The sequence below is a fragment of the Empidonax traillii genome, unplaced genomic scaffold (genome assembly GCF_003031625.1).
Source record: "Empidonax traillii isolate 1590-97213 ecotype Southwest subspecies unplaced genomic scaffold, ASM303162v1 scaffold247:size2371522, whole genome shotgun sequence".
NCBI lineage: Eukaryota > Metazoa > Chordata > Aves > Passeriformes > Tyrannidae > Empidonax > Empidonax traillii.
In genome coordinates, this window is record NW_020955440.1 from 506,367 (window position 1) to 575,221 (window position 68,855).

The window sequence follows — 68,855 nt, forward strand, 5'->3', positions numbered from 1 at the left end:
AAAAAAAAAAGGAGTATAGAAAGGACAGGTCAGTATGCTCGCCTGAGCCCTGCCTGCATGTGATCACTCCAATCTGTTCTGTATTCTCATTAAAACTTATTTTTATCTGGTAAAACCAGAGTGTGCTTTCTGTCTGAGTGGGTGTGTGTGAGCACAGCAAGCGTGATCCTGGGCTGGTTGGTGAGCAGTGGCAGAGGGCTGAGCACTGCAGCAGCAGCAGCAGGGCTGCGAGCCAGGGGCTTGCAAGTCCAGGTACAAGCCCTGGGGTAGCAGAGCAGAGGGTCAGGGAGCAGCTATAGGATGTTGTGTCCAAGGACAGCTGCCTCTGTGTGTGAACGTACATGTCCCTGTACCATTAGCAGTCTTCAACCCTAATCAGATGTCAGGGAAGAAGAGAATGGGGCAGCAGGCTTCTCTGTCAGGAGGGGAGACCAGCCTGCTAAGAAGAAGCAATTGTCAGCACAGCAGGACAGATCTGAAGCCTTACATTCATCACAACTCCTTCAAAGCTCTTAGGCTTTTCTTGCTCTGGGCTCTCGAGTGCTCTGTGGGGACACAGGTTTGTCACAAAATATATGGATTGCACTAATGTGAGAAAGTTACAATCAGATCTACAGGTTGGAACAGAGACACAAGAAGGCCGTGCTTGTTCTCTGATAAAGATCAGCCATCACTAGAAGGTAATGTTAATCAAAACAGTGAACCAGGAGGGGATGTTAAAGCATGGGAATTCCACAAGGCTCAGGAGTTAACAGTCCACTGGGCTGCCAAGGGCTCTACCATTAACTGTCAGACAGAGGAGTGGCCATCTCCAATTTTTGAATTCCTTCTGCTGTATTTGTAACACTTTCAAAGTAGTGCAGGATATCCCTCATATATTATCCTTCTCAATCAGAAACAACATGATAGTTTTAGTTTCTGCAATGTATAACCCAAAGGAAGTCTACCCATGTTTGATGCTCTGACACTGAAAATGAATTTTGAGATGAAAGCACATTACAAAGCTTTACAAGACACCTCAAAGGCAATCTTTACAAGGTAGTCTTGGAGACTCACATGAAGTAAGTTTTAGACTAAACTGCAGAGAGGAGAAAACAGTGATAAGTTTTGTATTTCTGGAGTAACCCTTTAGGGAATAGTTTTTAACTTTGCGGGGTAATAGAGCTAAATGTATTCCATGGAATATTTTGTGTGTATGTGTGGTTTTTTGTATTGTTTTGTTTTGTTTTGGTTGGGTTTGTTTTCTTTTTTTATTTAAGTGTGCAGAAAAAAGGAAAACCTCTTCAGTTTCCAAAGAGATGCTTCTTAATAGCAAATAAATGCTTAGAAGGACACCACTTCCAGGGCTGCAGGCCACAGGGTCTGTTTGCTTCTTCATGCTTATGTCTCTCCAGCTCGTTTAGGCTTCTGACCTCTTCCAGGGACAGCGACCTCTGGAGAACAATAGTTAAAGTATGTCACCAGGGATGGGAATGAAAACTATGCAGAGATTCACCTAAGGGGCTTGAAATTTTACATCCTAACCACATGTTCAACCAGTGTAGATTGGACAGCACAGCTTTCTGATTTATTTATGACCAACATGGACAAGAAAGAGGAGCCATACCAGAATTTCCTCTGAAGGCAGAGTTTACAATACTACATGGTTGTGTCTGAAGCATCTCCTAATAATTAGGAAGAGAAGGAGGTTGGCTCTGTGGGGCAGCTATTGCTTGTGGCAATTCAAGGTGGTGACTGGCAAGGCAGCAACATGAGTCCTCCCATTCCCAGTACTGATGTGCTAAGGGAGAGGACTGGTTTTTAGCACTGGCTGGGTGGACGCATGTGCTCGTGTTTCTCCCTTCATCCTCACCAGGGAGACAATCCAGGTGTCTTCAGAGAGCTTTTAGTTCGGCTTGGAGGGAACTAAACTCCAAGCCACAGCAGTGTGGCTCTGTAACATAAACCAAGCCAGATTCAGAGCACTCACTTTGGAGACTTAAATGCATTAAAAAAATTAATAAAAAGAAGTCATGGTGGACCTAAGCCAACTTAAGCTGTGTAGACTGTTGGATGCTACAGAGGTATAAGCCAAGCAGCCAGGATGGATCCAGCCCAATAGTACTGTGGGAGCCCCCCTAGACTGTCTGGCCAGACACTAAATAGAGGTGTCTTCAAGATGTTTATTTAGGAAGGGGCATGGCTAACGAAGAGATGGGTCCTGCTGAGCAATAGGGCTGCTGTTTAAGGTAAGGAAGGCAGGCATGTACCCATGGGGCTCTACTGCTCCAGAATTTCCACTGTTTGAACCAAAGTCTGGCTTGCAGGACTCAACCAGGACAGCTGATGGGGTCAGGTTTGTGCCACAGTTCTGCTGCTCTACCGTAAACCCCTCTGTCAAGCTCCAGTGGGCAAAGGGTCTTCTCTTCCATGAGCTGTGGCTGACGTAATAACTCAATGCTTGTCCTCTCCCCATCATGTCTGGGCTCCGGCAAATTCCTTCCTGACCTAAGCTGATGGGTGGCAAGCCTGTACAAACCCACAGGATCTAAGGGCAGATCTGAGGAAACATAATGGAGTAGCCACAAAACTCTGCAATTGGCTTGTTCTTGGAGCCAGGCTTGATCCAGCACCAGCGATGGTGAGAGCTGCGAGGAGTCTTCCAGGGCTCATACAACTTAAGATGTAGCAAAAAGTATTTGCTGATGTACATGAAGTGTTTTGCAGCAGCTCGGGTACCAGCAAAGGTAGGGAGTGAGGCTCTTCAAGAGAGACAGACAGACCCCTGGCCAGGTGTACATCTGCAAGGACAAGTGGCTACAGCCCTACAAAGTAAAGCAAGTGGTTGCAATGTTAAGTAGCCAAGAGCCTGGCCCAGCCACTTCTTTTCCCCGCCTTCCTCTAAAGTCTGCTTAAAACGAGAATTCTTTCTGAATATTTATGTTTGGAATACTTATTTGGAAGAAGTCACAGCTGCGGCTGCTCATGCTGAAATGACAGTCTGTGCTGCTGTCTCCTAGAGACCTTAAGTTCCCACTCTAAAAGGAAGACTTTGTTTTTTAAAAACAAGGCTTGATTTGCCATGCTGATTCAAAATGGTACAATTTCAAACAGCAAGGGGATTTATTACTGGTTTGAAGACCAGCCTAAGGAAACAGATGACCAGAACCACAAGAAATGAAGATGGGATGATGAAGAAAGGGCTTTTGCCTGTTGCAGTGATGGTCACTTTGGGAGGACTGAGAAGTGGCTGCTATGAAAAAAATTCAGCTCTGCAGGGTAATGTTTCAGTCTCCATGTTACATTTGGAAAGAACAGAAATGCCACACTTAGGTGAGTTATTGTTGAGGGTCACCACTTCCCATTCATCTGCCAGAGCTGGGAGCATCAGGAAGATGCATTTCACAGATGCACAATGACTGGGAGCTGCCGCTGCATTCCTTATGTAAAGAGACACCATTTCATTTGTAAGCACATGAGAAAAAATCCAAATATGTTGGCTGAAACATACTGCATAACTTGTTAGGGGTTTTTTTCCCTAGCATATAAGCCACTGCACACAATTCATAAGGACAGAAAATCCCATGCATGTGTTTTATTTGAGAATTAGGTAATCACACAATTAGAAACTATATTCACTGTATGCAGGTAGGGTGGTAGAAGTTGAGGATGCACGTACAGAAAGTTTTCTCAGATTCTGACTTTTAATGCCATATAACTCTTAAACAAACCTGATTCATAATTGGCTGGACAAAAATAACAGTAAGTTTTCATTTCAGAAACAAAACAAGTCCCCAAGCTCAATTAGCCCTGAACTCTTGGAGTCCTCTGGAGCATTTAGAAACTTCTTTTATCCATAAAACCCCCTTTCCTAGTGGACAGAAACATATCAATGTTTCATCTCAATCTTTCTTTCTAGAGGAAAGCAATGTCACCAATGCCACTTTGCTGCCAAGAACTTGATGCCATCAAAGCCATCATTAAAATGCATTGCTATTGCTGTTTATTATTTGGGGAATGAAGTTCATGCAGAAAAGCCAGCATGCACAGGACATCCACCAACACCAACAGCAGAAGCAAAAAATAACTCTCCACAAATAGGTGTTTACATCAAAAGAGCAGATATAGGGATTTTACTCAGGTATTAGTATATCATTTCCCAGCTCAAACATCATGGTAGATGTAAAGAAATCAGTAAATTTTCTTGAAATGCCTTTATTGCTTCTAATTGTTCCTCAGTAACAGCAGACTCAGCAAGGGTTGGTTTTCTTTCTTTTCTACCTTTTTTGTTATTAACAGATAATGTTCCTTAAATTCCTTTTGAACTTCCAATGTATCATATGCCTACCACAAAAGCCTTCTTTTTATTGACCACACTATGAATTACACACCTATTTAACATTTCAGAAGGAGGGGGACCCTACTTTTGAGCAGAAATTTTCAATGTCAGTATTAAAAAGATGTCTATGCTAGCACAAACCAAAGGCAAGCGCTTTAAAATCTAGGATGGTAGACTTTTCACATCCAGGAAAACCTTCCTGACATTTTTTTTTTTACAAAACAGGGTTTCCTGATATGCCTGGAGTCAATATGCTGTGACACAGGCTGGCACTGCAGAATAGCAATAGTATATATTAAATCTGTGTCGGGAGCTTGTTACCAGAAATGTTACATAGCAATTATGGACAGGATTTTCTGTGAAAGAGATTTCGGTTTTTCAAATGAGGTTCCGAAAAATCCTCCCCTAACGTTTCTGCAGAAATGCTTTACAACTTGTCCAAACTGTAGAGGACGCCTCACCTTCTCCCACAAAAGCTTACAAAGTTTGTGATTTACTGAGTTACTGCTTGTTCTAATGGCTATTTGAGGGAATGGCTTCACATGGGTGAGATGAGTTTGTGTATTAAGGCAATTCAAAGGTTCACTCAATTTACACAAAGTAATGAAAAGCTTAACCTGAGCTCTCAACAATTCCATTTTCCCCCATCTCAAGTTTGTAACACGGATTTCATCAAATCTTTGAAAGGCTGCCTCAGAGTGGAGAAGAAAATGTGCAGCAGATGACTGAAAACAAGTTTCCAGTTCTCATCTCATCTCATCAAGGCTTCACTAATTAGAACCACACGTCCCACATACAGAGGTATAATGTAGGACCACAAAGGGGCTGCCTGCACTCCTGTTACAAGAGCTCTCCTCTGGAGCAACACTGCAGAGCCTCCACTCAAACACATCCCTGGAGAGGGCAGGAGGCCATAGTGGAGCTGGGGAGGGCAAAGAGCAAATAGCAGGAGGACAGCTGGATAGCATGGTCTGGTCACTGTGGCATCTGATGACTGGTCTTCAGTTTGGAGGAGGAGGGACAAAGGAACAAAAATGGAAACAAAGCACAAAACAACAACAAAATCTTAGCACAAGCAGCCCTCTTCCCTGCTCCAGACTTGTTTGAATAAGTGAGGACTGCACGATGTGCTCGTGAAAAAATCTTTTGTCAACCGTTAAGATTCAGTTAGTCACACCATGCTTACCCTGTCATCGCTTCAGTTGCCTGAAAAAACCCCAAACATTTCTAATACTGCTTTTCCAATTAAGAAATCTACAGCTGCTCAGAAAGTAGAAATCCAATGAGGCCTTGCTGACTGAGTTAAAAAAGTAGGAGACACTAAGAGAAGTCTGTATTAGGGGAGGAAAAATAAATAGATCTTGTTTAAACACTCCTCTCACCTCAAAACAAAAGGCTCAGAAACTAAAAACTGATTAAAGAAAAAGCAAGTACAATAAAAAATCAGTCCCTCTTTCTCCTGAAGGTAGATTTTTTTTTTGGGGGGGGGGCAAAATAAATTGTCTATTAAAAAAGAAAAAGCAGTATCTAAATACATTTTATGTAAGCATTCATTTGCAACACTGGAAACTCTCCAAGACTTCTCAGCACATGGAGCCTGTGTCTTGGGCTCACGCCCATATGCAATAAAATAAGACCAAGCTTTTAGCCATTCGTTTCTGGGGAATTGTTAGGCCACTGCTCCACCAATGTGAACCAACCCAGGCACCATCTATCAGGGCAGCCTTTTTTTAAATTACAGCAAACTCCACAGTATTTAATAGTTCCAAACAAGATACCAGCATCTCATATATAAAATTATTTCCATACATAGATCCTTTCAGTAACTCCTCAAAAAGGACCCCAAGCATTGTTAGAATCAAAAAGGGTAAAAGTACAAGTCTAATTTTGAGTAACACAGAATCCCAGAATCAACTGGTTTGGAAAAGACCTCTGAGATCATCAAACCCAACCTTGACTGATGATGTCAACTAGACCATGGCACTAAGTGCCACATCCAGTCATTTCTTGAACGCCTCCGGGGTGGTGACTCCACCACTTCCCTGGGCAGCCCTGTTCCAATGTTTAACAAACCCTTCTGCTGCTCACACACAGAAGAGGTAAAGAACTCTAAGCATGAATGTAGGCCTTTTTAAATGTCAGATTTATTTCCTTTTTGATACAGAAGAGCTGTTCTGCTCTGCAAATTAACTGACAAAATAAGCCTAATTTTGATTTTCCTGTTGCATTTGCTTAAAAAAAAGATGGATTTCTGCTGACAAGCCTTACAAATTGGAACTCAAATTAGATTTTCTCTTCTCATATACTATTTTACAACTAAATCTGAAAACCTTGAGGTTTTACTACTTCTGCTACCACTAACTCTTCCTGATATAGTACAGAAACGATACTGTATATATAAACCTGTATGTATGTACAGACACACATTCACATAAATAAAAACGCTGGGTAGATGTAAAAGCTGCCATTTTAGTTTATACTCCCCAGCAGGAACTCCAGTCAAGCAATGTTCTGCCCACAAGCCTAAAGGGGATTTTTCCACAGCCTTCAGGTCAGGCTCAACAAGAGTATCTTAAGCATGAAAGGTGAAAAAGCTAAACTGCCAATTGCATTTCAAGATCAAATCTAGAACTCCTTAAAATAACACCTATTTTAATTAATTATGTATATACCAGCAACAAAAAAATATACTTATCAAAGTTTCAAAGTAGCAAATTTACATTATCTTTTTCTATACCAGGACTTTCCTTCACTAGGTTAGTTTTAATACAGATGATCCTCCCTAACAGGATATTTACAGACAAGGAAAAATAGTTAAACAGCAGGATATTTATTTTGCATACAAATATTTACAGAAAAGTACTTACAAAAATTAAGTATTCAAAGTTTAACTGACTTCACTTCAAAAAGCTTTTATCTTATAAAAACATATTGCCTTTACTGTGCTCAAATTTACTATTCAGATCTCTAGATTTTCTTATAAGGGCTTTCTTCTGTGCTTCATCAAATCGATTGACTTTGAGATCCTGGTCTCGGTCAAATGGCCTTCTTTCTTGAGGTTTGGTCTTTTCTTCAGAAGCTTTGCTTTTCAGCTTTTTCTGATGGATGTCCATGAGAGATTCTGACCTCTTTGACTCCTGGAAAAAATGAGAAGAAAGAAGAGGAAATGAAGTATTGCAGAATATGAACAACACATAGAAAACCTGAATGTAAAGACTGAAGTTAGGAAGACTAAGAATTCCAGAAAAAGAAGAGAGCTTAGTAAGTGGATATAGAATCAAAAATTTAGCACATACTGAGCAGAAAATATGAGCAATCTTGTCTAGGCTGAATAAAATACTAACAATTCACTGATGTTAGATACCCAGAATGTTGTTGAATCTCCACAGACAATGGAGATAAGCTATAAAAATAATGCAAAAGAAACAGAAAAGTTGCTCTGCCATTATTAGCAGAGACAAATGAAGACATCAAGAGAAATATCTCAATGTACAGGCCTAGTTTCTTATACACATCCCCTAAGCACTTGGTTTTGGCCACTGCTTGGGGCAGGAGTAAGGTGGATACCCTTTTGATCTTACTTTCATGCACTACAGTGGTTTTTTTAATGTATGCTCCTAACTTTGAACTGTCTGTTGAAAGCCCACAGGACAAAGTCACAGGTTAGAGCTACAGCATGTCTTTTGCCAAGCCAAGGGCTTAAGTTGCATTTCTTAAAGACCATGATCCAGCCCAAATACAACACAAAACTTCTGCTGATTTCACATAGGAACAGGATTAGTTCTCATATGACCATGTGGTCCATCCTGTACTCAGATACAGTGCATTTGTGTATCCAAATCAATTCTCTCATCAAAAAGTGCAAAAAGATGAGCAGCCCTCTTTTCTCATGATATTTATTCCAAAGGTTCATTTCCCTTCACTCCCTGTGCAAACACTAACTTCATCACAAACAATGATTAGTACATGACATAAGATATGATTCTCATGGAAAAAGGAAAATGGACAATACTTATTCATGGTATAACTGTGTCAGTGTTGACAGAATTGCACCAGAGAATGTATATAACATCAGCATAGAGAGAATAAACTGTAAGAAACTATTCTGAGAATGAAAGCTCCTGTTCTAGGAAAGTATCCTTGGTAAATGTCAGAAATAGGGAAGAATAGAGGAAAACACTTTAAGAGAAAAAGCCCATAACCAATCACCTGAAAATCAGAAAAGAGTTAATTAAAAAAAACAAAACCAGAAACAAAACAACCAAAACCAAACAAAAACCCCCAACAAAACAACCCAAGAAACACTGCTCTTAAACAAGATGCCTTCCAATTTTTTTGAGAACTCCATTATCCTAACAGTAAAGGCCTGTGTATGTTTTATTCTGGCAATGGTAGAGAGCAAAATCCAAGTTTTACACAAAAGTTATTCTACTGTATTCATAGTGACAGTAGAAACAAACAGTAAAAAGAAATTTAAGACAAAATGCTAATAGCTCTGGATTTGCAAGTCTCTAAGTCAAGAGGGACATGTGATTTAATGAACTACAAATAAATTATCAGAAGTGCCAGATAAACATAATTCATGTAAAATACACCAAGGCTGTGATTCTCAAGTTAATTATACTCTCAAGAGACCAGACTGCCTTCCATAAGAGTTCAGGCTGTACATCAGGGAAGAACTGGAACTAAGAGCTGTAGGGCAGGCAACACTCTATACACTCCAGTGGATAGAGCTGGCAGACAGAAAAGTGAGAGGAAATTTGACATGGAGTTCAGATTTCTAGTAATCAACATCTGTTTGTGAAAATTATCTGCTCATGTAGAGATTGAGGAAAACTACATGTAATGAAGTTGCTGTAATGAGCAATTAATGTAATTAATGACATAGTGTAATTAACCCATCGATCTGCTTGGCCCACCAAGCCTCTTTTAGGTTAATGCATATTTGCCCTGAAAGTTAAACCATGGTTTTATTCTTGGGATGCTGCTAATTCGTTGAAGCAAGCTAATATTTAAATTAAGGTCGCCTACTCCCAGCATCCATGTCCTGACACAAGGGTGATTTAAGGAAAGAACCATCTAAGACTGAGACAATATGTACAAACCCAAATTCTGTCACTTTGGAGAGGACCCAATCCTGCTCTTGTTGAATTCAATGGCAAATGTTTTAATGACTTAAAACAGCAGTAGGTTTGGGCACTAAAAGGGAAAACTGTGGTGGCATCACCATGGGAACCAGCAGCACTAATGATGAGAACCAGAAGAAAAGAGTTAAGAACTAAAGGAAATACAGGAAGAGGAAGTATTTTATGATTACACTTACATTGTATGAAGTCACCTGCTCAATGAGTTTCTTGTCTCTCCCAGATAACACTATTTCTTCCTTATCCTTACTGGTTGACTTTTTTGCCTCTTCTCTTTCCTGATGAGTAGAAGCAAATCACACACTATAATAATCAGAATGTCTGAAGCAAAAAGCAAGGAAGTCTATATCCACTTTAATGAAATCTAAAGGGTAGAGCCCAAGATAGAGGCCACCAGATATTTTTTGCTCAGCTTGATAGAAGAAGAAACTGGATGTGCTAACTGGAAATTCAGTGAGTTGATACAGAGTATCTGACTACTCCAAAGGGAGAAGAAGTAAATTAATATCAATTATACTTAATATTGTTCTTTCATTGCCTTTACCTTTAAGCCTGAATTAGTAAATTTTGATAACAAAGAAAAATCTGGGAAAAAAAATTTCATTTAACAGCCCAGGGTATCTTTCTTTTGTTTTCACAGAACATCAACAACATATACATTGCCTGCAAGTGTATATTAGTAATGAATAAATGCTCACCTTGGCTTTTCTCTCTCTGTCAGCTGGAGTATCTGTCCAAACAGATCTATCGCCTGATTTGTCATCAGCTCGTCTCTTGAATGTTCTTGGGCCAAATCCAAAACTTTTCAACTCAGGTGGAAGCTCTGTCATCCATGATTCCCTGGTAACTTGCTTGGGTTCATCCTTTCCGAAAGACATAGGGGCAGGGGAAAAGTAAAAAAAAGCATAATCAAGAATTACTGTCTGAATCTCTTAGCTTCCAGCAGAAATCATGGATTTTTCTTTGTGTTAACAACTGCACTTAGCATCCCAAGCAGAACTGCAACTGGGTTCACACAGAAACAGGCAAAGAAGACGACAAATACAATGCAGCAACAAAATATTAGGAAATGCAACTTACGCTGTCTGCTGAAGTAAGTTTTTCTTTCATCCTCTGAGCTCTGCGTTCAAATTCTTTAGTCACATCAGACTCCACCGGTCCTTTTGCAGGCATTGGGCCTATAAGATTGTCTTCTTCCTCGCTACTATCTGTCACCTTCCAAATATAAAACATTTTTCTTAACCATAGTGCTGAGAGCATCAAGAAACACTTCAGCTTTAGAGGATTAGAATGATTTTGTCCAGAAGAACATATAAACCTAATGCAATCCATCTGCCAGACAACAAAAATCTGGATTAAAAATCCAGATTAGACCTGTTCTAGCCCAGAACGTGGATGCTTAGTCTCCACTTTGCCAAAAGCACCATCTCTTGTCTGAGGCAAGACTGGTGGTAAGGACAGTGGCAGTACACAAAGTCCTGCTGCTTTACATCACTCTGCAGGCAGCCACACAGCCTCTGTGGCCGCAGGTAGATTTGAAACACACAAGCACACATCTTCAACACTTTGGGGCTTTATCATCACTAGCAGTATTTGGATAGCATCTCCATAATAAGAATCACAATTTCACACTGCAAGAACTGTCTCGAGCTTAGATTCTTCTGTAAGGATGATAGAGAGATTAACATGCAAGGTAGGGTAACAGTGGCCTGCATGGTACTATGCCCCTGGATGCAGAGCGTCTGCCAGTCTTATCTCTTGGTTCTGTCATTCTCTTCGTCGATCCCTTGGGGATCCCTACAGGAAGAATTTCTTCACTGAAAGGGTTGTCAAACATTGGAACGGGCTGCCCAAGGAGGTGGTGGAGTCATCATTCCTGGAAGTGTTCAAGAAATGACTGAATGTGGCACCTAGTGCCACGGTCTCGTTGACAAGGTGGTGATTAGTCAAAGGTTGGACTTGATGATCTCGGAGGTCTTTTCCACCCTTACTGATTCTATGATTCTGGCACTGCATTCAAAGCAATTATTTGAAGAAGGGCTCAAAGAACTATGTAAGGGACTAGATGTTAGTAAGAATCTTTGTAGTTGCCAGGGGTTGTACAGAAAGCTGACAGGTCCCTCCCTCTAAGTTCAAAAAATACAGATGTGGATGGAGGCAAAATTAGACAGAAAATGGTGATGGATGTGCCTTGGAAGCAAAGCTCAGGTGTCCAATAACTACGAAAGAGCAAAGATTTAGCTACAGTCTGAATGTGGGTGATAGGGCAATGGGAATAGGCATGACAAGACTTTGTAGTCAGGAAACACAAAGCTTTACTTGAGAATACATAAGTGACATTTCATTATATTCACCAATACTAAGTGAAGAGTCAGCATGAAATAAGTTGCCTCTAAAGATGTACTAGAATACAAAATAATTAAATAAATTAAAACAAAATAAACAAAAATTGCTCATATTCAAAAAATTTAAAAGGAGTATTATTAGGAAGAGGTAAGAAAAAGATCATTACTAGGAAGAGAAAAAAGGTGAGCTCTGTAATAGCTATAAAAAAGCTGATGCTAGAAGATGTATTTATAAGAAAAGAGACTTTTTTGTTTGCAAAATATATAAGCAGACCAGTTTTGACATCCCTGCCTCAAGAGATTTGTCACTATGATAAATTGCTTAATTGTTATTTGGAGTTATAAGATGATGAGTATCTCAGAAATGTCAGATAATCTTTCTTCATGATGGATTACGACAACATTCGCTGTAGGAGGCTGGAGAATTATATGCTTTGCAACTACTAACCAAAAAAGTGAAGTTTCAGAGCAGCCTTTGCATCTTTCCTTCCTAGCATCTCCCACAGTGTCTGGGAGTAAAATGTAAAAGTGTAAGTATTTTGAAATGAAACAGAATAAATGTTAGTTCTCACAAGGAATTAATATTCAGTTTATCATGAGAGAGATTCAATTGCCCAAGCACTGGTATCCAGCACCATTTTTGGTGTCTTAGGGTATCCTCTCTGGCTTAAGAGGTGCTGCTTAAAAAGGTGTAGTGGTTTTGCCCACCAGCCCATCCCTGGGGCTGAGGATGGTTTTGTCCAGGTGATTTCCGGACAAAAAAAGCCAATCAAAAAGTTCAGTGATGCCTTTGCTAATTACATATTTAAGAAAACGGAAGAGAAGATTTGTTGTGCAGTTGAAATTAGGAGCGGCAGCCATGTAGGAAAGAGGCAGCGGGCCCAAAGAGGGCCAAGGCCCTCTCCTCCCCGGCTTGGGCCAGGGGGGACAGGTGCAGCACTGAGGCCCCCCTTCTCTCTTTTAAGAGAGTGAAGAAAAAAAGTTAAAAAAGACTAACTGCTTAGACAGAAACCCCTGCAGAGAAATTCCAGCGAAGAGATAAGGGACCTCCAAGGTCAAAACTGGCAGCCGGAGTAGAGAAAAGAAAATTCGAAGTGGAGAGAGCTGCTTCTCTTCTTTTTTGCTCTCTCCCTTCAGCAGGGAAAAGACTGAAAAGTAATACCTGCCACCTGTGAAAGTTTGTTGGGGTGAGGAGACCCCCCATGCGGCTCACAGAAGAGCTTGTGGATGTACCAGAGAACTGAGACTTCATGAGAGACCTGAGGTGAAGCAGAGTCCTGTTGAAGACTTTGTGACCCTTGATGCTTATGCTGGAGCGAGGACGGCTCGGATAAGCTTGGGATCTCAGTGAGAGATCCATGCTGCTAGTGCTGGAGATTTGTGACCCTAAGGGAAACCCACGCTGGAACGAGACAGCCCAGGTGGGATGTTGGGATCCGAGTGTGGGATTTGTGCTAAACCATGTTAGAGAGGTCTATCAAGGACTGTTCTCCCATGGGGAGGGACCTCTATAGGGAACAGGGGTGGACTCATAAGCCATTATCCCCTGTAACCCTGTGGAAGAAGATCCATAGTAAGCAAGTGTCCCCTTGCAAGCCTATGGAAGGAAAAACCTTCAGAATCTGGGTAACCCCCTAGCCTTTAGTCTTAGTCCAGGAGGGGGGTAGGCCCAGCCCTGGAGGCCGACACAGAGCGAGAGAGAGAAATGAAAGAATTCCAGCTGCGACAAGAGTACTGCAGAGTTACTGGAGAGAGAGCTGGAACTCCGAGAATGAAAAAAAGGACTACTTCTCCTCCTTGGATTAATATATAAAGGGGAGAGGAGTATTTCTGTAAATATATAGCACTTTTACTTGAGTAGAAATTGTTGTAGATATAGTTCTTTGGTTTTTAATTTGTTAGTAGTTTTTATTTCACTATTAATAAATATTCATATTATTTTCCCCAAATCCTGTCTCTTTAGTCTGCATAAACCTTCTCTCAACTAATAATAATTGTGTGGGGGGTATGAAAGCAAATTGACCCAGAGCAAAACCATGACAGAAGGGTGCAATCTTCTCTAAAGTGCTACTCCCTGTCTGCCAGCCCCTCCTATAGACAATTTGGATCCCTCAGAATGGTACCGGAGGCCCATGTCCAGGGTGCTGAATTTTCCCCATACTTCTAATTTCATTTCATCACACATCTGAGTCCTGAATGTTCTTTAGCAGCACATGCTTTATTTTGTAGCTAGGTATTAGACTACAGAACCTCTACCTAGGTTTTACCTAATCTGATGAGAGCAGTCAAAAAACACAAACCAAAAAGTTGTGTCAGTGTCACTGTCCTGTACCACCTCACTCCCAGTTACCGGTGTTATCCTGCTATTGATAAGAACAAATAGTGACATTGTAACATCATTCCTGATTGTATTCTTTTGGATAAACTTACGGTAGCCACTGATAAACATCTTTAAGGAGGTGAAGATCTGTGAAAATTTCAATTGTTTTGCTCCCCCACCAGCAAAGGAGTAGAAGCCGGAACTAGAGGGAAATCCTTTCATTCTAATAGGTTTCATTACTTCTTTAATGCCTTTAAAAATCTGAACTTTTCCAGGACGTTCACTTGTCAAGGATGGCACAACGAAAGAAATAATGGAAAAATGTTAGGAAGAATTTCTGTGACTGCAGTTTAGGATGCCTCGACTGCTCGTGATCAGTGAGTGCACCATCTATCTAACAGCAAAAGCACAACAAACCAGACCACTCTTTTTGTTTCTAAGGCTTTTTTATGCTTCAGTATTTGACTCAGGCGAAAATATTCTAGATGCTTCCTGGTCCAAAATTAAACTGTCATCCTGATAAAGTATGTCTAGTAGTTTTTTTCCAGGCTGCAACTTGTTTAACCATTGTTTAACCATTACTGAACAAAAGGGTTCTGTTTTTACAAACCTGAGGACTGAGTTCTGATGAAACAGATGGTCCTATGAAACATTTGCTACTCCTGGTGTCCTCTGAAGGTTTCTTAAAGCCAGGTGGTAATGCAGGACCTATAATGGGCCTTGAAGGGGAAAAAAAATGTAGCAGATTAATATAGAAATAAAAATCAAATATTGATGCAAAGTGTGATTCTCCTTCCTCCCAATGTCAAGTGTGCCCCCTTTGCACACACCACAGAAATAACTGAGTAAAGAGTGTCTCCAATTTTTGGGAGGGTTTGTGCAGACAGATGGGATGCAAAAAAATCCCAGGAAAGTTGCAGCATATAGTCAAGAAAATCCACTTTTTTCTTCCCTAGATTCCTTCACCAGATTCAAGAGCAATGAAAGGTGTTAAGCCACATATACACTCCTTCTTCTCTAGCAACAAACCCAATTTTGTTCTTGTCTTGCACCACAGTTTTAGTGTCCTTCAATAAACAGAAATAGTGAACTGTTCTGATTTTAAGTTTATTTTCCCTTGAAGTGCAGATCAGAGAAGGGAAGTTTTGTGATTCCAAGTAATTTCACTAATTTGTTTTTACACAGCAGCTCTGCAAGCAATTTAATTCAGTTGTCTCCACAAACACAGGAAAGTGAGAATCTCTTTTCAACGGTGAAAACAATTCAAAGAATACCACAAACTGTGCTTGCAGTACTGAAAGTCTTTTGTATGTGAGTTCCTCTTAATAATCCACCATAATGTTCCTTAAAGCTAATAAAAGCTAGTTAAAAACCCAAACTGTCACCTGAAGAAATATCCAGGTGACAGTATCCTCACAATGTATCAGCAAAGACTTGGTTTATTGTCATCTTCAGTTCTGAGCGTTAGGGTGATCAAATGTAACAACACGTGAATTTGTTAATTAAGGTCTTCTTCTCAATCCCACATAAGCTAATCATTATAGCCCTGCTGTGGTGATATTATTGTCAGGATTTAAATTGGAGAAATAAAAATCAGAAAGTCTTGACGAAGAGCTAACAGAGATACAAACGAGCAACAAATAAGAGCTCAGGCCAGGACAAGGGCACTGGTGAGGTTTCAAACCCAGGCAAGAAGTCTTGGTTAAATATGAAGTTCCACCCCCACCTAGCTGCTGCAATTTTATCTTCCTCCCTTCCTTTCTGACTGCTTTGTTGTTAAAGCCATTTTTAAAATTTCAGAAATAAGGTAAAGAGATTGAATTTAAACCTATATAGATACAGCCCCCCCCCCCAAATCTTTTACTTTAGTGTATGAGTACCTTTATTTTGCATGAAGAGACAGTTAAACCAAACTATAAAAAAAAGCTTTCAGTATACTAAAAGATACACAAACATCTATGTTGTGGGCTGTATCTGTGAAACCTATGAAAAAGAACCAATCTCAAATGCTCTGTCTTGATTCTGTTACAGCTCAAAGGCTCTTCCAAGGAATAGAAAAATGGTTCCCATATTCATCCTTCCCACGCTTTCCATTTCTTATGCTTTCTCCCCCCTGCCACATGAATAACCTTATGCCTTGTCAGCAGTACACAGATGACATGACTCTTGACAGCTTCCTGGATGCCTCGAGGGTCTCTCAACAGGTGAAGGGAACCTAAATAAAACTCTGTAAAACACATTTTACTGCTGTTACTAGCTTCAGTACCTATACATACATGTTCAAAAATGGCCCCAAACTTATCACGGACTGAGGTTTAATTTAAGGAATAACTCATTTCATCTATGGCAAAGAATGTTCTCTTGTTTTTGGACTTGGGAATCTTTGTTAATGCATGTTTCAAGATGGGCATTTCAGCATTCTTCTGATGTATAACATAATTTTTTTTAAGCTAACCTTTGCTCTTTACCGTGATGTGTGAATGCTTCAGAAATATTTATGAGTGCTGCACTTCTGTCTAACATTGATAAACAGCAATATAATTTCCAAAGTTGAAGGAAATCTTTTCACATACATATTTTACGCTGGAATGATTCAAACCATTTTCAACAAGCTGCAAATTGCCACGTGAGCTGCCCCTAGTCATGAATATATTGCTTTGACAAGTCTGGAAAAGATGTAACAGAACAAAAGCTTTTCTAGAAGAATGAGTGTGTCACACAAAACTAATAAACAGTATGTCCACACACTGAAACAAACAGCCTGCACTTGTTTCAATTATTCATGGCTCGGTTGTCAGCTGGCAATCTGCTCAAGGCTACAGGCAATGCAGCAGGGACACGGAGTCAGCAGCAGTGTCTCTGCCTGGTACAGCTTACACACCTCAGTGTGTCCGTGCAACCAGACTCCCAGGTGTATGGGGGTGGAAGACAGACAAGGCTCTTCCCACACATCACACCTTTCCCACCTATTCAGGGAATCAGACTGGGTGCAAAACAGCTCTGCTCAATCTGCTTTCTCCATGTGTGCTAGGAGCAGTTGCATGGTGAGGCAGGAAAAAAAGATAGCAAGTGTCTTCTACTGCTTTAATCTCTCATACTCATAGACACAGAGCAGACACTGCCTCAATGTAAATGCAAGTTATCCAGCATTTTGGAAATAAAATAAGTAAAAATAGAAGTTGGGTCAACATACAAAAGACAAAGGTTATATAATGGGTGTTAGTGCTCAACTCCCTAACCTTCAAACTACAAGGCCTCTTTTCTTCCTCTTTTCCATTTTACCACGAGTATTCACGTCAAAACTCAAGAAAGCAAGATGGCTACTTCTGCTGATATTAAAAGTTAAAAGCATTTATCTGCTTTATAAGAGATCCCCTTAGTTTTAGTGACCTCCAAAATTTTATTATTAAAATAACACACTGTGCATACAGAACACAAGAAAAAGGAAAAAATTATTATTCTTGGGACAATGAAAGCACCAAACGAGCCCACTGAGCATGATACCCACAATTACAAAAGAGTTTGTTGATTACAGCAAATTGAACCAAACATATGAAGAGGATACTTCAAAATAACCTTGGTCACATAAATCTTGTTTTCCTAACTGCTGCCAAGCATCATAAAAATTTATCAAAACTGAAAAAAACATTTAACTTTGAAATCTCCTTTGAGATGGTATACTACATACACAGCTCAGCAATAAACTCAGTCATCTTCCTAGAACTGAAAACTCACCCCTGACAGGCAGGTATTACTTTATTTTATCTACCGGCTCCCTATTGCTCTGAGGACGGTAACAGTGATCAAGAGACTCTTGTACTTTTTATCAGTAAGCATCCCCTTGGAAGCACTAAATGATAATCACTATGGATTATCATTTCAAATTACAGAGGGAAGTACAGGTTGATGTAAACACTAAAAGGCTGTGAGACATGGTTGAGTTCTGCACAGAAAATCCATAAATAGGTATTTTTGGGAAGTATTTTATAACTATGTGCAACCAAACGGAAAGCTTCCTGATAGAGACCGTAAATAATGCTTATTACGTTAGACATGACAGCCTGTTTTCTGGAAACCTACACTGTCCAGAGGAGTTTTGTACCTGGAGACACCTAAACAATAATCCTGGATGCATTAGCAAATGACAGTCCTAATAGTCTGCACTGTGTTGCACCACACAAAAGCTAACTGCCCTAATTCTCCACAGCCCAGAATGAACTACAAAACTATGGATCCTCGTACCTCTAATTTGGGTTTTTTTCTGCTCTGACCTGAGACTTATCAAAAGAAATGGAAGAAATTTGACATTCAAAATACATCTGAGACAATTAACATTTGTTCTTCTTCCCTCTAACCAGGTCTAAGAGGGCTGTTTCAAGGGAATGCTGTTCCTGTTCTCAGAATGTGGAGGAAGAATTAGTTCTAATCATCTGAATCTGAAGTGCACGATTGAAGTGTTCTGTAATAGTGACGCAAAATATTTTATCTAAAATAATTGCATTTTAAGGAAAAGAATCTGAATATAATTCCATTTTGATTACCTCTCTGGAGAATCATCCTGTTTTTTAAATCCAGGAGGAAGAGCAGGCCCAAAAAAGCCATCATCATCGTCATCTTCAAGAATTCTTTTCGGCTTTCTGCAAATACAGATTTCACTTCATAATTACCTTGACATACATAGCAATTATCTACATTTTAAAAAGGAAAAAAAATACATAAAATTATTTCAGATGCTCTTATGTACTAAATATCCTACTGTTACCAAGGAAACAACGCAAAAGGATCCAAAATAATTTGAAGCAATTGAAAAATTGGGAGCATAAGCATCACTCCAAAAATGCTCTGGCATTTAAAAAAAAACCCAAAAAAAAAACCCATTAAAAATGCTTTTGCTGTAGAAAGAAGAGTAGTATATTGTTGAAATACCATTTTCTAGTCCCAAAGTAATTTAAAATTCAGCACACTTCTTTCTCCATTTTTATACACTGTTTGCATTTTGAGTAGTATTTTTCCCAGTTCAATTCTAATTAACTGAAAAACTACTGAATGAGAAAACAAGAAAAAAGTGAGTAATAATTACTGTAACACTCATTAAGATGGCATAATGACCTTCAAGTCTCTTATACAATGCCTAGAACAAACACACACAAATTCTAAATGCAGCACTAGTGAGTAATCAACCCACCAAATGAGAGTATGTACAGACTCCTGCTACTTGCTAAACAATTCAGGTTTTTTTTTCATTAGAGTTGACTTAACTGAATGCATAAATTCGTGCCCATAAATAGTTTTCATGGCCTCTCAACGATAGTATACCAAAACCAGGGCAAAACAGTACCAAATACGTACATGATAAGTGGTGCCTGTCCTTAGTATAAACACCCAAAATTACAGACCTAAAAGAAAACATGTAAACACAGAGATCTGATTGACCCAAATAACTTAATTCCACTGTAGGGTATCAAACAGGTCAGCTTAACATTCTTGATCACAAAGAACATGCAGAACACATCATCAAAAGTCTTACACAGGTACAGGGTTTACCTTTTTTTTTCCTTTACACACCATTGTCCCTTTCTCATAACTTAGACAGACACATTTAATTTGCAATACAAGGTAAACATACAAATAATATAAGACCACACTCACTTGGATGCCGGATCTCCTTCTGTCTCCTCTTCAGAATCTCTGTTTGCACTTCTGGGTAGAGGAAGAGATTCTGAGTCGTCCTCACTGTCAGGAGTTTCTGAGCTACAGCTGCTTTTGTATCCTGGAGGCAGTGCTGGTCCTGCAACTGAACATTCAGAGTTATTTGGGATCACAAAATCACAGAGTGCTTTGGATTGGAAAGGACCTTTAAAATCATCTAGTTCTAGCCCCCTTGCCATGGGCAGGGAACCTTCTACCAGACCAGGTTTAATGAGGATACTTATTAAACATTTCAAATGAGTATGATCTATTGTGGCGTTCCCAAAATAGGTATCTAATTGGAATTAGGTTTATTCAGTCTGGCATTTAAAGGAGATATCTAAACAAAATTCTAAAAGTTACTTTTTTCAGCACCATATTTCAGTGAACAACCTGCACTGAATTATACTAATCCACTACTAAATGAGTGTCTTCTGGAACAGGACTAGAAAGCCCTGTTTTATATAACAACTGATTTACAATACATGTGGTATAAACCAGTATATTTAAAAGAAACTACCCCCTTAGTAAAGCACTTAAGGCTTACTGGTGAAGAAACACATAATTTGTGCATACACAGAGTGGGAGGCCATGGAGTATTAAATGGGAGCATTGCAACCATAAAGTATTATATTAAATGCCAGCCTGCTTTAGGAATAGTTTAACCATTAAGGTTACTCCCAGTTCAGCTAAGCGTGAACAGACTTAAGCAGGCATAGACTTAAGTGCTCTGCTGAAAAAGGGATGATTTAGGCATTCAGAGAATGAATTTTTCAAAGAATCATTGCTGTCAGAAGGCCACGGCAGTGGATGGAGATCTCATGCTCCTGTCAACCCTTCACTCTCTGGATCAATGACAAGGGGGAATATACCAACAAAGGAAAAATTCAGACACTAACACTACTAACAGGCCCGAGCTGTTTCTGGCGCTGTCCCCACCATCAGGCATTGATCTTTAGAGATGTATTTGGATACAGTACCATGTACATTGATCCAGAAGGAGCTTAACCATTGATCCTAAAAGCAAATGTCCCCCAAATAAGACACTTAACAGGGATACCCTCATAGGCTCAATCAACAATGAGCCAACTGGAGTAAGCAAAAACCAGCAATAACCCCAACATAAGAAGCCTTCCCAGACCCAGGGCAACGTATGCAGGACCAGCATCCATTTACAGAGGCACATTATGAACAGCCTACTGATGATTTAGCATCCTGAGGCACAGAAACCATTCCTCCTTTTAATATTTCCAGAACTGAGTACAAGACTGACAGGACAGAGAGGTGTTTTGGTGAGAATAAGACATTGTTCCCTTTATGAATAGTCAAGGGTTAGATGAGAAGATGAATGGTACCAGGAAATTGCATCTCCAGTTAAAGAACTAGGACTTTTTAATAGTGCAAAATATGAAACCTGATACAGATTATGGTTCCATTGTTAGCTGACAAAGGCCAGGCAGAAATCGAGTCCTTCAAGCGAGCTTAATAAAGCTTTTACTCATCTTGAGCATAAGACACAGAACAAGGACAATCTACTAGTTACAAAGCATCCACACAGATATACCACTTCTTTGTTTTCTGTTTTAATAGGAGGGACTTTAACTGGGACATAAAAATCCATTTCGGCACTAAGAAGGAAAAAAAAACAACCAACAAACTGCACCGTCACTCCCCCAAAAAATTCAAACAACAGAACACTCCGGTCTATAAAAGTAAAATAAGCTCAATATGACAGAGGAACAACAGATGAATGCTAAATAGGAATAAAAACTGCTATGAAGAAGTCTCCTCTTTTGGCATGAGAAGCACCACTACATATAGAGCACTTAAAACCCAGACAAAACCTGCACAACAGCTTTCTCCAGCTGCCTGGTGCCCTGACACCATGCAAGCAGACTTCATTTGCTCTGAATGCAGACAGGTAAGAGAACGGACTTGGAGTGAAAGGAACAAACTCAGGTGCAGTTTGATGAGTCTGACACTACAGCGAAAGAGAGAAATTGGGAGCAGCTTTGTGAGCTGGAAAGAACTCAGCTGGAGAGGATCAGTGTCTACTATAGTGAAGCTGCTGGTAACAAGTATGTCCCACGTGCCATCCTTGTGGACCTGGAACCCGGCACCATGGACTGTATCCTTTGGGCAGATCTTTTGTCCTCACAAATTTGTCTTTAGTCAGAGCGGGTCCAGGGAGGTGGTGGATTCACCGTCCCTGGAGGTTTTTAAGATGAGACTGGATGTGGCACTTAGTGCCATGGTCTAGTAACCACAGCAATGTTGTTTTGAGGGTTGGGCTTGATGACCTCAGAGGTCTTTTCTAACCCAGTTGATTCTATGATTCTAAATCCAAAACTATTTATGGAGGGAGACTGGTCCCACTGACATGTTGTCCAAAATCAGGGCTAACATACAGACTTTCATCCTAATTCCTCTCTGTCATATTGGCACAACTGTTTGCATGGACTCTGCAATAAACTGGATCACGGAACTTGAGAGGCATAAAAATAACACTGCAAACCCCAGCACTCCTCTGAAAGAACTGTTTGTTCGTGGAACTGCAGCCCAAGAAGGACAACCAGGAATAAAATAGAGACAGAGACTGATTAATGAAGGGAAACTGGCATTTAAAGCCTGAGGAAGACAAAGTCATTGGACGTGGTGAAAAGAAATGGAGGAGAAAGAAAATCTTAAATTTTAATATGGTCATGGTACTGACTCAGACTAACAATCCACACAGGCAAGGACATAGCTATAGATAGAGGGTGGTTTGGGGAGCCACAGGAAAGAGTAGAAAGGTAGGAATGGGAATTGTTAAGCATAGTTTCTGGGAGCAAAGAAAGGAAAGGGTGAGAAGGGAGGCCAAGATCTAATCAGAAGTCTGTGAATGAAATACCCTGAAAGCCACGGAGAAGTGGAAAAATACAGATGAAAGGAGGAACAGAGGAGAGCTCAAAGTGTCAGGAAACTAAAACAAATGAGGTGAAGAATACAAATGGATGTAGCAATAGTAGAGCAAAAGAAAAGTGACGAAATAACTAGAACTTGGAACAATTTGGAGCAGAACAATGGGATAAAAAAGTATGAGAAGGAAATTCTGGGGATGGAGAGGAGAGAAACAGAACCAAGTCAGACTGAAGTGAATGTTTTAGGGCTGCTAGAAATGGCCATCCTACTAATGTTGCTCTGACTTGCCTTCTCCAGTGAGCTGGCTCTGTTGACTCTCTGCCTGAAAATTAAGTCAATTCAATTCAATTCAGAAACCAAATTAAAAACGTTTTGTTTTGTTAAGTTAATTTCTGCTGTATTTCAGGATTCTGAGCACTCTACCACACCATCAGGTATGCACTGGGAAGTTCTCAGGAACAGACGGGGCCTTTCACCTTTAAGCAGTAGTGGCAGATCAACTCAGACATATCACGTCAACACATCAGTACTGAACAAATGTGGTCTCAATGCTTAAATAGACAAAACTCCCTTCTACATCTGATTATTTTAGCCATTCTCTAGCATTTCTCTCCTGCTGGTACAAGGACAGTGCAGTAGCATGGACAAACAGACCAAAGGAAGTATGACCACAATTAGCATGAGCACAATTAGGCCAGCTTCAAAGCACTAGGTGAAGAATCAGGTGATGAGTGTGTCCCATGGGTTGAACAGTGACAAGATGAAGAAGGTAAAGAATTTCCAAGGGATGAGCTTTTGGGTATGTCCAACTACCATCTGCTCCCATCATCTTTCTGATTAAGGATGACAGAGTATTAGTAGCATCAATTCTCTGACACCAGAGATATCTGGGTCTTGGAGTGTGTTTCCCCACACATACACACCCCCTCTCCTTTTTTGTCTGTCTCTGGTGGGCAATGTGGTTTGTCCTACGGCAAGAACACCAAGTGAGTATTGCAGGAGGAAGTGTCTGGATGATGCACCCAGAGCCGAGGGAGGAGGGCAGAGGGGGAGGGAGGTGGGACCTCAAGGGAGACCTGAGAAATTTGCTACCGACTGTGGTGCACACCAGCCTGCATAAAGTATAAAATGCTGCTAGAGACTGGGCCAACTGATCTCCCAAGGTTAAACGCAGCTTCCGGGTGGATCAGCCTCATCAGAGATGACTGCAGGGTACATCCAGACCAAAGACAGGGAACACTCACTTTTGGATGGGTAAGTTTTAATAAAAGCACTAAGGTCTGGTCAAGTATGGAGATAAAATCCTGAAGTAACCACATAGGTGCTTTGTAATTGTGAATTCTGCATGGCCAAAGACTGTAAAGTTCTATGTTTCTAATTAAACTTGCTTATAACCCTTTAAACATAAACTGTTGGCCATATCTGAGACTATGTGGACCCAGACATATCTGAGACTGTGGTGGACCCAGCCACACCCAGACTTCTCTAAGAAGCTTAGAAAGCATGGGGGTCTCACAGAAGTTCATGATTCACAGGAGGGACTACAATCTAATTATACAATAATCCATTGCAATAGATGATCGAGTTGCTGTTTAGATACTGCACTGGCAACATTTACACACTGTACCAGTAACAAACCTAATCATAATCAAACATAACCAAACATACATAACCACTGTGTTCTACTTCTTGCACCTGGCTGAGAGCCTTCTCTTGACTATGCTGCCACAAGCTGTCCAAAGTCCTACTTCGTTGCTGTTGGGAGGCAGAAACTATGAAAGTAGAATGAAAACATAAGTGTTCTTAAAGAAAAGCAATGAGCAGCTCAGTGAGACCATTGCTCAGTGAGACCACAAGGAAAGAAAACATATTGGAAAAGCCCGGTCTCCCTTCCTCCTCTGCACTGGAGCAAGTATGCCTCATGCGGTGAGCAGGAACACTTAGTTTTTGTGAGAAGCTGTTTTAAGTCAGGAAAAGTTTGTAAAAGTTATAAAAACAAATAAAGAGCCTCCCAGTAGTTGGAGTTTGGGTTTGTTTGTTTTTTTTTTTTAAAGCAAATAAATTCCTTCACCCACTGCACACAGAAATCTCCAAGCAGATCTGCCAGTGCAACTGTAATGCTACGGAACTGATGTACACTAGGACAAAAAAGTGGACAAACTAGGCTGAGTAACCTTGACTAGATACTGCCAAAACACGTGGTGTCACAAAATCATGATAAGCCTAATGATATGTTTAACTTGTGGATTCATACACAATATAGATACTTGCAACATGTATCAGTACGCTGATGGAAAGTGAATAAGCCATCAAGACAGATATGAAAAGGAAAGGCTTCATGAGCTCAAACAAGCGTGTAGTCAGGGCTTCTGCACAAAGGCAAGCTAGGGACACGCCGCTTCACGTTGCCATGGTGTCGGCTAATGCAGCATCTTTGCTCCCTCTTCCTATTGCTCCCTCTTCTGGATTAAGAAATTAGGAGAGAAGACGAGCACAGCAAACCTCTCACATCAAAGCCCCTTTCTTTGGGATAACTGAACGATCACTGACACACTGAAAGAAACTGAATATGTACACTAGTGACTTGAACCCGGATTAGATACAGAGAGTGCTAACTAGCTCAAAGTTCTGATTCCAGAGATATTACTGACAGGGAACATGCAAGTATTTAAGTGTGAGAAACCGAGCTCCACTGGAGCTCCACAGGAGAGCCAGCCTGGCAGTCAGCTGGTGTCAGACATCCCACTTCTGACACGACGGCTCTCAACATCAAAGACCCTGGCAGGTGAGGCACCACAGCCCCATGGACTGCCAGTCCGTTCCGCATCCCGAGGAACGCTGCGTGGAAAACTATAGTTTGCTGAGGTGGTTTGGTTGACAAAGACCCAACCTCCGCCTCGCTCTCCTGCCCATTACGCACTCGGAGCTACCAAAGAGCGCAGGCTTCAAAGCCCACGTGAGACCTGGGCAGGAAAAAGTGAAGGACTCCAAGGAGTACTTTACCTTAACAAGTTTTTGGCCGTTTCGTATTTGTGGTATTCCATCACATAAGGCTTTTTTTTTTCTTTTTTTTTCCCTAAAAAAGCCACTGTAATAACCCCCCCTCCCCCGCGAAGATTAGCTCCATCCAGGTGCCGCACGGGCGCATCCCGCACTGTGGCACACGGGTTGCAGAGCCTCGTTATCCCGCCCCCGGCGTATCCCGCGCCGCGGCACACGGACTGGGAGCCCCGTTATCCCACCCTCGGCGCATCCCTATGCCCTCACCCTGGCTGAAGTCCTCGCCCGGGTCGGCCTCGGCGCGGCGCGGGAAGCCGGGCGGCAGCGCGGGGCCGATGAGCTGTCGGGCCATGGCACAGCCGGCGCCGGGGCACTGCCCGGCCCTTCGCCCCCGTCCCGCTCCGCGTCCCTGCTCCCTGGTCCCCGCCCCTCCGGCGCATTCGGATGATGCGACTCCCGCCTATCCAGGAGGACTTTCCTTCCTCACCCCCGGACGTGACGCGTTCAGCGGCGGCCGCCGGAGCGGCCCCACGTGGTGGCGGGAGCGGAGCGCGGGGCAGGGGCCGCATCCGAGCGGCCGCTCCGGGCCCGGCATGAACCCCTTCGCCTGGTACCCACCGCCCCCGCCCGGGCTCCCTCCGCCAGGGATGCCCCCACCCTTCTTCTGCCCGCCGCCCTCCTGGGACCCGGGCTTCTGGGCTGCCCCCGGGCTCTTCCCGCCGCCCGGGCGATACCCGCCTCCCGACAGCTTCCCGCCCGGCACCTACACGGCCGCCGACAGCTACTCGCAGCCCGCCGACTCCTACACGCAGCCCAAGAACTACTCGGAGCCCGCCGAGAACTACCCGCCCGCCGAGAGCTATCCTCCTGCCAGCAGCTATTCGCAGCCTGCCGAGAGCTGCCCTCCCGCCGACAGCTACTCCCAGCCTGCCAAGAGCTTCTCGCAGGCCGGGAATTACCCAAAGCCCGAAGAATACTCGCAACCTGAGGGCTACTGCCAGCCCGCCGAGAGCTACCCGCCCGCTCAGAACTACCCACAGCCTGAGCGGTACCCGCCTGCCGACGGCTACTCACAGCCCGAGAGCTACCTGCCCCCTAATAACTACACATCCCCCGCTGCCTGGCACCCACCAGCCTTTGGTGTGCGACCGCAGGGCCCGCATGCAGGTGAGGGACATGGGAGAAGTTGTCTCTTGGGCCTATGGACTCCTTCCCATCCCACACAGGCAGGAGCCCTGGGGCTGTCCTGAACCTTTGGGGGGTGGAGGACCCTCTCTCCAAGCGTGCTGGTCTCTCGTCTCTTCCCTCTCTCTTCTGTATTCCCTAGACTCTTCAGTGGGCCCACCGAGGTAGTAGGAGGGGAGAGGGATGTTTTATTAGCTGTATGTATAGATGGCTCTTTTTTTTTTTTTTTTTTTCCCTGTTCTCAAGGTGGAAATGGTAATTTCTCCCAGAAATGGCAAGGCAAGCAAGTGCATGCGTTTGGTAAACGTCCAGAAGAGAATAAGAAGACAAAGGTACGGACACAAGAGAGAAGTGGACCTGTTAGAGCAGGTCCAGGGGAGCACCACAAAAATGATCATAGGGCTGGAGCACTTCTGTTGTGAAGACAAGTGGAGAGTTGGGATTGTTCAGCCTGAAGAAGAGAAGGGTCCAGGCAGACCTTATAATAGCCTTTCAGTAGTTTAGGGGATTTACAGGAAAGATGGGGACAGACTTTGTAGTAGGGCCTGTAGTGATAGAGCAAGGAGTAATGGTTTTAAACTGAAACAGAGTAGTTGTAGATTCGACATAAGGAAGACATTTTTTACCATAAAGGGGATGGGAGGCTGGCACAGGTTGTGCAGAGAAGTTGTGGATGCCTTATGCCTGGAAGTGTTTGAGGCCAAGCTGGATGGGGCTTTGAGCAACCTGATCTGGCAGAAGATTGCCCCTGCCTGTGTCAGGGGAGTTGGAACCAGATGATCTTTGAAGATCCGTTCCAACCCAAACCATTCTGTCATTCTGTGATGATGACAGTGTTGTGGGTCTTGTCCCATACTCTTGTCTAATGTGCCAGCCCTTACATAACAGTCTGTAAATCTTGAGCCTCTTGAAAGATACATTTCAAGCAAATTCTAACACAGCTTTATATTAGAAATGCCCTTACTGTGGTGTTGCATGAGTGCCTAAATTGTGTTAGTGCTCTGCGATATTGTTAAGACCAGACAACCAGATGACACTGATGTGTGTAGTGGGAGAAGGAAGAATCTGGGCTACCCTCTGAACTGGTACATGTCATGTGGGGACAGTCATAGTCTGTCTTCATAGGGAAGAGACTCAGAGCTGTAGCCTAGTTTGCCTCAGAGCCCTCAGTAAGTCTGTGCCAGTCTGGTGCATTTGCAGAAGTACTTGACTGAAAGGTGGTAGTGGAAAGAGACAAGTGCAGCGCACTTTGTTTAGAAGATAAATGGTTTGAGCTTAACTTTCATGTTATGTTAGCTTATCTTTAAAACTTTTGAAATGTATAACTGATGACTTTATTAACAAAAATATTCATGATAGTGCTTCACAAAAAAACAGGAGTATCTTGTAACTACAATCTTGAGATTATTTCCTTCTTTTTTTTTTTCCCCAGACCAAAAAGAAAAAAGAGCCAGTTTTCTCTCATTATTGTGATACCTGTGACCGTGGCTATCAAAACCAGGAGAAGTATGATGAACATATTTCACAGCATAAACAGGTTGAAGATTTGGCTTCTTTCATTCACACTTTGATTTTAAACCTTCGGCCTGATAAGTAGTTAGCTGTAGTCACTCTCTGAATGGGGGACTTAGCAAAGAGATTCCAGAGCTGTGTAAAGTAGTAGTGGAGGACTGTTTTTTTTCTGAATGCTGTGTGTCAGGGAGGTTTTAGTTGTAGTTTTGGTTTTATTACTGAAGTCTTTTTAAATCTTTTTCTTCTGAAGTATTGCTGGGTGATAGGAATTCATTCATTGACATCCAGATAGCAGGTACAATTTTTGTGTGGAAAACATTTTAAAAATCCACTCCCTTATCGCAAAGAAGTATCAAAATTTGAAATTGGAGAGTCTTGCAAATTTTTCTCTTAGGTAAACTTCACATTATCTCCAGTTATGAGGTACATTGGCTACACTGATTCTTCTAAAATCAGATGACATTTAAAAGCATATTATCCCTTGTTACTGTTGGTTTTTTTTATAATTGCCTTTGTCTGGAACCTGAGTAGCTTAAACATGCTATATAACAAACTGCACAGGTATCTGTCACTGAGTTTGTTTAAAATGTGCTCAAATGCTTGTTCGTATTATGTGTGATTTGGAGTGTTTTAAGTTCACCCTCTTATCTTGCAGTGCACAGAAGAAGGTTGCAATTTCAGTGCACATGAGAAGATAGTTCAGATACACTGGAAAAACGTAGGTATCCCTCTGGGCCCAAAACATGAGTCTATGCCATCTTTACCATAGTCCCTTTTCTCATTCTTCAATGGTTTGTTTTCATTCATCTGGAAAGAAAATATATCAGCTCTGAGTAGGATGTGTTTTAAGGCAAGTGGATGAAAATATGTTGAAAACTACTTTTTTTTTTTTTTTTTTTTTTTTTTTAATGGACTAATTTTGTCATTGCTGTGTGCAGTCTCACCACTTTTGGAAGTGAAAACAGTGTGATACTGCTATAGCTAACATAATGATACTTTTTTTTCCCCTTTCTCCTGGTTCTTTCCTTCCGCTTTTAAACACCCATTGAATACTTTTTCCTTAGGCACATGCACCGGGTGCTAAAAGAATAAAATTAGATAGTCCAGAAGAGATTGCTAAATGGAGAGAAGAAAGAAGAAGGTAAGACTTGTGGCCTATGAATTTGTTTTACTGTATTTTCCCTGTGTGATCATTAGATGACAGATGAAGGGCAGTAACAGCACATACTTGCTGCTGCTGCTGTTCCACTGACCCTGCAAAATTCCTGCAGTAGTAATCTGTGTCAGAATCTCCTGGCCTTAGCCAGGAGAGTGTGAGCTGCAGAGACTATAATAGTTTGTAATGTTATAATAGATGGCAAAATATTAACTGAGAACAAGTAGCTTTCCCATATGTTTGATTTGGTACCCCAGGTTAGGTGAATATCTCATTCCTCTTAGCCTGATCACTGATCACATTTTAAGTCAGAAATCTGTGTTTATGTGGTGTTTTTCTAACAGTTAAAAAATCTGGAACTGTTGTACAGACTGATTGTAATATATCCCGCTGTGTGCAGATTTCCACAGCTTAAGTTGTCCCAGTTGACTGCAACAGGGAGTTGTCCTATTTTTTAAGGACTTTCTGCATTGCTTGATGCATTTCTACTGAAAGAGAACAGCATCAATGAATGATGGTTGTCTCGGTAGTTTCGTTTACATTGTGTGTAGGGTGCAAGGTAAAGTTCTCCTATATGCAGTATTTCTCGTAATTTCTCATTCTGTGATGTGAAAGCCTATAACTTTTTTCTGTTGAGCAGGACTGAAGTGTTTAAAAATTCCTGCTATACTTCCATAGACCTTATCTCACAGATTTTTTTTTTTCCTCAGAGTTGAAAAATTTAAAATCTTCCTTTTTCTATCAGGTGAAAGAGGCTGTAGACTTCCCTCACTTCTGTTCATGATTTAGAATATAGTCTTGCGAGTGATCAGTGCATGGTTTTTGTTTCTCTGAGCAAGAGTCCTGTATACAGAGTAGATTGTGATACAAATTTAATTTCAAGATCAGTGGTGATAGCTAGGGCAGAGTACTGGTAATCTGTTTGGTTTTTTTTTGGTGAAAATACACCTAGTTGTCTGATGCAGTCTTACTGATGAATCCAGCTTGTTTTCGTGTCAGAAAACAATGCTAACACATCCTTGATATGTACTTGATTTCCATTAATACTTTTTTACACAGTGCTTTTGTTGAGAAACAAGCGGAACGTATGGTAGAATATTTCTTTTATTCTCTCACCACTTTTTGCATAATTTCTACCAAATGGCATCTTTTTTAGCAAATGAAGAAAATCCATAATTTCATGTTGTTTTTTAAATATGCTTTTGTTGATACATAAACAAATTATTTTCTCTCGTGTTTAAAATGCCATAGTTAACCAGAAAAAAAATGGTTGTGATCTGTGCAAATACAAGCACAGATGTTAGATTAGGCAAGTTTAGTGTTAGGTTAGTTTTCATTCCAGGGTTTCCTTTTATTCAAAAGATACTTGAGGGCTTGGTTTTTATTTGCTTTCAGTCTGCGTATTACCGTCATGTTTTTCAGGGGCCTGCCTCTAGTTTTCTGCCAATAGCTCCAAGGAAAAAGATCAATACCCATGTACAGTCTTTGAGTGAGTCTTTGCTACTCATCTTCAACTTTTGATACACTTTTCTGTTCTGGGAGGTGTTCAGGAGAGTTCCTGTCTAGTGGTTGATGCTAAGGCTTAAGCGTGATGTTAAAGGTGTATATGTCAGTATGTGCTCTACTGTTTACTAAAACATTAGAGAAGTGGGAATGGAGTGTACAATCGTGATTAAGATACTGTTTGTGTAGGGAGTGGATGCTGTGAGTTACAGCAGCCTTTATCAACACGTAATTATTAGGGTGATGCTCTGCCTGAGATGGTTTTGCTGAGTTTCTAAAGAATCTCATGGTAGATACTGTTGCTTTTTTATAGATTAATATAATATGGCTGTGATACAACATTGCTGAAAGCCTTTGCTCGCTGCAGAGCAGTAAAATCAAAGGAGGTAAAGTCTTGTGGTCACAACCACCAACCCAAAAAAGGCGAAATGGGATTAGGACTGTCTCAGCGAAGACCAGTAGATGGAGTAGTGCTGTGCCTTATTTTGGTACTTCAAGCCTTCTGTGGGCATCTTATTTAGGCGTGATGGATGGGTATAGAATGACTACCTGGGTGGCTTTTGTTACTCTTTGTACAGCAAGGAAGCTGTATGAGCATCCTTCTTTTTTTAATTAAAAAAAAAAAAGGGGGGGGGGGCAGGCAGGCAGAGAGAGAAAGCCATCTGGAACTTTTGTGAGGCTTTAATTGGGTTGCCAGCAAAGCATCGGTTTAGTACTGAAGGTCTGTTGTTGACTCACAGTAAACATTGCATTGTACACAAAAAAAGGACGCCAGAGGGAGTCTGAGCTATTAAGCAGTCTTGGCTTATCGTGACAGGAAAAAATCTTCTTCTTTTTAGAAGCTCCAGTCAGAGCTAAGAATGAATCTTTTTAGGTCATAAGTAGTTTGTTTCTAATTAGGTTGCAGTGATTTAACATGTGTGTTTTCCATGCTGCATCCTGTCTTGCTTGTTCTTTCAGTCATTGTAAATAATTACTTACAGAGTTGAGATTTTTCTTCTTAATTAGCTGCTGTGTTGCTCAGTTGTGTATCCTGCTTAAAATCTGTTAGAAAGAGCCTGTGTTTAAAGTGCAACATTACTCACGCAGCGGAAGGAGAAGAGATAGTAAGGAGTATCAATGGATGAAGTATGCTGGGCTGGAATGCTGTTTCCCCGTTGAACCTGCTGAGCCAAGCAATCTAATCAAGCAAACAGCAATAGAGATGAAGTTCCATGGGATCTTAGGATTTCCCTGTGTTTTGCAGACAGATGGCTGTGAAGTCTGACATCAGCTTTTCGTGTTTTGATTTGTCCTGTCCTTTTCAAGTGTTGAGAAATGTGCTGTTTTCAGCATATTTTTTCTTTAACATGAGCTTAAAGGGAGTTATCTGCAGTGCATTTCCTTAATGTGTCAGAATGAGATATTGCTGTCTTCTCTTCTTCCCAAGTGAGATCTGGGTCTGCTAGCCCATCTGTTTGTCACCAACTCTTCTTGAGCAAAGGTTATTAGTAAGAATGTGGCAAGGCTGCTCTAGTGTTAAAGCAAATCATTAAATGTGCTGTTGCTTAGGTTCTAGTACAACATTGGAAGATTTTCATGATCTTGTATGTTGCTTGTAAATTCTCCCCCTCCTCCCACCCTTTTTTTAATCTGTTGGGGTTAGTTTGTTCAGATAGGGATAGTCTGCTGTATTTCCTTACAAGATATCTCACAGGCTGAGCATGTGCTTAATGAATGAAGTCCAGTACTGTCAACCACTTTTAATTAATTTGTGGTTCTCTAGTTGAATAATGATAATTCCAGAGTAGCTTGGAATCCTTCCTGGTGTTGCATTCATAGTAGTTAAATATGTAATATGAAAAATAATTTTTTAGCACCTGGTAAATTAGAGAAGGTGAAGCAAAGTAGAAGTAATGTGTGGGTAGATCAAGGTAAACATAGATACAATAAAGTTTACTCTGATCTGCAGGGATGGATTAGCAATAAAACTGTTTTAGCTAACATGGTAAAATCAGATGTGGAACAGTTAAATCAAGATTTTATCAACTCTCTGTTGGGTCTCTTTGGGATAGCCCTTTGGGCTATCCATGTCCCCTTTGCTGTTGATTGTGCATATGCAATTAAGACCAGCTCAGATTATTGAGGCATTTTGATCACAGTGCTGTTCCTATTAAGTTAAACTTGTGTAACTCTTGACTCAGAAATTCATTGTGTAAACTGCTACAGAAACAGGTCTCTTTTCTGTTAGACACTGGCAAAGCTGTTTTCTTCACTGCTTGCTAAGAGCTAGTTTACTCCAATGTTTATGTGAGCAAGATAGAGCACACTGGTCTATAAAAACAATGTGTGGCCCTGGCTACTGCACTCACTTATTGAAATAAAAAATCTATTCACTTAAACATGTTAGTGATTATGTTCACTGTCACCTTTCCATGCCTCTGGAAGCTTAGGGTAACCTTTACCTGCATGTCTCACTTTTCCAATATACTCAGCCTGAAAACCAGTTTTCTGGTGCTATCTTTACAATTTATACTGAAAAACTTCCAGTTTGGATTATGGAAGTGTCTATGGTTTGAAACTGCAGCTGCTCTGAAATGGGGCTGACTTCTGGCTTCATGAAATCTGCTGTGCTAGACCATCACATCCTGGTTTAACTCTCTTTTACAACAAGTTGCTTAGGTTTGTAAAGCCTTTGTGGGGACTGATGAAGCTGTTTGTATTCAAGCTCTGACAAGCTGTTTGCAGGACATAAGCACTGGGCTGGTTTTCCTGCTTCGGTCCTGTTTGTAGGTAGCATTTTAAGAACCTCATTTTGTTAGGGAAGGAGGAGGGCATACCATCTTCGAAGGGTTCAAACCCGAGTCAGCTCATTGTGTTTTAACACATGGCCTTTTATGTGGAGAGATTCAGTCAGTACAGGTTCTTCCTTCTTCATTGTCACACCTATATTCAGAAGCAGTCTTCCTAAATTTAGCCTTCCTGAATAAGAATTCTCTATATAAAAAAATTAAATTCCTCTCTTTTTTGATTTTTAATCTCTCTGGAGTACTTTATGGCTGTCCTTTAGATAGCGAAGTTTACAAAGTCTGCCATAAACTTTTACCTCAAGACCATAATATTTCCATTGTAGGCATCTGCCTCCACATAGGGTCCAGTTGAATTTCCCTTCCTCCATGAGTAGATCTAGCCAATGCTAGGAGGTGCACAGACCTCTTTGTACTGGAGCTGCAGTACCTGATGAGTTCTGGAGTTGCACTGGGGCTGGCACATTGGAGTGGGTGGGTAGCTTTGGTCTAGGCCTCTTTGGTCTACTTGATCCTTGAAAGATCAGCTGGAGTTGACTTGGCCCACTAAGTCCCGCTATGACCCACTGGTGGGCTTAACCCAGCCTTGTCACACAGAGCACCTGGAGAGGAGTGAACCCAGTCTACCACAGACCGAGGCTGGTGACCTGTGGATTAGAACGTCTAGAGCTCACTGCCCACCAAGTCCTTAGATGGAAGAATAAAATCACTCATTGTGCTCTCAGAATAGGTACTTTTCCTGCACTAGTGAGTAAAAAGAGTTGAAGAAAATAAATATAGCCACCACAGGTGCCTTCAGATGTGCTCCTGCGGGCGCACTTGGGCTTGCGACTTGAACTCTCTCCAGCTGTTAGTTACTGCCTGTGTCAACTGGAAGGAGTAGTTTGGGGGAAATCTGTCGATCTTGGCAACAAATCGCGCTGAAAGCCTTCATGCCGTCCATTACGGTGGCTTGGTGGAGGGAGTGGTAACTCACAGGAATGAAAGTGGGAGGCATTCATGTCTCAAATCACGTTGCGAGAGCATGTCTGAATATGTCCTTAATCAGCATAAGTACTGGAGCACTTTGAAGACTCCTTTGTTCTAGGATTTAGGGTCTTCCCTTATATTTGAAAAAAACCCCAATTTTTATGACAAGCTTGGGAGTGTTTTGAGCATAACTGCTTATTTTGTAACTCTTCTCCTGTGAGCCTTTACATGTGTGAAGGAAAGCACCTTATCCCAAAACTCTGGAGACGTGCCAAGCACAGGGGTCTTTGTCAATGGGAAGCTCTTGAGATTAAAGAGTTCACTACCTATTTACTGTGTGCTGTGAGTGTTATAACAGGGATGACCAAATGTAACTAACAGGGAAGAGCAGAGATAAAGCACCACATCCCTCTGCTCACTTGAGCTGCATGGCAGATTTCTGGGAGAAATCCAATGAAAGTAAATGTTGACAGCTCATGTTCAAATCCTCTTAAAGGAGACAAGTTCTGTAGTGTGATTAGGTTTGTCTCATAGAAAATGCTTCTCTTTTTCCCTTGGTATGTGGTTGAGGCTGTCTTGAAACACTTAACGTTCATGCTGTAAAATGGGGAAAATGCGTGTGATAAGATTAAATATTTAAAGAAAGATATATGTCTTTTTTGATAGCTATATACTGTGGGAAGCTGTTCTGAGTTTCTCTTTACTCCATTTTAATAGACATCAAATATTTATACTCTGTGTTTCCATCCAGAAGCTGGGGGAGTATGTGCATGTGTTTCTCATTCACCACCTTTATCTGAAAGCACTGGGATTTAGCTAACTAACATTTGCAGAGCAACTAGTGTAGCCATTTTTGGGCTTTGTTGGTAAAAAGCCTGCTCTATGGTCTTTGCATGTTAAAGCCAGTGTGGCATTTGTCTGTAGGGAAGGATTTTAAAGGAGGTGGGGAACGGAAGAGAGGGATGTTTTGGGAGATGGTTATAACGGTAGATTTCTTTTGAACTGCATGACTTAGCAATTTTTCTTGAAGCTGGAATTGAAAAGAGGCAGTAATTTTGGTGAACTAGAGGTCAGTGTGCAAGCACGATGCCGAATATTGCTTGAGAGGAAACTTGTGTGCTTTTCCCAAACTGTCACATTAAAGGAAACTTGTGCACCCAGAAGCTGTTCCTATAACCTTTTTTTTTTTTTAATATTACAAGAAGCTGGCAGTTAGTTTGCTAAAAGCATGTTGTGCCTTTTAATGTCATTCAAATAATCCAGTTGAAGGTCCATAAAAATAAAATTAGAGGACCAAATGATGCTGTTATGTATTGAGACAAGCAGAGTGTCCATAACTGTAACTAAACTGTTTGTCTGTAGCTTGTTTGATGCGTTGGTAAATCTAAGCATGATAATTTGGTAGATTTTTTTTTTTCTTTTTAATCTAGATGTGTAAACATAAATGCACTTGGGTTTCTTTTCCCCACCAGTACCTTTTTAAGAGAGAAACATTCCGTTAAACTTCCGTGAAAGGTTTAAAAAATCTGTAATGTTTATAGAGGAAGCTGGTTTGGTAAAGGGGGAATTGAGAAAGTACAGAGAATCCTTTAAAAGCCAGTGAAAATTTTTTTTCTTCTAGAAATTTCCCTACACTGGCCAATATTGAAAGGAAGAAGGCGATGCAGGCGCAGAAGGAGGAAAGGGGAGAAGTGCTGACTACCCAACAGTTTGGGTAAGTGTTTTGAACCAAGCTTGTTGCTTTCCTCCTTCACAAGTGTGCTCCCTTACTGTGGTCTCCCAGCACTCACTGCTTCCACTGTATATACAATCTAGCTGCCCTTTAGCAGAGGACAAGTCATGTGACAAACTGCAGATGTAATATTCTTTTGTTTACTTCGTGGTGCTTCAAAGTCCACTTCAGTTAAATGAAACAATAACTGTATTAAAAATCTGATATTCTCGCCTAATTCTGTACTCAAGCTTATTTGAGAAAACCACGTTCTAGTTGCTATTCATTAAATCATTGTAACCTTGGTCTCTGAAGAAGTAATAATGGGGACAAAATTCTTGCAACATAATGAATCCACGTGGTCTAATCCTTTAATGCCTGAAAATGGCCAGGAGAGATTTTATGGGCAGATTTGGCTTCTTAATCTCTCCTTTCAGATGATAAATCAATAATCAAGTGAAGAGGAGAGAAATATTTAACTTTATTTTCATTAAGTTTTCATTATTAATTAAGTAGTGCTGCTTCTTCTACCCTCTGTTATCTTTATCTGTCGTCTACCATTGTTCTGAGCTAGTACTTACTTGTCTTGGATTTTTATCCATTCTCTCTCTTACAAATTACTTTCCAGTATGGTTTTGTTCTTTTCTCTTCCCTCAGTATCATGTTAGGTGGAACCAACTAACTTAATTAGCTCTCCTTTAGGACCCGTGGGAAGATTTTTTTTATAAAGGTGTTATAATGAGCCACATTCCTAAAATATCACTTGTGTAAACTGGAATTACCATGCTGGAAGGCGGGAGCAGACTCAGTCCCAAGGGGCTCTTGCTAAGTGCCATTTGCTGCTGTATGGAAGCGAAGCTGGGGCTTGCCTAGGTTTTTCTTTTTTTATAGGGGATGGTGCCAAACAAAACAAAACTTGCACCATGGTGAAGTGGTTGAACTAGTGCAGAATAAGAAGTTAGTGTAATTTGTTAACAATGTTGGCAGTGCAAATTACCTTGGTACAGCATGGGCTTCAGAAGATCCAACACTTACCTGCCCCTTCCAGCTGGTTGCCTTTCATAACTTTGGAAGGAAAGACTTAGAGCAGACTGAAGTAAAACTTCTTTCCAAGGATATAAAGTTGGAGAAGTGCTTTGGACCCAAGAAACCAAACCTAGCTTTAGGTGCCAGGTTTGCTGCAAACGTGGAATATTAAGTTTGGAGATTCTTATGAGCAAAGATGAGTTTTCCTTTTCACAGTAACAGTTTGATGTCTGCAGGTTTATTTGCTAACTTCTGTGGCTGTGAGTCAGATGCATTATGTAGTCTTAAATGTCCATCAGCAATTCCATGCTATTACATTTGTTAGTAGCTTTATATCTGGAAATTTGTTCAGTAGAAAAAAGCCCTCAAAATTATAGGTTGTTTGCTTTCGCATAGTGACCTTTTACTCTGGTTGATTCTAGAAATCTCCTCTTTTTTCCCCCACCTTTCCCTGAGCTGCTAGCAGTATAGGCTTGATGAGCTGTCCAAAAGTTGTCATTTCTGCTTTGTATACCAGCAGTAAAGATTCTGGAATTGGTGCTTATCTGGCAAATTCACTGATGCACAAGGCAATAAATAGAATACAGCTTGTTCTGTGTAAGCTATACTATTGAAGCGAAGATTTAAAACTATTAGATGCTTAACAATTCTATGGTTCTTTCCATTTGTGGTCCTCTGAAGTGCTTTACAACTGCTAATTCTCAGCATCCGTGTGTTAAAGATTGGAGATGCAGAAGGACCACTTTGGAAGTCTGTCTGGTGTCTTGCAACAGCAGAGTAATAGTGCATGGCTCTCTGTCCCTTCTGAATGGGAAGCGAAGAGCAGTGTATCTTTCATGAGGGAATGGTAGAAGACAGAAGCCAGGCTGACGTTTGTGACTTTGGGGTTTCTTTCTAGGTGTTTGAGGCCCCAGAGAACTTAAAACAAGTAGAAATTTTGTTTTTAATCCTTGGTCAAGGACACCACCTATATTTGCTCAATATTTATTAGGTTATACAACAACATGCTGAATTTAGAGCCCGGCTGTACAAATTCACAAATGCAGTTTTCTCTCTGGATGGAGTTGAATTACAGGAGCTAATATTAGCCTTCTTTTGTGGATGAGAGACTGATGCACAGGAAGGCGGTGGCTTGCCACTTGTGCCACAGGAGCACTGTAATGTGGTGGGTGACGCTACCAGGGCTGAGCCATCAGCTGCTGTGAAGTGACTGGAGAGTGAAAATAAATGGGTTTTGTTGCGATATAAAGTCATATTAAGTGCTATGATAGGCTGTATTCTCAAGAAAGACTTAATTAGGCTGGAAAAGCGTAGAAGTGAGGAATGTTGGTAATGGGAACATTTCTGTACAAGCAAAGTAGCGGGTGGCTTGGAAGAGCTGTATGATGGAGGCCTAGAAAAATTGCATAGGTGGAAGATGTGAATAAAGTGTGGTTATACACTGTTTCTTTTAACTCGGTAAAGATGAGGGTACCAAGTGACTGTTTTAGACATCAGAATGAAGACAAAGCAAAAGAAGTCCTTTGTCAACACGGCATCCCACAGCATGAGGCACATGGTTGACTAGGGATAATAGGACCTCTGCCATGCTGTAGGTCAGGCTGAGGCAAGTAGTAGTGATCAGAATGAACCATGGGGCCCATTCAGGAAAGCAGATCTTGTGTTTTTTGCTGTTGTAACGCACTGATGTTAGTTCCAATCTTGTTTTGCTGAATTAAGTTTCTGTTGCTTGAAAACAACTGTTTTCAGGAAACCTAGGTTGTCTTTTCTGTCTTTGCCACACTTAATCTTGTATCTGTAGACTTTGACCAGAGTTTGTCAAGCTTTCCAGGTATCTTCCTATAAACATGTTTTGTGTTTATAGGATAACCTGGAAGATTATGGAACCATGGAAGATAAGTGGAACCAGCATGCTGTGCTTTTCCTGTATTTTAGGACTTATTCTTTTGCTTCAGGTTTTTTAAATGTTAATTACCTTGGCAGACATTTCTTTTATTCCATTTCTTTGCAATGGAAAAGATGAATGGCATGTTAGTTGCAGGCAAGAGTAGGTAATCATTGCAGCTGATGGTTTCAGATGGCTGAATGGATTTGGTGCAGCAAGATACTTCTCTGAGCTGTAACCAGAAAAAAGAGACTTCAGCAGTGGAAGTATGCTTATAGTAGATGCTTTCTTCTTCGTTTCCTGTTCCTACTATTTTGAATTACTTAAATGCTTAAGTCAGGGGAATACTTGTTGACTTGGCTATCTTAAATGGAAACACCATGTCCTCACACTGCAGATGATCAAGGAACTTGCTTAGCCCATGTACCCTTAGTCTTGTTAAAAACTCAAGTCGTGAACTTTAAACTGTTCATTCGGGTTCCAGCTCTGTCACATTACCCAACCAACGAGATGAGCTGTGACTGCCTGTCTGGTCTGTCACCATATGTTAGCTGAGCTGGTGTAAGTCCTGGCATCATTGTGTGTTGCTGCACCTTAAGTGTGGGCCTGAGCCATTTGGTTACATCAACTGATTTTATTCTCATAGCTTATCATTTGTATGAGCTTTGTCTTTCTGTTCTCCAGCAAAATGAAGGGGATGTGGAAACCTCCTGAAAACGGAGAGGCTCTTGGACATCAAGGAAGACACAGGAGAAGACAGTGGCACCCGTTCTGGAAGAAATTTAGGAAAAACGGTGGGGATTCTCATGTACATAGGACTCAAAATGAAGCCAATGGACCAGAAAACAGCACTTATGAAAAGGAACATGAAAAACAAGAGGCTTCGGAAGGTCAGGCATATGAGAAGGACGTGGACCCTCTCAGTCTTCTGGCAAATGGTGATGTTGGTAAGATCAAGGAACTTGGAGAACTTTTATTTTAGTTGTTTTAAGTTTAAATGCTAAAACTTTTACTTGCTAGTCGCTGTTTTGGAAGTCTGACATGAAGTTTGTGTGCAGCATTACACATTCTGTTGTAAATACTGTATAATAGTGTTAAAGACATACACCAACTTAGAGTTGCTAAACTAACATGTAAAATAAGAAAATATTTAGAAAGCTAGAGGAAGAATAAAGCTTCAACAGTCAAATTATTTTGTAAAGACTGTTAAATATTCCTTTGTGGTTTTGAAAATAACAGTATTTGGAAGGTGAAAACAAATGGATTTCCTTGTATGGGTTAAATGAATTACTTAAAATGTCAGTATTTTTCTTATAATTCTGTTCTTAGCTATATTATTACTCTTGATATTCTCCATATGTGTGTTCTCTAAAGTATTGCTGCTTAGTTTTTGGCGGGGGGGGGGTTGGTGAGCATGTCTTGCATCCTCATGCTGGCAGCAATATAAATTCTTCAGATGTAACTATTTATAATATAGTCAGCAGTGGTGCAGTACTCTTAGAATATGGCATGTAAGCAGACTTATAGTCTAGCTATTTTTAGCAACAAGGGTAGAATATATCCCTTGGAAAGATGTCTGATGCTGAGTTTTTCCTCTTGAAAACATAATCTTCAATTAGTGGGAAAAAGAACTCAGCATCCCTATGCAATTTGTTTATTGCACTAATCTCGGCGTGTTGGGAAACTTAAGTATGCTTAAATATATCTGTATTTCCTTGCAGCATCTGTGTTTTACTTAATGATAAAGGGTCTAATTAATACAAAGTACAGCTAGTAACTTCTGTTACAATAGAAAGAAAAGGAATGTAGTACTTGCTTATTGCACATTATCAAAGCTGGTTGTAGCTTTTTAGACTACTAAGAAATGTAACCAGAATAAATAATAAAAACTGCAGTATAACTAAGTAGAATTTAAAAAAAGAAAAAAATACAACTGGAATCCATGATTTTACTGTGAAGGTACATTTTTTTGAGTATTTAAACCTTGTATTTTTTAAGTAATGAATTTACTTAAGTGCTGTTTAGTTGCTAGTACCTTCAAAGCTAAGGAATTGAAGATGACAAAACAGAATTTTTCTCTTGATTTATAAGCAGAAAGAAGGTAAGATGATGAACCTGTCAGGTATAAAACTTGGAGGAATCTACTGACCAGAAACAGTCAGTTGTACTCAGCAGTGCATAATGCTTCCTCCAAATATGTTACTCTCAAAGAGAAAGTGTAGTCTAGTAAATGTGTATTCTTAATTTTATAAAAAGCAAAATCAGAATAAGTATTTAAAATTTAACAAAAATAAAAAGAAAAACCACCCAACCGCAGTATGCACTCAACTTTTTGGATGAGATAGAAAAAAAGCAGCAATAAATCAAAATAACTGGAAGTAAAAGGTACTTTATAATTGCATAAGTATATGCAGGTGCTGTATGTTCTCCATTAGAAAAATGCACTGAATTTGGCATGAGCTGCGAATGTAATTGCAAACTGGCATGATTACTAAATCAGAGAGAATTGACCTTTCTCAAAAAGTAAAAAGAATCAGTTAAGTAGTTTAATAAATTACCTGAGTATTTACCAAAAAGTTGTTTTACCAAACATGAGTTCCAGTTAATCAAATTGCCAATTACTAATGCTGTATTAAAAGAGAAGAGAGAAATTTGTGGTTTCAAAATAATGATTTCAGAAGTGTTAATTTCAGTAAAATCATCCTAAGAAGTGTGAGGCAGATTTCCTGCAGGGCAGGCTTAGACATACAGGGGATGGGGAAGGGCACAACTCTTTTCATTTGCAAAAATAAGGTTGCAAACAGTCTTCTTCTAGAAGTACCAAAAAACTAGTTTTTCATAATGTTTTTAGTTGTGGGAGGGGTGTGTCTATGTAATGTACATGCATTTAAAAAAATACTAAATTTGTATGCAGATGTATTACTAAAAAAGCATTTCTTAGTTTTCCTACAAACTGTGGCAATGTTTACCTGAGAGTCTTACCAAGATTTTACTTCATATAGATCCTTTGTTTCTAACTAAAGCCATCACAGTTTTGCATTTTCATTTTTAGGGGTCTTTTTCTTCTAGACCTCTTTTCCTAGTATCCTTAATTTCAGTATTTTTGGTCTGCTTGCCTCCTGTCTTCCTAGTGTTCTCTCTTAGGGTAGTTCGAGACTATAATACTTCGCTTACACGTGCATCCATAACGCTCTGCAGAGATTTAAGTATCAAATGATCTGAAGTACCGCTGAAAACAGATCATCTAATTTGTAGGTTTTGTCCCTTATGAACCTTTTTTACTGTCCAAAAATGTCTTTGCACTGTGAATGATCTGAATTATCTTTTTTTTTTATTATTTTTTAATTCCCTCTGACTGGCTTTTAAAACCTTCTCCACACCCCTGCCTCTGCAGGACTAAATCCAGCAGGACTTCAAAACGTACTATGAAATCCTCTCTCTCTTTACCTACATTGGATAATAAAACCTATAATTATGTTTAGTATTTGAAGAAAGACACAGAAAGCTCAGGAGACTTTTTGTTTCAGTGACTTTGTTGGCAGGACAGGAAGCCAGTGGAGACACAGGTTTGTCACCAAATGTCTCTAGAGGGTAGACAAATGTGGGGTTTTTCTCTCAGTCCACGGCGTTGAGCGGTAGTACCCAACATCAGGCTTGTGTGGTGGTGAGATGGGGGTTTAGCAGCAAGGCTGGCCGTTGGCATGCAGGATTGTTGGGAAAAAAAATCCTTCTTACCATTTCTTTTCCTTTCAGAATCCGACAAGGATGAAACAGCTGATGAAGATGGGAGGCTGGGACTGACAGTTGTTCCCAAGCAGGTGACCTCTGCCCTTAGTGCCTTGTCAGTCAACTATGGCAGCGCGTCTGACAGCGAGCCCGAAGGTTTGTAGAAGCACATCCTCACCCTTCTCTCCCTTTATATCCTATGTCACACTGCACTGATGTGGACTTGTGCAAGCAGGACATGTGGGTTTTTTGCTTGCCTTTTCTCAGCAGCATGTCCTGGATTGAGAGGGGAGGCACATAAAATGTCTTTGGTTGGGTTGTGTGTCATTGAATTTCCCAAACCCTTTTTTATCTTAGTTGGAGAAAAAAAGGCAACCTGTTTTCAGACTCGCTTCAAATCATGTTTGAATAGTGCCCAGAAAAAGCTGTGATGCTCACTCTATGAACTAATTTCTGTGTCCTTAAAGGCTTTTTTCACAGAAGGTTGCTGGATGTTGCAGTAAGACTAGGAACTCTAGTACTCTTATTTTGTGCTTCTCTGACTGTATCAGTGTATGGTGAAGAATTGCTGCTGCTGCTTGTTTTTGCAGATAGTTACTGTGCCTTACTTACCCAGAATGGCCTACCCAAAGTTAGAGAGCATCTAGCAGGCTATGAGTTGAACTTGGGCATCCTCTGCCCTAACTGTATTACGATTTTCTCAGCAGCCAAATTTGCAGCAAGCTGTAATGTGAAGCAGAAGTAATGTACTTGGTCAGTTATAAGAAGGCAGAGGTTTAAAAATCTCATTCAGCTCTTGCTCCTTATATTTTTCTCTTTACATTGCTGAATTTAAATAGTTTGTTTTCCTTTCTGTGAATGTTTAGAGATAATTCTTTGTATTTAAAAAGAAAACCCAACCAAACAAAACCCTCCCTTCCTCCAAGTAAACCTTGAACATCTTCACATCAGGTTATGTGAGCAAGAATAGTACTAACGAACTGCCAGTGCATGGGGATATAAGCATGGTAAAGAGGCTTTTAAGTTTGAGATGAAAGTGTGTTCTTTTTCTTTAAGAAATCCCTGTCAAGACGGCAACAAAAGCTGAGAAGAACCAGGCTGCGCTAAGAAATACGCCTCAAACTACTTGTGTTCCTCAAAATCGAAACCCAAATCAAAAACATCCGGAACATGCAGGCACGAAGTTAAGAAGCTCAAATTCAAATTCACGTCCCCCCAGAGGATCTAATAACTGGGGCAAGAAAACATTACCTCTCCTTCCGAAGCGCCGTCCAACTCTGCTGGAAATGGTAATAGTCTTAGTGCTAAAATAATGTTAATTATTTTAATTTTTATTTATATTTAAATTTTAATAATGTTAAAGTAATGCTAAAATACTCTTGCTTCCTGTGCAAAAGTACAACTATTTGTGAGTGGCTCTTCTCTTCCCTGTGGGAAGTTAGAGCAGTCTGTTAGCAGAGGGCCTGTCTTAAAAATAGTGAAGTGAGTGCTTCACTTGGAGAAGCTGTAGATGCTTAAACAGCCAAATAGAAATACCGTGGTGTGCATTCAGGTAATGACTGGTGAGCAAGAGATGACAATCATGTGCCTCACGTGAGCTGCACAAAGAACAAAACCTTTGTTCCTCTCTCTTCCCTTCCCATGGTAGTATCCAGTGGGTTTTGTTTGTGTGTAATCCCATCAGCCTTGTTCTGATCTTCTTCGCTTTGCTCTCAGTTTTGCTATTCATCTGCCTTCCTCTGGTCAAGGAGTACACAATTATTGTTTTTCCACGTGCAAAGAGACCTTGTTAATAAGTGTGACTTAAACTACAGAGTGGTGTTGAGCTGCAACCTGTGTGCACAGGGGTTTCTTCTCAATAGGTGTGTTTAGATCAGTCTGAGGAAAGGGCACAGCTCTGGCACCTTGAAGAGCAGCAGGTTGATGTCTCAGAAGGCTAAAAAGAGGTTTGTAGGGGTAGCACAGAGCAACCTATTTGGCCACAAACCTTGGTTGCTTTCTTTAGAAAACTCCAACAAAATTTTGGAGCTTTTATTGCATTTGTTACTCAAAAACAGTATGAGATAGGTAGACTGCCTTTGTGATTCTGTAAATAGTCAGCGCAAAGCTCCCCCACCAAGGGAAAACTTGCTATGGGCAAAACTCAGGAGAAACCAGGGTGTCACGGACATCAGGGCTCTGAAATAGCACAGGATGTTTAGGCAAGAGATACCTGATAAGGTACATCCCAAGCTGCAGATGTGGGAGAAATCCCTTGGTAGTCTTTTTAGCACGTAGTACCACTGCTGCCAAGAATTAAAGTTCCTAATGACTGAAAAGGAAGTGTTTGTCCTTTGTGTAGCTCCCTAAGCATGCAGTTGCCTTTATCTCTTGCTCTTCAAAGTTGTTGGTGATCAAAGCAATGACGACTCTGGAAGAAAGTCAGATAAAGTCCCACATGCTGAGAGAAGCTGGCAGAACATAGGAAGCCTGAACTGAAGCTTGCCAGTGTAGGCCGTTTTTAGAGTTGTGTTTTAGTGAGGGTTTTTTGCCCTTTAATGTTGCTCACAGCTGTTGTTAAAGGAAGTGTCCTGTGCCTGTGAATCATTGAGGAGTGCCTGAGGTTTGCAGGTAGGCTTCCAGTGTCATTAGAAATGGTCAGTGTGTAAAAACCTTGAGAGGGAGCAATGTTGAAATTCTACAAAAGGTATCTGAATAAGAGAGGGGGTGGTAGGAGAATAGCTGCAGATATCTGTTGGCAGTCATTTGCAGTGATTTGGAACACTACTAAAATATGTTTATTGTGGCCATGCAAATAGTAATGCATATTTAGTCATTCTCTATGCTGACAAAATAAAAAGCTTGTCTTAGTATCACTCCACTGATACTCTTCCCTACATTAAAAAATAAAATACAAAGATGCGCTCTTTGATAGGGTGATGGTGCATCCCATCTGTGCCTTAATTCGGCCATTTGGGAATTCAGCAGTTTCTCCCAGTCAGACAAAGAGAACATCACTACACTGTCCCTTCTCTGCCCTAAAGGACATCTCTTAGTTGAGATGGAAGGCTCATTTTAGTTGTCAACTGCTTGTAACACCTCTCAGCAGCTAGTCTAAGTAGAAATATACCGACTTAAAAGTGGCTGGTTAAACCCTGTTGAAAATTAAAACAGCAAAAAAAGCTACTCTGTGACGTTACAAGCCAAACTAAGCCAAATCTCCTGCAGTGTGTAATACAGCTCTCTTGCAAATGATCAGGAAGTTACAGATTTAGCCACTTGCTTCAAATTTTTTGTTTGTTCAGAGTATTAATTCTGCTGAACTTGCAATGACAAAAGTTCATTCAGCTCCCTGGCTGATAGGGGTTTTTTTTCCCCTCTGCTACCAAAATGAAGTTCAATGAGGTTAAAGGAGATGAGGGAGGCCTCTAGCACTTTAAGCTACTAGACTTAGGTTGGTGTATTATAGCCCAAACCAGTTACTGCTCTTTAAATCCATAGTACATCTGGTACCTGATGAAACATGCCCTTTCCTTGTATTTATCTTTTACTTATAGGGGATTTAAATTAAAAATGCATGGTATATTAAGTTACAGATACAGTATAACTTAGAAAGTGTAAAAGATGCTTATAGACTTGCTAACCTGATGTACTGGAATGTGTGACCTAGTCCATGATATGAGAATTATAGTCCATGATATGAGAGCATTGTCATCTCAGCCTACAGTCAGATAATGGGGAAGGAAATCCCTCATATTTAGATATATTCAGTGATGTTCTCTGCTGCCTGAGCACACCGAGACTGGCAGCTTAATCCAAAGATGTCATATGTCAGCTTGTTCTAGCTACCTTATTGCTTTAATGATGCTAAAAGAACAGTGATTAAACATGTGTACTTTGGGCATGTGACTGTTTTTCATCCTCTTTCATCCATAGTGAGTTGTGGCGATTATGAGCCTCTATCACTAGAGCAAACCAACCTTCACTGCTCTAGCAGCCTGCTTCTGCCCAGAGGGGAAGTTCCCTGCCTGCTGCCATCTCTCTGGGTGCCTGGACCCATTGCTTCTCCACTGTAGTGTGCCCTTTGCTGAGCCTGCTCAGTTTTTGACACACACTCCACTAAAAGAACACCCAAACAAATATTTAAAAATCCTGGCGAATCCCATTTGTGCTTGCTGGCTTCTCCAAAGCCCCAGTTGGGTGGTGAGAAAGCACCGAATGAGAGAATACCTGGCTTTCTTGTGCTGTGTCTTGTGCTATGGCAGTCTCCAGCCCCACGTGTCCAGGACTTGTGTGTCAGAGCCAACTATTTAAATTCAGAGATGTTGGAAATCACTGAGTAGAGCCACACATCTTATATCAGCTTGTATCAGCTACAGAGCAATAGAGGGAAATGTGCAACATTTTCTCTTTTTTTTTATTTCCAGTTACTGGCCCAGGACATCCGACATGAAAGGAATGTGATTTTGCAGTGTGTTCGATACCTCATCAGAAATAACATGTTTGGACTTCATTTCAAAGCAGAACCACAAGCTAAAACAGAAACTGAACAGTCCTCTAAAACTACAGCAGAGTCTTCAGTGGACAAACTCGATGAATCCAATTGTTCTTGTAGCTCTGACCTTCAGATAGCAGGAGGACAAGAAGATGCATTATTAATAGCCCAGAATGAGAAAGAACCTATGGATCAGACTTCACAGATGGTTCACCTGGCAGATGAGGACACATGGGAAACCCCATCAATCCAGTGTGAAGGAGCACCATAGAGGATGTCTGTTGTGGACAGTAAAGCAAAGGCTCACATTTTCTACCCAGCTGATGCTTTTTGAAAGACATCAGTATAAAAAAAAAAATCGTTAAAGTACACAGTGAGAGCTGTTAAAACCACTTTCCTGATCTGTTCTGCCTAAGGTGGCCATTTCCTTGGAAAACAGCATCCATGTTCAGTAATTCCATTTCTGCATGGCACAAAGGCAGCAGTGGCACGGAGTATGACCTTCCCTAGAGTAGGTGCAGAAAGCCCCGCTTCTGAGCTTCGGAGCTCTGAATGTTTTACCTTCTTCCGAAACGTGTGTCAGTCCATCACCAGAGCCAAGTAGTGTTGTGGTAGGATGGATCTTTAATGTGAAGTCATGGTCTGGTGTGTCTGGCGTATCTTGAGTGTCCAGAAGTATTTCAGTGTAATTTTGAAATGACAATTCAGTGCACATATTTTTTTACTTCAGCCGTTTCAAGATATATCCAATATAATTCTAATATATCCAGTGTTAAATAAAGACATTAAATGTAACATATAACTGACCTGGCTCTAAAGAACTGCTTGCAGCAAACATCTCTTCCTCTCTGAATTAATTTGTTAATTGAGCCAAGAAATGGAAATGAGGGTGCAGGCTTTTGCAAGAAGCCTTTTTTAAAAAATTAATAAATAAATATACTGTAACTGCTCGCATCAGTGCCGGGTTGCTGGTTGACATCAGGTACCCAATATTAAGCCGTAGGCCTTAACTGCTGTTAAAGTTATTGCCTGACAAATCTAACTCCTAAAGCAAGTCCTTAATCCTATTATCAAAGTTTAGAAAGCTTACCAAGAGTTACTGGTTTGTCCCTTTTTAATATACATTGGGAATTTATTAATTTGCCTTCTGGAAGAATATCTTCCTTGGTACATTGTTATGATGCTCCTACACCACCCAGTGATTAGTTTTTTCATGGGTTTGTTCATACATCTAAAGTGTTGTGAGCACTAAAAAGAAAAAAAAAGCATCAGCCAAGGTTTAGAAACAAGTCTTTTAATTACATTGTGCATTTGTTTGCCAAAATGTTTCTTGTCAAAGGCAGGTGTTAGTTTGTTACATTGATACCAAAAACATGCCATGAAAATAATCTGTTCTCAAAACCTGCACTTCAGAATCTGCTCTTTGTCTTTTAGTCATGGTTAAATGTTGCAGTTAAATCTTGGGGGCTGGGTTTTTGTTTGGTTTGGGGTTTTTTGTTTGTTTGTTCTGGGTTTTTTGGGTGGTTTTTTTGTTTGGGTCTTTTTGTTCTTTGGTAGATGTTTAGCCTTCCATTCCACCATCTAAAATACAGAGACTCACATGGGATTTTTATTACCCAATAGCTGTCTTTTCTTTCCTTTAGTTCCTTAACTCGTGCCACACAACCCATTTGTGGAGTATAGAAAACAAGAAATAGTTGAAAATTCAGTACTGCTGCTCTGCTATTTATAGCTACAACTGCATATTGTGTTTGTAATGCACTGTCTAAATTTATGGAATTTTATAAATATCAACACCCTTGTAAAAGTTGTGTGTCTCAAGAATATATGTGCAGAATAGAAACAGTGATCATAAACATTTATATTTCCAAGGCAGATGATTCATTCTTCCCATGATGATCTCACAAGCCATCTCAATCTCACTGACTTGCCTCTGGCTCCTACAGTTTTTACTGCAATGAAAATACCAGCAAAGGACTCTCAGCCATGGAAATCTGGCGCTTGGGCAGAACCTGATTTCAGAGTGGAGTGGTACCAGTGCTGCTGAAAGCATGGCTAACAGCTGCAGGAAAAGAAATGGATGTCTTAAAATTGCTACTAAATTGCACTTTAAACAACACTCTGTCTGAATTGAGGTGATGGCAGGGCTTTCTTTGACTGTATACTCTGACCTTATGTTTAAAAAAACAAAACCTTTACTCTGACTTCTTTATACTGTGTCATTACGACTTGAGAATATTAAACTTTCACACAAAACCAAAAACTTTGTCAAACAAAAATGTTTTGAAAGTCTGTCTCATGTAGATAGGAAGAACTAGGTTTCTTTAGAGGGAGATCTGTATGTGCCATAAATCAGGAGTTTTAATCTAGGACTTGTTGCATTTGTGAGGAATTGCTATTTTTCTTATAACAAGCCGTTTCTGCCAACTCATACAGCAGTCACACGTAGACATACACTGCAGTGTTGTTAAACCCTGAATTGCAGTCTTGGTCTGTGAGTAGAAGGTCTCTCTGTCCCTTCCTCTCCCCTACTTCCCTTCCTATTCTTCCAGACCATGTTCAGACTTCACATGCCCTTTCCTACTAATCAAGAATGTACTTTCTTAGTACTTTGGATTCAGTCTTTGTATAGGAAAGCTGCCATAATGACCTTTTCTGGTACTTTCAAATGCCTGCAGGCTTCTCTGGTCCCTGCAACGTTTCTGTTCTGGGTTAGGAGAGGTGCATTTATTCACTCTATTAAAATAGCTCTCTGTGTCTGTGTAAGAAGAGCCTGTTGTTTCTGACATGCTGCAGGAGCCAGTGTCTTTATTAGGCCTTTAACTTTCTCATTGTCTTGTTTTGGAGTGTGATAGTTTCTTAAGGGTTTTTTTTTTTGCAGCGTTATTAGGAAGAAAAGAATCCTACTGCTCAGTCTTTGTGACTCACTTTAGATAAAAATATTCCAGTGACAACCTTCACACTTCTGAAATTTTATTTTTTATCTTTCTTCTTTTATAACTTAGCTACTGAAAATGTAGTTGTGGGCGTCTAGTTTAAATTCAGTACCCTTGGGCTTTGGGTTTCTTTTTGTTTGTTTTAAATCCCTCTCACCTACTGAGCTAGAGGAGTTGAGAGAGGGAAGAAAAAAATCAGACTTTACGGAGTTGTGGTGGTGCAGCTTGGGCAATTTAGGCTTGGCTGTGAACAAAATCACTTGTACTACAGCACAGCTGCTCCTGAGAGGGTAAGGGAAACAAATGGTATGCATTTCTAATCTGTAGGATTTCTTGGTCAGTGAGGGTCTTTGCAACTGATTTTACATGTTGATATGCAGTGTTTGCATTGAAAGCACTAGAGATGGGGTGGTTTGATTAGCCCTGCTTGAAAGGGAGAGAGATGATGTCCTTGCTGCCAGTGCTCTGATTCTCTGTGTCATAACTGGGTGTCCCTCATACTTCCTCTTGTTCCTGTGACTGCTAATCCAAGTCATGTGGTGCAATGATTTTTTTTTAATAACTGTCATACAGTCCTAGCAGATCTTAGATGTTTAAAAAATGTCGAGGAACAAATACCGACTCTTTGCGTGGATTGTTCTGTCAAAGGCAGAAACCTGTGCTGGAATACTGCATTCCCTAAACTGTCTTTCTGGCATACTGTGTCATTGTGAGGCTACTCTTGAATACCTGTAAGAGCAAGGACAATTGGAGAAAGTTTCTGAGGACTGGGAGGAAAACAAATAGCAGTTAGGGAGGATCTTGGGACCTATGGGCTTATCAATTTCACCTTGACCCCAGAGCAGGTAGAACAGGTAAGCTTGGAAACCATTTCCAGACATAGTAAAGACAATCCTAGAATTATAGAATGGTTTGTCTGGGAAGGGACCTTAATGATCACCTAGTTCCGACCCCCTGCCATGGGCAGGGATACCTTCCACTAGACGAGGTTGCTCAAAGCCTGGTCCAACCAGCCTTGAACACTTCCAGGGATAGGGCATCCACATCTTCTCTGTGCAACCTGTTCTAGTTCTCACCACCCTCACAGTAAAGAATTTCTAATTATCTAACATGGAAGAAGGTGTTTGGGTTTAGTCAGCATGGCTTTATGAAGGAGGAATGCTTGATCAACTAGATGGTCTTTAACAGAGAGATTACTTTCTTGATTGCCTGAGGGGGGTGCAATGGATATTGCTTATTGTGGATTTATCAAGGCTGTGTCCTATAAAATCCTCATTGGTGAGGGAGGGGCTAGGTAGGTGGATGATGAGGTAGATTGAGCACTAGCTAAACTGCCAGGCTCAAAGGATTTTGATCAGTCACCAGGAGGCTGAAAGAAGTGGTCCTTTGTTCAGCGCTGGTGATGTGTATCTGGAGTGCTGCATTGAGTGCTGGGCTGCCCAGTACAGGAGAGACATGGACATACTGTAGGTCCAGTGCAGAGCCACAAAGGTACTGAAGGGACTGGAGCATCTTCATTATGGGGAGAAGCTGAGGGAGTGTGGAGAAGAGGAGGCTTGGGGATAGGTACCACGTGGATAGGTACCTGATGGGCAAAGTAAAGAAGATGTAGCCAGGATTTTCTCAGGGGTGCCCTTGGATGAGACTCGACCCTAAACAATACTAACCAAAATACAGGAAATTTCTTTTAAATACAGGATGAAATGTTTTTACTATGAGAGAGGTCAAACACTGGCACAAAGCTGTGCTTTTGTGCCAGTTAACTTGCCCAGAGAAATCATGGCATCTCCATCCCTGGGGATATTCAAAACCCAAAAGGATGCAGCCCTGAGCAGCCTGCTGTGCCAGAACCTGCTGTGAGCGAGAGTTGGGATGGATGACCTCCAGAGGTGCTTGCCAGCCTCAGCAGCACTGGGATTCCGTGGGCTGAAATGGATGTGCTGCTGAAAATCGCTTCTTGGTGTAGAACACTTGCTTTGAAACCGCTGCCCCTAATGAAATGGCAACAACAGGCAGACCCCATGGGTTGCCCTGTCTGCAGCAAGGTTGATGGCCTGCATCAAGGATTGAATGGAAGGTCCGAACTCACCGTCCACCAAAACAGACACAGCTCCATGGCCTACATTTGTCCCTAGTGTTTACCTTTGTTCAACCTTGAACTTCAGCTCTGTGCATCAAGTTGCAGAGGGGGATGCTAAATCTGAAGCTTTAACTCTCCTTGTGATGCAATTTGAGACGGATGAATGAAAAGTGCTGTGTAAGTGTTGGGCTTTGCTATTACTTGGTGAGGTGAAAAAGAGTTGTGTCGATCTGGATATTCACTGGAGCAGTCTCGGAGTGCTCAATACCTGAAAGAAACTCCCACTCTTCCTGCTTTTCATTACTCTTCTGGCTTATGTTGTGTGACTCTCTTCCTAAATTGTCCTCTGATTTCTAAATATACCCTTTAGGGGGTGGTTCTTGTTTGGCAAGACAGCTTTCTTGGCATAGTATAATTTTTCCATCTTTATTGTATACATGAAGGAAGCTGTAGAGACTGTGTGTGAGCATGAACTCTTGAATAAAAGCAATACCAGCTCAGTAAAATAAAGCTTTTGCTGAGGAGCATCTGACACATCCAAGTTGTCATAGGAGCAGTTGTTTTGGGTGAGGGGAAATCCAGTGTGGATTTAATTCTCTTTCAGATTGGCTAACATTGTCATGAAAACACTGATCTGGGTTCTTGTTGTGGAAAAAGGGACAAGAAATTGGAACAAATGCAGTATGTAGTTGGAGGAAAAGGGCAAATTCATTTTCTATTTGTTACAGCAAGCCAGGTACAGAGTTGTTAAACCTGCTTTCCCCCTCCAGTCACACCACTTAACTTTCTAAACACAGGTTGATGTACTTGAATAGTGTAAGTGTATCCTTGGCTTTGAGGAGACTGAAAGAAAATTGCCACCAATATTTGTCTATGCTGATCCACTGCTCTCTCTTGTCTAGCAGGCATCTGTTCAGAACTGGGTGCTTTTTAATCTCTGCTTCCTTAGCAAACAGTTGGGGTGAAATAACTACATTTCCCAAAGGACTGACTTACGGATGGATCTGGGCAAGCATGAGATTTTTACAGTTCCAGAAATGACCTGAAACATCCCAGAGTATACCAGTTTGTAATGATTTCAGAAAAGATGTCTTTCTTATGTTTGACCAGAGTATAACATTTTTGGAACACTGGTTTTAGATTAGTGAAACCTTGCATTTCACTTAAGACAAAAGCATTTAGTTTCTGTTAAAACAGAAACAAGGAAGCCAGAGCAGTTCCTCCTCAGCGGGGGAAAAAGTGACCCCCATTCCCAAGCTCCCAAGAGAGAGCTGTTTGGAGTGGCCCCCTTGGGACATGTGGGGCTGGCCAGCCCCATCTCCTGCCTCTCCGTGATTCCACTTGGCCCAACGTGCTTCCATCCTGGCAGAGGAAGAACCAGGCTGCTTTGCCAGGGGGTTGCATCTCTCACCTGGGAGGTTGAACCTCTGCAAAATGGAATTAAAAAAAAAAAAAAAGCAAAGCAAAACAAAACAGAGGATACTGGAGAGAGGCAGTGTGTTGCTTGGAGGATTCCTGGTCAGGGAGACATGGGGGGTCCACGTCCTTGGGATGATCCTCTCCTGAGCAAGTGCTTTTGCTGACTTTCTTCCTAATTAAATAAAGCAGTCTGCTTCCTCCTCCTCCCACTCTGCCGGGGCTGGAGAACCTGGTCCCAGGCTCTCATTTGCTGGAGCTATTAAGTAAATTCAACCTGAATATGAAAATAGCAGTGGGATTACTTAAACCACATTTCTCAGCAAGTTCACTGTTTGTAAAACTCTTCATTTTACTGTACTTAAATCTAAACCCTGTTTATTTTCTTTTGGTCTCTTAGCCAAGAGATCTTGACTTTCAAGGGCAAGATGTCAGTATTGTACCAGCCAACAGGTACTGGAGGGAAGGTGATTGCGTCATATAGTAGCAAAATGTTATTGCAGATTTCCAAAAGTAGAGGTATTTCCCCACCTTTTTGTTGAAACAAATTTATTCTGAATTTTGGAGGCCGTCTTGTCTTTTGTGGTATTTTAGGTGATACTGTTGATACAAATTTTCTCACAAGAGAGAATGAAATATATCTACCCTTGCATTGTGGAGGGAAAATACCATTAACCTGGTCTTCTATTGTTGCCCTTTGGTTTCACAGCCAGAAGCACGTTTTCCATCTCAGTTTCAGATGACCCTTTTGGAGGACCTGGTTGGTGTCTGTTAGCCGGTGACCTCCATCCACACACGGGAGCTCATAGCCGGTGTCTGACTGCAACACCCTGTGAGAGAAGCCCGAGATGACCAGAATCAACATATCTGGTGCTTTCCAAGAACAAGGATGTTGTGCAGGGAAGCAGTGTTTAGTTTCATGTATGTATTTATTTTTTAAAGCGTATTTTAAAAATACTTGGGCATTATATTTGAACATTGATATTTGGTAAAATAATGTAAATTTGCAATATTTAGAAGATCAGTATCCTCATATTGGTGGTTTCAGGGCCATGCTAGGCAGGTATACCCCATCCCTTTTGCCTGTGGGAATGCTCCTCACCTTCTGGCATAGAAGGTATTGGGGGAACCCTGGCATAAGCATCTTGCTGGAGCCTCTGCTGTGCAGTCAGATGTGGCATAAAAAAAGCAGTAATGTGAAAAACTGATTCTCCTCTTTGGGAAACAACTGATTCATTGTCGTCATTAGAGTTCTAGGTGGTGTGGAGCACAGGCTGTTCTCAGTGGAGGATTACAAGATTCAGTTGGGATTTAGGGACGGAAATGCATGCAGGATTTCCTTTAAAAAGCCCTGTGCTTAAGTAACTGTATTGTTAATACACTAAAAACTAAAAAACTCAGGCTAGTAGGCTGCTTTCTGAGTTTTTGGGGTGTTTTGGCCCAGCCTGTGGCATGCCACTGGCAGTGTGATGCACTGGCGTGCCACGTCATGTGCCGGAAATGCAGCTCTGTAGTGGAGTTTCTTGATGAGGGCGCTGCAATGATCCGCTTAATTGAAATACCAGAGCACGCACAAATAAAAAGGCGGGGCCAAATCACCTGTAGGCGCAAAGTGCAGGGTGCTGGTACCTGCCTCCTGCTCTTCTGGCCCAGGGCGAGGGTGGCACTGGCTGGGTGCAGCTGAAGGTTTTGGTGCGAGTGTGGATGATGATGCTCCATCCCATTAAGCCAAGGAGACTAAGATGTCAGCCCACTGACACGTCTGGGTCTCAAGGCCAAGCAACATTCCTCTGACCCACTTTGAATTTACCACTTACTTCATCTTCTTGCTATAAATAATTCAGCCTGAGGCAGTTCAATGGTGATAAATAGGACAATAAACGTAGTACTGCAGTGAATGCTACAAAGAGAGCAGTGCTTTTAATTGACTGTTGCGCGGTGACTGGGAAAAGCAGAGAAAACTCACTCAAAGCACTGCACGCAAACGTCACTGAGCACAAGTTCTTTGATGGCTTTGAAGTGTCCTAGAGTAATTCAGCCCTTATCAAAGCACCATGACTCACATAATGTTGGAGGTTTGAACTAGAAGATTGCTTGTGATTCTGAAGTCTTCACACAAACTAATTTAACCTCATGGGACAACTGTGAAGGTCCTGTTTTATTTCTGATAGAGCCTTTCCTCAGTCTACTTCGCTCATTCTGCCTCCTGAGAGGCTGATAAAACCTGAAGGCTCTAGGTGGGGAGGTCCACAGCTCTTGCTGCCGAGCCCTGTGGTTAGACCACTGTGCAACACCCATCTCTCAGTTAAAAGATGTCTTCTTTGCACTTGACGCCCAGCACTGCTGGTCAGCTGTCCTTACTGCTCAAGTGTGAGCCAAAAGCAGGAGTGACAGCAGTGGCTTCTCAGGGTTAGACCAGGAAGTTGTGCCAGTGACATCATCTGTTTAAAAGCCAACCAATTGTCACCAACTCTCCCGGTCTCCAGGGAAATAAACAGTTCTGTCCTTTGGGCTACCAATCAGCCTTGAAAGCAGGAGCAAGCCTCTGGAGGCTGGAAAGGGTAGCACATCCATCGCATGCTGTGTGAACTCACACATGTCTGAGCATGGAAAATAACCAGGCGTGCAGGAAGCCGGGTCTTTTTGGCAGCAGAGCAGAGGCACAGCATTCCTTCCTATGGTTCTGGGGAGACCTGCTTAAAGCTTTCTGGCTCACTAGAGCTGCAGTTGCATCGTCTGAAGAACATCCCAAGTATTATGATTTTCTACTCCCTGATGAATTAGGCACAGAGCTTTGGAGTCACCTTTTTTTNCAATTTTTAATGGTCTGCTAGACTTCTCTGTAGTTAGCTATCAAAATCTGGTTCAATAGGTTACTGTGCTGCTATATCCATGTCCGTTTGACCTGCAGCCATGAGAAAAGCTGGGGCCAGGGAGTCTCGGAGCCTGCATTTGTATGCTGCCTATTCTGTGCTGCTCAGGGAGCAGACGTGCCTCTGCTCTTTCCCCTGATCCCACCCAAGCACGGACTCCCAGGGTGACTCATGGGAAAGGCCTGTTTAATTTTATAAGCCTGGGATTTCTGCTTAGGGTCACAGTGGTGGGGATGTAACTGGAGAGGAGCTGAGATCTGGCAAAACCACTTCTTGGCTGTTAACAGCTCCAAGGAGTAATGATAGAAAAGGCTTCTCCAGCCTGGATCTCGTGCTCCCCTGGGAGCTGGAATTGCTGAGCAGTCTGAAATTTGGTCATCTTCCGCAGGATCTTGGCTACCGCTAAGAGAAGCATTATGCGGCATGATGTGGGAGAGGAGGGGAGGGAGGATAAGTACAGTCTCCACAGCCAGCTTAGCTCTGATAGGTGGCTTTGGGAATGTGATGCCCTATTAAGGGCAAGTGAATGAGAGAGTGATGACTTATGAATACCCACTATATCTTGGGAGAAAAGATTCAAGAGACAGATGGGCAAGCAGCTATCAGTTTCTGGACTCAAGAAGATGCTGTTTACACCAGGAGCTGCTGACAGTAACCTAATATGCATCTGAATCCATAACTCCAGTAGTAAGTATTAAAAGGGTTAATCATAATAAAACCCTAGCTTGGCACTGTATCTTTTCACTGGGAATCACTGAAGCGGAGCTTCCCTCTGACCCATGTAGTTGATCTCAAACCACTTGGAGGTCTCTTTAAATTCGGGTAAGCATCACCCTGAGACAGTACAAATGTTTTCTTACAGCTCTTTCAAATTTGTATTAAGAATGCTGTACCTGAAACCATTTTGATCAACTGATATTTGCTACATCCCAAACAAGAGAGTAAGGTTGCATTCCACCTGATCTTGGTAAGATGAGACAGTTTTGCTCATGGGCTTTTCTTTGTCTTCATGGTTTTCACTGCACCACCTTCATCATTGCCTCCAGCTTCATGTAGCAGTGCATCACAGGAGAAGCATAAATTCAGCAGGCTAACAGGGACAAAGGGTCATGGAAGTAGACCTTGGCAGATAAGCTGATGCTCGGAGCCTGGTCAGTACCTGGATGGGTAATACATCACCGCTGCTGCAGAGCAAGAGGCCACCCTCTATTGCAGCTGAAATGGAAAATCCTGCAGTAACCGAAATGGGGTTTTTTCAGGTGGATGGTGGTGGGGTGAGGTAGATACAGGAAGGTGAATTGTAGGTGCTTGCAAATGCATGGGTGGGAGAGGCAGTGCCTCAGAGTATTTTTCACTCAGGTGAGTCTCCTGATCTCAACTAGACATGCTAAATTCAATATTGATTTTCAAATAATTTGCTGTCCTCAATGGATAAGGTTTGGCCTCCAGCAGTAGGACTTGTTTCTCTTTGGGACAGGAAGCTCTGGTATAAGAAGCCAAACCCCTGAAAGGAACCATTACTCTGTTTTTTCCCTGGCAAAGCAAGTGTTTTCTGCGGGAGGTATGCTCAACCTGGACACATGTTTAGGGGACAGTCTGTGTCCCTTTGAGTACCTTGACCTCAAATTCCTAATAGAGCTACTTTGGCTTTCAAAACAAGGGTCCCTTCTTTTGCCTGTGAGGATGATGACCTTACACCTCTTGCATTTATGGGTTCTCAGAAATGAAGCTGATGAGTGCTCTGTCAGCACTACTGTAGGAAAGAAGGTCTGATAGGATGGTGTTGATGTAATTTGTAATCAATCACATAATTTGCAAGTGGCTGTGTAGTGTTTAGAGGGGTTATGGCACCAAAACATTGCTTGAAAACTCTAGCCTTGGGACTCTTTTGTGTTCCCTCTACAGCAGTGTCTGTAGGGCAAGTTCATACCAGCCTCCACAGATCTTCAAGGCTAGAAGTGTGTGCTCGGTCTGGTTTGCAGGTAGAAGGATCCCAACAGCTCAAGGAATTGTCTTGGAGGCCTTGATCAATGCTGGTGTGAGGTTTTTGTCGCAGTGTGAGACAGTGTTGGAGAGCAGAGCAAATGCTAGCAGGCAGCCAGGTTTAAAGGGGAAGGGGGTTCAGATCAGGGTAAGACACTCCTGGCTTAGAATGCACTGAACCAGCAAAGCAGTCCTCTAGCACCAGTGGGACCACTGCTGCACCAACACCTTTATCTAGCAGGTCCTGAGAGCAGAACTGGTTTGAGCTATTGCTGAAAGCTCTTAAAAAACTCACCCCTGAGTGCGAAACTAGGAAATTACTCCTCACAGACCAAGTTCAAGGTAGCTTCAGAAGTGGGAAGGAGTCTTGGGAAGATCCTAGGAGGGCTGTGGCTTCGTCCTCCATTCCCTCTGTTAACACTGCCCAGTGCAGCATGTGTTCATGCAAGAGCTGCCACATGCCGCCTTCCTCCTTCCTTCTCCCATCAACACTGTGGTTGTGTCCAGTGTCATACCTTCCTGTAATAGCAGCTACAACCAACCCTGTAAATCTCTCTCTATAATTATGGGACTCGATGTTGAATAACAGGATGAATATATTTCCTTACTTTGAGGAAAACAAGGAGATACACCAAGGGACCCCACAGGTGCTGAAAACAGTTCATACCAAAATCCAAACTGTCCTAACAGTTTGTCTTAGTGGTGATTTATACTTTTGCTGTCTCTGATTGTAGCTGAACATCACCTCTGTCCTTCTCACTCTCCTCTCTTACCTTCTCAAAGGGTAATGGCAACTACAAATGCACGGTGAGCCATGTCTCTTTGCAAAAAAGTTTGGAAAGGAAAACGGTTGGCCAGGCTTCACTTTCCCTCTCCACCCTCTATGACAGGCATTTACAAAAATGTCCTGATAAAGGCCCTGGTCGTCTGCAGAGCACTGGTGGTGTGCCTGAGAGCTCAAACTTTGTGTTTTCAGGCTTTTAGTCATCAATAAACAGAGTGATTACATTCTCATTCTGGATGTGCTCTCTCTTCTGCAGTGAAAGTGTTACCATGGATATCGCTTTGTCTTGAGAGACACATAACCAAAATGAATTTAAACAGACGCTTGTCGGTCAATATTTCCATAGGAGCAAATGCACATTTTGAGGCTTCCTAGAGTTATTTTACTTGTCCCTGATGCAAAGGAGCATGAAGCACCCAGAGCTTCAGCTGAAGAGTTAAAGGGTGCCCCTTAATTGTAAGGAAAGAGGAATAGATTTTGTAAATTATTTTGCTCAAATCCAGAAAGATAAAGGAACTTCTCTAATCTCAGCAGCCGGAAAGATCAGGTAGAAGTTTCTCTATTGTTTCTTCTTGACAATTTGAAACTACTTTTTCTTGCCAGTCCTAATTTATTTACTTTTTTTTTCAAAAGTGTCTTTCAGTCTGGGGTTTCTAAGATGTGTCATATTGCAGCTTATAAATGGACCTGTGTTCTGAGTGAACAATAGTTGTTACTGTTTAATGCAGAGATTTGATAAAATTTGCTAATGACTGCTGCAGAAAATGGGCAGATAGAGCGGAGAGAAGTTTTCAGTTTCTACCCAGGAGCAAAACTCCCACTCCCTGACTTATGAATTTCATTAGGTGGAACTAATTAAAGGGATGTTTCTTATTACCAAGATGAGAAGCAGTCCAAGAGGAGTCCAGGGAGGTTTGTACTCTGCAGCACAATTGCTCCGCTTTTGAATCCTGCGAAAGCGTTGCGTCCTATTTAATTTGACATTCCTTGTGTTTGTTTCTCTTCGTGACTCATAGCACAACACTGGCAGCAGGCCTAGGAAGTAGGTTTTGGGATCTGGCGTGGGGACACTGGTGGATTGTATTCCAAGTGTTGTGCTTACATTGCACCATCAGCCATGAGGGCAGCCAGCAAAACTGTGTTCATACTGCCCAGCAAGCTGGTGGCTTAAAAAATCAGACTAACAGCTGCTGTGGCCAGTCAAGGCAGACTTAGCATTTATTTGCCACTTCTATTAACCTAGCTTGTTTAATGTGAAACAATTTTAGCATTTGAATAAAAAAAGCTCTGCAAAAATGCAGTTCCTCTAGCTGTTGCGTTCTGGTTTTAAGCAATAGGTTGATCCCTTCCAGCCTCTCATCCTTCCCCTGACAGAGACGCTGCACTGCAATCATCAGACCTGCACAAAAATAGGGTGATCAAGTAATTGTTGACAGAAATTGCACAAGGGCTCTGATTTCACCCACTGATGGGAAGTAAACACATTGATTTTCACACTGATGGGGAGTTGATGGTGAGGAGGGGTTATGGCAGGTGGCAGCAGCTCTGTCTCAGCTCTTCAGCTCTCAGTCTCTTTGGTACAGCCCAAGATCTCAGATCTTCACTCCCTCTGGCTTAAGCTAATTAAAAGGCAAGGGCATTATGCTGCTCTTGTGGACTCTAAAAGTGAAAATGCTAGCAGTATGCCTTGAGAAAGACTGAGTAGCTTATCTAGCACTGCTCTTCATTTGGTCTTCTGCAGAATAAAGAACTCACAGCAAGGCAAATAAAGTGTTTGTGAGGGTCTTTCGGCTTTGCATGGACATTTCACAATAAAGCCAGCAAGCCATAAAATACAGCTGGACAGTGGGCGATGTCAAACCCCACTTCTTTAACTTGACCACTCTCTGTGGGAGGATAAGAATCAAGGTTTAGGTTGTCTGTCTTTCTTCACTCGTTTCTTCTAAAAGAAGACAGATGACTTCTTGCAGCTTGATGACAGGAAATTAGTAAGATTTGCAGAAAGCATGATGAAAAGGGATCATTTGCCAGCAGAAGAAGTGGAAGCATCATTAAAAGATATTTGCCTGTAGTGCCTATCATAATCATGTTAGTGGCTTCTTGTGTCACTTAAAATGCTCTGTGTGTGTGTGTGTGTGTATGTGTTCTGCTGAACATAAAGGTAAGACCTCAACTGAATTAAATTTAGCTTAGTTTTGTAAATTTATGGGGAATTTACAAAGTGTCAGGTCAAGGGCAAGATGCAACATTCATGCTGTCTTATGAAGATCTGAATAGCAACATTAATTTTGAGTGATTCTGGATTGATCTTTTTAAATATTAACCAGAATTCAGCTAAGCAATGAAGCAAAACAGAAACTACTCCCTGTTGCCTTTCTTGGTACTTGCTTTCTTAAGAAAATAGTTTCTCAAAATAGGCTTGGCCTTCAGAATGACCATCATGAGGTCAACAGGAACAAATCCAGCTCTTCTGCTACCGTGCACCATCCAGGGCCATAACGGAAAAAGAATGTCCTTGGAAATCCAAGGCAGCATGTACCTAGCTTCTCAGGTGTTCCTGGAAATACTTGTTTATACTTTATCATGCTCTCAGGCAGTCAGGAAGAAAATTCAGAGAGCACATAATTCTCCCTGAACTGAAACATCTCCTTTTCTACTTTTTTTTTGTAAGCTGTAGATGTGGAACAGCAGAATGTTATTTACTGGTGCGAATTCACACCAGCTCTTCTGTCCTCTTTCACAGTTAGAGAACTCCTTGTTGTTACACAGTGAAACATCTGTGGGGCTGCACAAGTACTAGAATACATGACTAAAAGTTGAATTAATCAAGCCATTAATGAATTATTTAGATTTTTTTTGTTGTTATGGTTATTTTGGAGCTTGGAAACAAAGAAGAAAGCCCATGCCATACCATCAGCCAGCTGGAGATAGGCCAAACCCTGGACATACACACACACTCTTGCACCATCTCCTTCTTTTAGTTTCTTGATGAGATTTTTTTCAAAGCTTCCTAAACAGCTGTCTGTCTTCCCTTTTGGAGAAGAGGAAATGGAAAATGGGAGCCATGACAGAGGCTGTCGGGGACAGCTGCAGACCAGCCTCTCCAAGCTCTTGCCCTCACAGTAGGCTTTCATTCTGGGTGATGCAAGAAAACAAGACTTAGGAATGGCTTCATCTGGTGTCAGTGACAGATCTTTCTTATCTGGGGGAGAGATGATAGAAAGCGTGATTATTGGAGACTTCCTCCAAGTTTATGTCTTTATAGATATATTACATGTTTCAATGACAGGTGTGGTGAAAAGGCAATCTTCTTGTAACTCTTTGAGTTGTAGGGCAGATTAAGCTCCACAGATGTTGTTTCTTTGATTGTCATACAGTCCAAATCAGTTCAGCATTGGTAAAACCTTGTGTTTTCCATGAGAAGAAATCTTTGTCTCCAGACTGGGCTCTCAGCTCTTCAGTGCTCACTCTGACTTTCTCTGTGATAAAGTGTTCTTCTCCAAGGCTGTAATTTTCTATGAAGAGAAACATTAGATAGAGGTCTGATTTACCAATTATCCTGATAAAAATTATGTAGTTTCTCATGGTAGGTTAATATTATTTTTAGAATGACATTTTGCCACTCACTGAAATAATAAACACATTACAATGATGAAGTTTGTTTGTTTGTTTGTTTTGTGGTTTGGTTTTTGTTTGGGGTTTTGTTTGTTTGGTTGGGTTTTTTTTTGGTTTTGGTTTTTGTTTGTGTTTTTTTGTTGTTGTTGTTTGTTGGGTTTTTTTTAAATCTTGTGCACATGAAATCAATGAGTTTATCCACCTGAGAGGAATTAGTTATCCTCTTTCCTAGTCTTCCCTCCTCAAGCACTGCTCGTCCCACAGGGAAAGGTGGTTTGTCAGCAGGATGCACATTAAAAATGTAATTGCACTTTCTTCTTGAAATCTTGCAACATGCCTGAAACGTCCAAATGGAGTAACCTGACTGCAGGGTTAACAACTGCAACCTGACAAAACATCAACCTAAATCCAGCACTGGTCACTTGAGACCATATAAGAAACACATCTTGATAATAACTTTTCCTTCCCTGCTGAATATTGTGTTTTAAAAGTTTATCTGTAGGACCACCTAATGCCCCATGCATAATTTTCCCCACCTCAGCACTGGATGGCTACATGGGAATGACAATAATTAGTATTTCCCGAGCTAGAAGATCTACCCGAAGGTCTACCCATCTGCAGTCTTGCTGCTCCATCTTAAATAATGCACACGTCCTGATGTGCGTGTAATTTCTGCATGAGAACAGGATCTATAATAGCTGCTCAGTAAGCTCATAAGAAGCTCTGCCTCACCTGAAGGTATAATCCTTTATTTGTAACATCGCAACTAGTTACCACTGGTAAGGATTATGGCTCCATGCGAAAAATGAACAGGACCAATAGAACCTATGAGGTCGATAGGTTGTTTTTTTCCACACATTAAAATGTCTCTGAGATATATTTACTTAAAATCAAAGGAGGCACCTGGGTGCACTTTGCCCACAGGTATGCTCCGGAGTAAGTTTGCTCCTGGTATGTCTTGCTGATGTCTGCCTGTGTTTTACTTGGACTTTATTGCCAAGGAGAAATGGATAAACTATACAGATTTTAAAGTGGGGAAAATCTGAAATAGCAAATGGTACCCATGCATTAGTCCTGTAGAAGTAACAATGATGAATGTTATCTGACATGCTTTTACCAGTATAACAGCAGAGACTCAAGATCTGACCTGAATTTAAGCCATGGGCAGTTTTGCCTGTCCCTTACTGAGCCCTGCTGAGGTTTGCAGGCTTACTGGAGGAGGGGGTGAAGTGTGTCCAGTGGCAGTGAAGCAACACATCTCCCCATCTGCAAGGTGCAAACCTGCAGACCCAACCCCACAGTACCCCTGTACTGGCAATTCCTGATCATCCTTGGGACCCTTGGAGTATCTTTTAGTTTTTCAGGAAAGTGCAGCCTGTTCCAGTGACCTGGTCTCCTGCACATCTTGTGTTGTAAGTACAGGCTTGAACTTATGGCCTGACTGTTCTCTGAGTTTGTGCCTGAAGGACTGGAGTAGAAATAGGATAGGGGGAGATCGTCTGCTAGGACAGGCACCAAAAATAAAAGGCATCTGAGCAACAAGTGGAATAGCATAGCCACAGTGCTGCTCTTCTGGTTGGCACTAATATATGATCTTTTCCTTTTCAGCACATTTGTGGGAGACTGTAAATATACAGTCTGTGCTATTGTTACTGTGGAAAAGAGAAGTCCCATATCCCTGTGCTTGGGAGTGGGCACTACAGTTTGCGCTGGGTGTTGATGCCATCATGGAGGGTTCTGCTGCTGGTCTGCATCTTCCAGCAGCCTAGGGAAGGGAAAAGAGAAGCTTGATGTTCTGAGATTGGTGCTGCCTATGTGGCTGCTTAAGTGAAGACACACATATAATGGCTGGGGCAATTTGCCCTAATTTGGGATTGTAATACAGAACTATTCTGTCTCTTTTCATCCTTGCCCCATCACAGCTTGCACAGAAAGAAAGCCTAGTATGCCTGTGGTGATAAGTGCCTGGGACATGGCTTGTTCTAAAACATGCAGTGAAACATTATTACAAGGCCTGAATTGCCCAGAATACTCAAGCCTGGAAAGGTTTCTTGCCAGAGACATTCCCATGCAGCTGCACAAAGAGCACACAAAAATTCACCTGCGCCTCCTTCACTGGGAACACTACTTGTAGCTGAGAGCAAAACCACCGATATAACCTCTACTGCTTTTCGAGGCAGGGTGTGTCAGCGTTAGGTGGTTTCACTCACAGCGCTGGGACCTGGATGGCCTGGGCATACCGGGGATGTGCTTCACTGTGAATGCCATGGGGCAAGTCTTAAAACAGAGCAGGCTCTTTTCCTCCACGTGTCAAAGCCTAAATTCTGTCTGAAGCTGGTGCACGCTTGTGAAATGAATTTTATCACTCCAGAATATCTTTGCTGCTTAGTTTCTGGTTAAGGAGACCAGGGAGAAGCAAGCCAAGCCAGGAGGGTCACCTCGCCCTCTGCCTGCTGACTCCGAGCCTGGAAGCTGATACTACCGAGGAGTAGTTATTTACAGGATGCTGTGACTTTGTGCAACACCTGTAAACTCCATTGAAGCTTGGGAGTGAGGACAGGGAGGTTTTACTTCATGAATAACTCCTTGGCTCAGCAGAATAGGCCAGGCAGTAAAACAAGGCTAAAAGAAAAATTACAGGGTGAATTTGGCCTCATAATCACACACAGATAATTTGGTGCTTGAACAGAAATCAGTTGAATATAAACAAGTCTACAATGTGCCTCATTAATTGGAGCTATTTTTCTAGCAAGCCCCATGGAAATATGAAGTGGCTTCACTCTGCAATTTGCAATAGTTTGCTATTAAATGCGTTCAGTTTAATTGTGGCAATGTGTCTCATTTTGGAAGCTTTCACAGCCACCATGTAAAAATAGCAGAAAATGGCAGAAACCAATTCCCCAGCACAGATGTCCTCCTCCATTTGCTGTGTGCTGTTGCAGCAGACAGGTGTGCTGGGTGAATCTAAGCTTAGAGGCACAATAGTGCTGATGGCAGTGAGAGGCATTCTGGGACACGTGACTCTCCTCTGCCAGTGGCACCACGTAGGGTAGGATGTCACAGGTTTTGACTGTCTAAACCGTCTGACCTTCATCCAACTTTGGCTTTCTATCTATAGTCACAGCAACAGACCAGTACAGCTTCACACAGATATAGTACCTAATGTTAATCATATCTGACTGTTTTATGCTCTAGTCCCGTGACCTCCCTAAGATGAGATCATGCTGGGCTGCCGTATATCAAACACTCGCATCAACCTCTCGTTGACTTCGGCCATATGTTGTCAGAGAAATGAAACAAGAACATTTCTAACCTTAACACGCTGGTGTTTAAGACACTAACGTAAAATGTTTCTCCATAATTGGGGGTCTAAAGCCCTCTCTTTAAATGTGTGGTTTATTTTAATCTATGTGCTTTAGTTTGAATGGAAACGTATGAGTAGGTGAAGCCCAAAGCTGATTAGGAGCCAGGTGAGTGTGCCAAGCCCAGAGCTCCTTGTTTTGATGACAGAATACACCAATTGCATCAACAGCCATTAAAGTCTATTACCTGACACAACCAAAAGAGATCTGCAGACTGTTCAAGTGATTTAGCTTGTCAATCACACTGAGTGGATATGGACTTTCAGCAAGCTGAATATGACCAAAACTGGATCATCCAACCTTTTCGAAGAGCTCCGGACTCACTGAGACATAGGTCCAAAAGGGGTTAACAGGAATGTGGGTTTGGAAGAATGTAAATAGCTGTCAGATATTTATCCAGCATCCCTCTTTCACCCTTAAGGCGATTGCTGGTGGTGCATAATCACTGTGCTGTGCCTGATGCAGCTTCTGTATGTTAAGGAATCTGTGATGATGAAGTTGTGGCTTTACTCACCGCCATGAGGACAGGCCTCATTCATGGGGGAAGAAACAGTGAAATAATATCTGGAGCAGGAGATGCCCAGAGGTCTTATCTATACAAGTACAGCTCAGTGATGACCTGTGAATGTGGTGACATTTGTAGCAGGGATCTTACCCAGTCCATAGTCCAGCTTTGCCACGGTGGGACAGACAAGTAGTCTCTTGACCAAGACCTTCCAATTCCTTTCTCTGCGCACGTGAGCAGCCCGTCTTGGAGAATGTCAGCGCAATTTCACAGCACATATTTTTCAGGGGCATGTACTGCGATGACACGTGTCACCCAGTGTCATCTGCGCCTGAAAAAATATGGCACTCGAGAGTAAACACTTGGCAGAAGCAACAGCACAGGCTCAAATGTAGACAGGAATAATTTATGCTGTGCAGACCCTGGCTTGCTGGAAGGGGGCATGCTCTCTGGAAGGCAGGGAGGAAAATGTGTTGCTAATTTTACTAGACAACATCTGCCCTCCCCTCCTTTTCCTTTCGTAGTTGCCAGCCTTCCTGGTTATTCTTAAAATAGAAACATCTGACATCTTGTTTAACTTATTCTGGGGCCTGCAGGGAGAAGGAGGAGGGGATAAATCCCCTCTCTGCTCTGTGTTGGTCAGATTGTTCCAGGAAGCCCTGCCGGGAATTACATCCCAGTTTGCCACCTGCCCCCAGTTTCACACTCCCTCCCTGCTCTCCTTTTCCTGCCTCAACTTTGTGATGGGTTAGGGACTTCCCTGACATTATCCCACTGTCTCACATCACTTTCTGACACCTCCTGGAAGTGCTGCTGTCAGGCATCACGCTGGTGACAACTGCCACATAAAGGGGGGACTACTCTGTGCCATGCAGGCAGGACACCCCCTCCTGCAGCAGGGAGAGAAGCTCGAAGTGGAGAAGGGGTATTTCAGTGTGGTTGAAGCAGAGCTCTCCTTGAATTTCAATGAGCCCATTATTGTTGCCTGCTTGCTTGCAGTTAATCCCCCCATGTGGTATTAGCTTCAAGAAAGATGTCTCAGTCATGTTGCCATGCTACTGAACACACTGAGCTAGCTGTGAGAGGGGCAGATTGTGCCTCCCAACAGTTTGAGTGCTTCCCAATCCTAATACAATGATCCTCTTGTAAAGGTTGAGGTTCTTCCCATTCCTACCTCCCATGGGGGGGATCATCTTTCCCCTTATGACGGATGAGAAACCCAGTTTGATCTTTGTTTTTCTGAAAGAAAAACATAGAGAAAGCCTGCAGGAGGCTCCATGAGACATCCTCATGGGCAGATTTTTTTGGCTCCTTTCTCAGGGGAAAATGCAGGCAACACTCAGAGGCATGGAGCCTTCAGTGGAGAAGTGCCTGTGTGGTCTTTCTGAACCCAAAGCATCAGAACATCCCTCCCTGGAGGAGACAGGTGTACAGCTGAGCACAGTGGAGGTGTTCCAGCCCATGGGACTGTAGGTAAGTATGTGCCCACATCCCCTGTAATCACATTGCAACTGCGACTGCCCCATCCCATTTGTCCCAGGGACAACCATGGGACAGTTCTCCAGAGGGGATGTCCTGCTCCATATGTGATCTGGAGGCTGCTTTTTTTTTTTTTTTTTTTTTTTTTTTTTTTTTTTTTTTTTTTTTTTTTT

At 41.7% G+C, this 68,855-nt stretch overlaps 2 protein-coding genes across 3 annotated transcripts; one reads left to right on the top strand and one right to left on the bottom strand.

The window, feature by feature from the left end:
- Positions 1-7,129: 7,129 nt before the first annotated feature.
- On the bottom strand, positions 7,130-26,118 carry GPALPP1 (GPALPP motifs containing 1). 2 transcript variants are annotated; one of them, XM_027888875.1, is made up of 8 exons: positions 25,984-26,118; positions 19,777-19,921; positions 18,669-18,764; positions 14,738-14,846; positions 10,543-10,677; positions 10,161-10,325; positions 9,642-9,740; positions 7,130-7,455 (listed from the first exon to the last, which is right to left on the bottom strand). In XM_027888875.1, exons 1-8 carry the CDS (start codon positions 26,066-26,068, stop codon positions 7,237-7,239), a joined length of 1,053 nt encoding a protein of 350 aa, XP_027744676.1. In that variant the 5' UTR covers positions 26,069-26,118; the 3' UTR covers positions 7,130-7,236. The 2 variants fall into 2 exon arrangements, with proteins under 2 accessions (XP_027744676.1, XP_027744678.1); XM_027888877.1 differs by having other exon boundaries at positions 19,777-19,915; positions 25,984-26,089.
- Positions 26,119-26,267: 149 nt separating this feature from the next.
- On the top strand, positions 26,268-48,038 carry NUFIP1 (nuclear FMR1 interacting protein 1). Its single transcript, XM_027888885.1, has 10 exons — positions 26,268-26,883; positions 27,148-27,233; positions 28,334-28,438; positions 29,069-29,131; positions 29,478-29,554; positions 36,449-36,541; positions 40,134-40,396; positions 43,203-43,331; positions 44,232-44,464; positions 47,582-48,038. Exons 1-10 carry the CDS (start codon positions 26,310-26,312, stop codon positions 47,918-47,920), a joined length of 1,962 nt encoding a protein of 653 aa, XP_027744686.1. The 5' UTR covers positions 26,268-26,309; the 3' UTR covers positions 47,921-48,038.
- The last annotated feature ends 20,817 nt before the right edge of the window (positions 48,039-68,855 follow it).

What these genes read in the sequence shown, in the direction of transcription:
- GPALPP1 (XM_027888875.1), bottom strand. Translation starts at nt 26,068, where the DNA reads ATGGCCCGACAGCTCATCGGCCCCGCGCTGCCGCCCGGCTTCCCGCGC. An exon ending in CAGGATGATTCTCCAGAGAG is followed by an intron (nt 14,847 to 18,668) that starts GTAATCAAAATG and finishes TTCCCCTTCAAG; the next exon opens with GCCCATTATAGGTCCTGCAT. An exon ending in CATCAGAACTCAGTCCTCAG is followed by an intron (nt 10,678 to 14,737) that starts GTTTGTAAAAAC and finishes TATATTTGGAAG; the next exon opens with GTGACAGATAGTAGCGAGGA.
- NUFIP1 (XM_027888885.1), top strand. Translation starts at nt 26,310, where the DNA reads ATGAACCCCTTCGCCTGGTACCCACCGCCCCCGCCCGGGCTCCCTCCG. An exon ending in CTGACTACCCAACAGTTTGG is followed by an intron (nt 36,542 to 40,133) that starts GTAAGTGTTTTG and finishes TCTGTTCTCCAG; the next exon opens with CAAAATGAAGGGGATGTGGA. An exon ending in GTCCAACTCTGCTGGAAATG is followed by an intron (nt 44,465 to 47,581) that starts GTAATAGTCTTA and finishes TTTTATTTCCAG; the next exon opens with TTACTGGCCCAGGACATCCG.